General features: G+C 36.3%; 1 protein-coding gene and 1 non-coding gene across 2 annotated transcripts; both read left to right on the top strand.

Moving 5' to 3' along the window:
* Positions 1–936: 936 nt before the first annotated feature.
* Trnat-ugu (transfer RNA threonine (anticodon UGU)) lies at positions 937–1,010 on the top strand. Its single transcript has one exon. It is a non-coding gene; the product is annotated as a tRNA-Thr (tRNA).
* A 28,390-nt stretch (positions 1,011–29,400) lies between these two features.
* On the top strand, positions 29,401–68,754 carry LOC127880591 (uncharacterized). Its single transcript, XM_052427908.1, has 5 exons — positions 29,401–29,961; positions 41,133–42,100; positions 56,943–57,304; positions 57,902–57,967; positions 68,479–68,754. The coding sequence occupies exons 1-3, from the start codon at positions 29,624–29,626 to the stop codon at positions 57,293–57,295; spliced, it is 1,659 nt and encodes a 552-aa protein (XP_052283868.1). The 5' UTR covers positions 29,401–29,623; the 3' UTR covers positions 57,296–57,304; positions 57,902–57,967; positions 68,479–68,754.
* The last annotated feature ends 3,335 nt before the right edge of the window (positions 68,755–72,089 follow it).

Genomic DNA, 72,089 nt, shown 5'->3' with positions numbered 1-72,089 from the left:
AATAATCATTCTGTGAAATCAAAATGAATTCTGGGTAACTGGAACTTAGCGAATGCGAAAATGGCTTGTATAAATTATGCAAATGAACGTAATCCGATCCTGACTCGAAAGCGAAAGTAGATTACATCGTGGAACAATATTTAGATATTAAGATGCTTAAAACTTGCCGAACGCTTGTAATATAACGTTTTTACATCAATGTTACTTGTTTTAGGGTTTATCGTAATTAACCATTGTATGGTACTTCTTGTTGTCGAATGTTTTTATATAGCATAATACAGTAGCCGTATGTATTGGTGAGCGTGATAGTGACTTTAACACAAAAGAAGATATTTTTAAAATATCAACTTAATTATTGAATATGAAATGCAAATGTTATCATTAAATATCATTTTGTTATTTCCATTATTATTATATTTTAATTGCAATCTGCATAATTTGAATGCACTTATTAAGAAGAGGAAGTTTGAGCTCCATATAAAATTGTATAAGGTCCTGTTGGGCCGTGTTGGCGCATTTGCAGGAGGAATACTTATATAATGTTTAGTTAAACAAACTGCACAGTATTCATTTGTTATTATAGAGATAAAACTATAGACCTAAGTCCTGTAACAAAGGTCATGTTCATTTCCATTGTAATTTTCAGAATGACCTTGTAAGGCAGCCATGTCTGAATTATCTGTGTGCAGATTTCTAACATTGCATATATCCTGGTCTATCATAAGTTGGGTGCCATTGTCATAAGTGATATAATTAATTGTTGTTATATAATTATACTTTATATAAACAGAGTGATTTCATTATGCAATTATGACAATGGCACCCAGATCGTATTTCACTGCTCTCTGTGACTCAAATTCGAGGAAGAATTCCAACATGGCAGGGGAGAATGTCATGGTATCGAACTTAAGTGGGATTGGTGAAAAGATGTGTGGCGGCCAGGTTAGCTCAGTCGGGAGAGCATTCGCCATGTAAGCGAGATGTCCCGGGTTCGAGTCCCGAATTGGCCGCACACTTTTCACCACCCGGCGACAGTAGCGTTTAATGAGTGTAATTTGATAGTTCTAAGTTGATCAAGAACATTACAATATTTACTGTGACATAACGTCTGGCCATGCTGAAAAAAGGGCAGTCAGTTATGTTAGAAAATAAATAAATAAAACATATTTAGTACTTACTCGATAATTCCGAGATGAAACACACATTCATTCAGTGCGAAAGGGAATACAAACACAATCTGACATGCGATACAGCATAACCACAATGTCAGATATGTAAACATATCCCAGTCGCAAGTCTATAATGCCTGCTATTTTCACATTAAAATCATATTCTTTCCATTTATTGAAACATGATCATTGATTCATCCAAAGAAATGGCGTAAAATGGTAACACAACTCAAATTATTATGAATTAAAATCACGTCCAACGTCGAATGACAACAATTTTACTTCCGCTAAATGTTGAAGAAAACATACCCATTTGATGAAATTTTGTTTAAATTCGACGAAAACCTCTGAAACACGTCCGCTACGATGCCATTTTTAAGGTGATTTCTTTGGAGTTAAGGGAGGTGTCTATGTCCCTTAACTTTTAAGGAAAAAACGGTGAACCTTTTTTTTTTTTTTTTTTTTTTAAACTTTAAATATATATGTTAACCTGATCCAGTGTAGAAAATAGAAAATATTGCATAATTAAATTATCTGTTGCCTTACATTTGTTTTAAAAAACAGTAAAATATGTTAAATTGATTATTTTTTAAAGACTGTTTTCACCTCAAAAAAGGCCAGGCCCTTTATCCAAAATCAGATAAAAAAAACACCTGCACTTATCACACATGTTCATAATATTTTGTAAACTTTTAATAATATGTTATCAAAATAGTCGTTATTAACCAGTTAACGGCATCTTTGAAATATAAGAAACACTATTAACATGCGATTATTATTCCTAATTTAGCCATTTTGTGATTAATTTTTTTTCCAAAATGGTGTTTTTTACGACGCAAAATTCCCAAATTCCAGTGTGGCATTTTTCCAAATTGGAGCTCAAAAGGCCTGGTAGTATTGTTTACGTGTAAAGTCAGGTTTTTTTTCTCCACTTTTTGGGAAGATAGCCCATGGCTTTGGAATTGGGAATTTTATCGTCATTTCATGAAATTTGGAAAATTAATTCATTAGCCTTTTTTTCCACATGAAAAGTCCACTAATTAGGGAAATACTAAATTTGATATAATACTTTATAATCATTAAAATTAAAAGAACAAAATTATTAAATACTTTGTTAGATGTAATTGAATTAAAATTGAGATAAAATACGCATAAGACACTTCTTTCAAAAAAAAAATTGGGAATTTTTTGCCACATTTTGGGAAAACAATATACTTTTTGGGATTGGGAACATAGCCGAATTTCGGCTATAAAATCGGGCCAAAAAAAACCTGTAAGTATATTAAAAATTTGGTGATGATTTATATTTGATTTGCCAGTGTCCAAACATGTGTCATGGGGGATCAGTGTATGTGACATACATGACATTGTATCTAAGTTCTGTATGATATAATTGGGTTGAAAGCGAAACAAACATATTAAGAGTAGTGTATAATCACTTGTCTCAATGAATGGATTCTTTTTCTTAATTAACTTTTTTTTCTAATTTTATTTTCCCCATTTTTTTATCTTTTTGTGAAGGAATTTTTAATTTCATTTGCAGATTTCAGTCTGAAGGCCAACTTTGCTTTTACAACATTATTTTGTGTTTATGAAATTGTTCAATCTATAAACAAACTTTTAGAGTGAAAGTTTGTTACGCCATCTTTAAAAAAACAATTTTGATATTTAAACATTCAGTCTGGGGTAGGATGTATTGTTCATTGTTCTTTAGTGGTTCAATACAGAGTCGAGAATGCAGACTTTAACCACTAGTTAATAACAATCAGTGTTTTTCGTTACAAGGAAGATTTAAGGCTGGCAAGTATATTCATAATGACAAATTTTAAACTGAAACTGAAAGGCACACTGCACTAAACAATGCTTTCATTGTTACTTCTTACTTGGAAAAGTATCAAGGTCGCCGTGGTGTAATGGATATGGTGTCCGCCTTGCGACCGGGAGGTCACGGGTTCGATCCCCGCTGTGAAAGCGTTCTTTCGATCTCCCATATAGACACCAAGTACACCAAGTACTGGTTCTAGGCCCAGGAAACGGACTCGAGAGCATTTCAAATAAGTAGGAATTACTTTCTATGCAATCGAGCTAAAATAAATAGGTTTAAACCCATCATTGGTAAAAGAGGTTTGATTTTAGAAGATTCAATTCGTACTCTAATGCAATTTTAAACAAGCTCCACAAGATACTTTGCACATTATTTGTAAATGACGGACATTTGTATTTTAATATAGAATATATCAATGTGCTATGTTTTTTCCTAGACCATCAATGACAATATAGTACTTGCATATTACTGCATATTTATTTCCATTGTTTTCATACCTTAATACGAGCAGTTATTTTCTTTTTGCTATATACAAATGTCTTGAGCAAACGTTTTGGTTCAAATTGTAGAATAAAGTGAATTTTAACAAGTTTGCAAATCCACTGCAATTTACGTACCATTTTAAACTTTGTTTTCTTTAATTTTCGTTCTGCCACCACTCTTACCTATTTTTTGAAGACAGATTACGGAATGAAAGATTCCAATAAATATTGCAGGGCTTTTTTTCCTTCTTTGCATGTGGCCTGGGTCAGCCATCTCACAATTTTGACGCAAGCATTTCACAAATCGTATGAATCTTAACTATTTTACAAAAACAGTCTTTGTAAACTTATTGACATTAAACAAACATTTTATATTCAAAAGAAAAATTTGTGTTGATGCTTTTGTTTGTATTTCTTATTTCGCAAATTTGGTTTCCTACTCAGGTAACGGGCTATGCTTGTTTTAATGAATTATAATTAGTCCCCGCCAAAGGCGGAGGGATATACGTTTGTATCAGTCCGCCTTTATAATCAGTCCATCCCTCCGGCTGTTTGTCACAAACTTTTTATGCCCCCCCCCCTTCGAAGAAGAGGGGGTATATTGCTTTGCACATGTCGGTCTGTCGGTCCGTCCACCAGGTGGTTTCCGGATGATGACTCAGGAACGCTTGGGCCTAGGATCATGAAACTTAATAGGAACATTGATCATGATTCGCAGATGAGCCCTATTGATTTTGAGGTCACTAGGTCAAAGGTCAAGGTCACGGTGACCCGAAATATTTAAATGGTTTCCGGATGATAACTCAAAAACGCATTTGCCTAGGATCATGAAACTTCATAGGTAGATTGATCATGACTCGCAGATGAACCCTATTGATTTTGTGGTCACTAGGTCAAAGGTCAAGGTCACGGTGACCCATAATAGTAAAATGGTTCAGGATGATAACTCAAGAACACACAGCCTAGGATCATGAAACTTCATAGGTACATTGATCATGACTTGCAGATGACCCATATTGATTTTCAGGTCACTAGGTCAATGGTCAAGGTCACGGTGACCCAAAATAGTTAAATGGTTTCCGGATGATAACTCAAGAACGCTTACACCTAGGATCATGAAACTTCATAGGCACATTGATCATGACTCGCAGATGACCCATATTGATTTTTAGGTCACTAGGTCAAAGGTCAAGGTCATGGTGACCCGAAACAGTAAAATGGTTTCCGGATGATAACTCAAGAACGCTTTTGCCGAGGATCATGACACTTCATAGGTACATTGATCATGACTCACAGATGACCCCTATTGATTTTAAGGTCACTAGGTCAAAGGTCAAGGTCACAGTGACAAAAAAACGTATTCACACAATGGCTGCCACTACAACAGACAGCCCATATGGGGGGCATGCATGTTTTACAAACAGCCCTTGTTAGGGCTTTATATTATCAGCCTGAAATTTTATGCACATAGGTGTATAGAAACAAATTAGGAGAAGGCGGGGGATATCAATTATACGATTTTGCTTGTTGTTACTGAATTAAAAGTATAAAAGTGGTGAAAACAAATTTGTAAAGTAACCTGAACTAATAAACCACACCATTGCATTATAAAATAAGTAACGTGTATAGTAAAACTTGAGATCTTGTGTTTAAAAAAGTCAAAGCAGGGCGCAGATGCAGATTCGTTCAAGTCTATAGTAACTTTAATGAAATCACAGTAAGATTTAAGCAGTCACTTTTACAACGGTAATGGCTTGAATAAGAAAGATCAACGGACTAAAGTCAAAACCCATGCGTAATTAAGTATGGCTAATTGCGAGACAAGTGCAGTAAGCTGGAGTTGATTTTTGTATTTGTATCCATGTACATGTATATGCGTTAACATAAATAAAAGTACGATTCATTTCTATTCAAATTAATTATACCCCCCTATGAAGAAGAGGGGGAATATTGTTTTGCTCATGTCGGTCGGTTTTCTGTCGGTCCGTCCACCAGATGGTTTCTGGATGATGACTCAAGAACGCTTACGCCTAGGATCATGAAACTTTATAGGTACATTGATCATGACTTGCAGATTACCCCTATTGATTTTCAGGTCACTAGGTCAAAGGTCAAGATCACAGTGACTCGAACCAGTAAAATGGTTTTCGGATGATAACTCAAGAACGCTTATGCCTAGGATCATGAAACTTCATAGGTACATTGATAATGACTTGCAAATGACCCCTATAGATTTTCAGGTCACTAGGTCAAAGGTCAAGGTCACGGTGACTCGAACCATTAAAATGGTTTTCGGATGATAACTCAAGAATGCTTACGCCTAGGATCATGAAAATTCATAGTTTCATTGATCATGACTGGCAGATGACCCCTATTAATTTTCAGGTCACTAGGTCAAAGGTCAAGGTCACAGTGACTTGAAACAGTAAAATGGTTTCCTGATGATAACTCAAGGATAATTAGGCCTTAAGGATAATGAAATTTCATAGGTACATTGATCATGACCAGGGCTTCCGCTGTCGTTCGCCAAATTCGCCGTTGGCGAAACGTTTTTAAAATTCGGCGAATAAAATTCTCGGTTGGCGAAAATGCTCGGCGAAACGTTTTTAAAATTCGGCGAATAAAATTCTCGGTTGGCGAAAATGCTCGGTGAAACGTTTTTTGCCTGTTAAGTACCATCCCAGATAGTAAACTCTTTAAAACGGTCGACTGTGCGTCAATACATCATCGTGTTATTAACCAGAAAATTTAATACGCAGTCTGTAGCAATACCGGTCAAAACCGGTCATCGAAACAAAGGAAACTTACTGGTGCATTGTGTACTGGCAGTGACGTCACCATCTATGTATAGAACGCTTGCTGGTGTGAAAACAAAAGGTGATGTTAAAAATTCGGACATTTAAAGATACGGACATTAATGTGTTGGTTTGTTGTTGATAGTTTGTAAAACTATGTTTTATCATATTTCAGGCAACTAGAATGGATGGTGGCAATTATCTGGGCCTTTCTGTCAAGAAATATGCGTGAAAAACATTCATTTATTTGAGCCTAGAAATCCTCCACCACTTACAGAAAATGTTTTAACAACAGAAGCTGTCAAAGCTGATGTATATCATATCCAAATGACCAAATATAACTGTTTAACAATATGAAGTGAGAGGCTTTAAAAATAAAGCATCTTAAGTCTTGATCAACTGTTATGTTTTGCAAAGATTGAAATATGTGCTCAAGAATGAATATCTTATATATAATGAAAATGTGCTTATTTTGTAAACAATGTGAACTGAACATATGTGCTTATGATGTATGTATAAACTGATATTCTGTTATGTAGAATAAAAGTATGATTATTACATTGATGTATGTATATCTAGATGTATGCATATCTATAAATGTTTTTTGTTATAAACTGATATTCTGGTATGTACAATATTTTAAAAGGATGATTATAGTAATAAATATATTTCAGCTTCATATTGTAGTTATTTGTGTTCTTACACCCCTAGACTTTTACGAGGCGGTGCTAAATGCTTGGCTAAAACTTTGGCTACAGTTTCTAAAATTTGGCTACAAAAAAATCCAATTGGCTAAATTGTTGGCTAAAGAAATTTTTGAGCCAGGGGAAGCCCTGATGACTGGCAGATGACCCATATTGATTTTCAGGTCACTAGGTCAAAGGTCAAGGTCACAGTGACAGAATAGGGATTCACACAATGGCTGCCACTACAATTGACAGCCCATATGGGGGGCATGCATGTTTTACAAACAGCCCTTGTTAAATTGCATTTTTATGAAATACAGTGTAAATGTTTGTTATGTGTTGAGAATCCTATGAGACATGGCACAATTGTTATTTACAAAGGTTTTAAAATTGGTAAATAATATGACTTACTAAAGAACACAAATTCAATTAATAACTTATGTATCCAGCTAAACAACAGACAACACAATCAGGCCTAAATTAAAATTGAGTTTGTTTGCCCTTTACCGACCGACCCACTTTTTACCCCCCGACCCAAAAAATTTTATTGCGATTTCTGAAAACGTATTTTTTTATTTTCGTTTTTTTTCGACGATCATAAAAGAGCCGACAGCAATATTTATTCGTGCGCGTATTTATATCCCTGTGTATTATTATCGCCCCTGACCGATCTAGGTCACTCCGATGGTTGGAATTTCATACGCCACAATATAGGCAGTAATGCAAGCGTCTATAACCAGCATCGCGATCGGCGGTGTTCCGTGAAAATGACCGAACGACATCATACTTAACTATTGGTTCGCGAAAGTAGTCGGACATATACGAGTTTATGTTCGTTGTACACATGCTGTTAACATGATCTAAGACGGCGGACAATGAAAAGAAATAACGATGCTCAGCGAGGACAAATGACTATCGAATTTACGACGGACATCATATAAATAGTATGGATTAATGAAAAGAGCGTGTCATTCTACGTTGGAGCATACGTTTTAGATACAAATAAAACTCTCTTTTTTTGGAAATGTATGAACTGAATGTCACAGAACAAGTGTTTGAAAATTGGAATGCAGTCTACTCGCAAGGAAAAATACATCTAACAGTTACAGGATTATTGTTCGAAAATGCAAAATAAAAGACAAACATGATTTGATTTATATGCAAGTGGATCTGTGTTTAATCAGATTCATGTGCATATTCTGCTTTATTATGTTTGCCACACTAAACAGTTTACTGTAATGGCATGTTAGTGAAATGGATATGTAAAGGTAAACTTATTTAAAATATTAATGTCTCTTAGCTAAATACATCGACAACACTCAAGTATATATGTTTAAAGCGTTAATATATCCACAAACTGAATCTAACACCCGTAATTTATTTCCCAAAATCAAGTTTTCATGCTTAAGTATATATGTTTAAAGCGTTAATATATCCACAAACTGAATCTAACGCCCTTAATTTATTTCCCAAAATCAAGTTTTCATGCTTATGTTAGTTGCAATAATACAACTCCCAGCTATTGACCCTCTGAGCTGTACGTTTGTACTCATAAAAGCTCAGAGCATTCAAGAAGAAATAATGCTTTATAATAATGTTCAGTTTGCCCTTTTTAGCCGGATTTTTTTCGAAAAAATCTCGGCTTATAGATTGATGTTGTCGGGCGGGCGGGCGGGGGGGCGGGCGGGGGGGCGGGCGGGCGGGCGGCGTGCTCGAAAATGTTAAAGTTCTTATTTCATGGTATAACTTTGGTATGCTTGGACCTAGAGTCTTCAAACTTGACATGAAGGTTGGCCAGGATTAACAGATGACCACTGGTCATTTCAAGGTCATTCATTTGAAGGTCAAGGTCACTGTGACCTTCAATATAAAAAATGTTAAAGTTGTTATAACTTTGGTATGCTTGGACCTAGAGTCTTGAAACTTGACATGAAGGTTGGCCATAACTAGTTAGTAACCACTGGTCATTTCAAAGTCATTCATTTGAAGGTCAAGGTCACTGTGACCTTGAATGTAAAAATGTTAAAGTTCTTATTTCATGGTATAACTTTGGTATGCTTGGACCTAGAGTCTTCAAACTTGACATGAAGGTTGGCCAGGATTAACAGATAACCACTGGTCATTTCAAGGTCATTCATTTGAAGGTCAAGGTCACTGTGACCTTCAATATAAAAAATGTTAAAGTTGTTATAACTTTGGTATGCTTGGACCTAGAGTCTTGAAACTTGACATGAAGGTTGGCCATAACTAGTTAGTAACCACTGGTCATTTCAAGGTCATTCATTTGAAGGTCAATGTCACTGTGACCTTGAATGTAAAAATGTTAAAGTTCTTATTTCATGGTATAACTTTGGTATGCTTGGACCTAGAGTCTTCAAACTTGACATGAAGGTTGGCCAGGATTAACAGATGACCACTGGTCATTTCAAGGTCACTCATTTGAAGGTGAAGGTCACTGTGACCTTCAATATAAAAATGTTAAAGTTGTTATAACTTTGGTATGCTTGGACCTAGAGTCTTGAAACTTGACATGAAGGTTGGCCAGAACTAGTAAGTAACCACTGGACATTTCAAGGTCATTCATTTGAAGGTCAAGGTCACTGTGACCTTGAATGTAAAAATGTTAAAGTTGTTATAACTTTGGTATGCTTGGACCTAGAGTCTTGAAACTTGACATGAAGGTTGGCCAGAACTAGTAAGTAACCACTGGACATTTCAAGGTCATTCATTTGAAGGTCAAGGTCACTGTGACCTTGAATGTAAAAATGTTAAAGTTCTTATTTCATGTTATAACTTTGGTATGCTTGTACCTAGAGTCTTCAAACTTGAAATAAAGATTGGCCAGTACTAGAAGATGACCACTGGTCATTTCAATGTCATTCATAAATAGTATTATTTCATCTAAGTTTATTTCCTTACATTTGATAATTAAATTGATGGAAACTTCAAACAATATGTTACTAATTTGCTAATAAAAAAATTGAGATCAAACTTTCCTAATTGTCAATTCAAGTTCATATTTGTGACCTTAAATGTTATTGTTGTTCATGTACAGTACAGCCAAGGCAGAACAAACATATTTCGCGATCTGTGGCGGCAAGGCGAAACGAGTTGATGCCGCGTCAGCTGTTGAAGCCGCGTAAGTATGCGGCGGCAAGTCGAATTTCGCCGCGAAGCTTCGCATCTGTCCGCCGCGGCATGCCGAGGCAAGCCTCGATCCGCGACATGAAGCCAAGTTGATGCGTACATGTATCATACAATAAACAATCTATTTTAAATGATTAGTTGTTAAATAAAATTAAAAGAACATTTATAATAATATGTCAAGACCTATTATTTAATGTGCGCGGATTCAAAATAAAATAGATAACATAGTTAATAAAAAAGCGTGCTGTTGTGTTTTTAGTGAGTGCATTCCCGTTTATAAACAAATTGTTGAAATCCTGAAAATTTAACAAAAATCGAAGTCATCAAAACAAAACACGATAATCAAGGGCATGTATTAATTCAATTTCAATAATAATTTTTATTTTATGCTTTCCTGTGGTTTATAGAGAAATATCAGTGAAAAAAAACTGGTATTCCACTGTTTTAAACAGTGAAAAATAACAGTGAAAAATATCGATATTTGTCACTATTTTACTGTGAAATGACGTCATTTTTTCAACTAAATGACGTCATAAATCCAGCGAAAGTATCCAGTTTAAATCATTTACAATGTAAAAAAACGGTGAAAAAAGCATAAATTAAAAAGAAAATTTGTTGGATTCGGTGGAATATCGATTTTATTTCACTCGAGATCATAGAAAATATATATTTTCACTCGTGGCTGCGCCACTCGTGAAAATATTGTTTTCTATGATCACTCGTGAAATAAAATCGATATTCCACCGAATCCAACAAATATCCTCTATATCTTTGTCATTTTTTTAATCGGCTTAAGTAGTTTAAGTTACTTTGTGTGCGTCTATTAACTGCACCGTTTCATTATTATTTTATATTGAAGTGATATTATGGGCATGTTTCACTGTCGAATTGAACTGAAAAGAATTAACAGGTCAAAAGAGTTAGTGAAAATGTGGTTACTGACAATTAGCTGCAACTCATCTTGCTATCTGCTGTTTATAAAATTAGATAATTTGTATGACTTGACGTTCTTCTAAGCCGAAATGATTCGTAAAACAAAATAGTGTCTTTGTGTCGTTTGAACGAATCTGCACTAAAACTAAATTCACATCGTAAATCGAATACTTTCTGTCGTAAGTTGGGAAAAACGAAAGTACGGTTGATATACAAATGCATTACTTTCTCTTTCTTGGATATTGTTTTAGTATGTTGATGCTGCATTCACAAATATAAGTGTATCTTAAGTGAAAACAAAAACAATAAATAACGGTTGCGATAGACACCTATTAACTGTTAGATGACCATTAGAAAACTAAATGATCAACAAACATATTTGTTTTTATCCCCACGCTTTTTGAAAAAAAGGTGGGGATATTGTGGTTATCTCCGCCATCCGTCCGTCCGTCCGTCCGTCCGTCCGTCTGTCTGTCTGTCCGTCTGTCCGTCCGTCCTGGCCACTATCTCCTCCTACACTAAAAGCACTAGAACCTTGAAACTTACACACATGGTAGCTATGAGCATATGTGCGACCCTGCACTATTTGAAATTTTGATCTGACCCCTGGGTCAAAAGTTATAGCGGTTGGGGTGGGGCCGCGTCAGAAATTATCACTCATTTTTTTAGGTTATTTTACATTTACTTCTTTATTTCTACACCGATTCACTTCAAATTGATACTGGACCTCTCTTATGACAATACGGTCAATCTCAACCATGCATGGCCCCATTCCCAACCCTGGGGCGCCCCGCCCACAGAGGCCACACCCACCAAAAATTTCCATTTACTATATTTTTTTCATTTCTACAAGGATTCACTTCAAATTGATACTGAACTTTTGTTATGACATTAGGGTCAATCTCAACTATGCATGGCCCCAATCCCAACCCTGGGGCGCCCGCCCACATAGGCCACACCCACCAAAAAATTCCATTAACTATAATTTTTTCACGGATTCACTTCAAATTGATACTGAACTTCTCTTATGACATTAGGGTCAATCTCAACTATGCATGGCCCCATAACCAACCCTGGGGCCCCGGCCACATAGACCACACCCACCCAAAATTGCCTTTACTATAATTTCTTCATTTCTACACCGATTCACTTCAAATTGATATTGAACTTCTCTTATGACAATACAGTCAATCTCAACTATGCATGGCCCCATTACCAACCCTGGGGCGCCCCGCCCACATAGACCACAACCACCCAAAATTGCCTTTTACTATAATTTCTTCATTTCTACACCGATTCACTTCAAATTGATACTGAACCTCTCTTATGACAATACGGTCAATCTCAACTATGCATGGCCCCATTACCAACCCTGGGGCGCCCCGCCCACATAGACCACACCCACCCAAAATTGCATTTTACTATAATTTCTTCATTTCTACACCGATTCACTTCAAATTGATACTGAACTTCTCTTATGAAAATACGGTCAATCTCAACTATGCATGGCACAATTACCAACCCTGGGGCGCCCTGCCCACATATGTCACACCCACCCAAAATTGCCTTTTACTATAACTTCTTCATTTCTACACCAATTCACTTCTAATTGATGATGAACTTCTCTTATGACAATACGGTCAATCTCAGCTATGCATGGCCCCATTACCAACCCTGGGGCACACCTAGGTCAAACATTCGGCGTGGGGATACGCGTCGGCCTCTGCCGCGCCATTTCTAGTTGGTTTTATTTTTACGACAACATGTATTATCATATAAGCATATTTAGTGTGCCTGGCAAGTAAGTAAGTTTCCTGCCCGTAAAGAATGTATTTCACACATTAACAAGGTTATGTAATTATGTAAAAAATAGTTTGTTGAAATGTGGTTACTGACCAATTATCTGCAACACATCTTGCTACCAGTTATTTATAAAAAAATTGTTATTATAGTCGATATTTTACATGACTCATCCAGTCCTCTAAGAAAAAGATCCGTAAAACAAAATAGTGTCTTTGTGCTGTATGAACGAATCTGCACTAAACCGAGATTTACATCGTAAATCAAATAATTTCTGTCGTCAGTTGTCAAAGTACGGTTGATATTCAAATGCATTATTTTCTTCTTTCGTGATATTGTTATTTTAGTATGTTGATGCTGCATTAACAAATATAAGTGTATATAAGTGAAAACACAAACAATAAACAACGGTTGCGATAGGCACCTATAAACTGTACGATGCCCATGATATCACTTCATAACATGAAACTAATAACTATGAAAGTGGCGTAAATCTAGGTTTCTATGCTACACAAATGAACATGTAGATGTATATCTATTCACTTGATCCGCCACGTACGTATGCGGCGGATTCACTCCGCGAAAGTACGCGAGGTTGATACAGGCTCTGCGTCGTTGCGCGGAACGATGCCGAGTGCCGCGGCCATTCGCCGCGTGAACACACGATTCGGCCGCGGCGTACTAATAATCTTGCCGTGGCGAAGCCGCGGATAATATTTGTTCCGCCTTGGCTGTACTGTATATGCATGCATTCAAAACATAACACAAGGTTTGCTCATGCCTTGAAAAGTACTTACATTTCATTTTGACCTTTGAACAATATTTCAGTAATTTAAGTATTGCATTGACAAAAACACGAAAGGTACTTTCCTGTCATTTAAATCAAAAATCCGGCTTCAATGCGGTCATCTCCGACCGCGGAACTCTTGTATGAATTTACTTTGCCATGACGAGACTATGCACTAACCGGTCAAACACTTAAAATTGAGGCCTGTAAAAATTTCAACTGGCCTGTGAATTGTTTCTCCTGGTAGGCAAGTCTGGCCTGTAAAATGTGACGGTCTTTCGCCATGTCTGAATTTTTCCATTAAAGGCTTTGGGCTGTCTTTCTACACTCCTTCAACGCTTGTTGCATGCTAATTAAGCGCAATTTAAGGGAAAGGTTTAAGTTAAAAATAAAAGCTGTCTGGCTGTTAAATAATTACAAATGCATTTGAGCAATTAACATCATATAATGAACAAATATTTAATGTAATAACACACAAACATGCATTTGATATTAATATATGCAAGAAACAGCAAACAAGATAATGTTTAGCTACATAGGGCTTCGTACACTGCAACAGTGCTTTAATAACAGTGTTTTAAATATTTATAGACTATTAGTGTATAAAAAATATAATTTCTCAAATAAAATAAAATAATTTTCCTACCTACCTACCCACCTGTAAAATTTAGGGTCGGTAAAGGGCAAACCAACAATATTTTAATTGTGGCCTCATATACATACATTTTAATATTTGTCAAATATATTGGCTATTGAATTCGATATGATTGACAATACAGTTAACCTGTCTGAATTTTTTTAAATTTTTAGAAGATGTATGATATTATTTGTTGAAAGCAAAAGTGTCCAGCCTATGAAAATATTATAATATTTTACTATGTTCATGCATACAAAAGCATACTTTCATAATTTCTACAAGTTTGTGACTAGTTTAAAAAAAGAAAACAATTTTGAGGAGTTTGAAATGTTTGTGACTTTTTCATTAATTGATCAGTTTAATTCTGCTATACAAAAGTAAGAAAGAAAGCCCTGTGTTGTGATGGTAGTGCCACAAATCCCAAAAAGTTCAGTTCAGCAAAATGGGCCTCCTTTAATTTGCAATATAGGAAACATTTCAAAAACATATAATTTCTGCTTTCAGGACAGTAAAACTTTCAAAGTAGTAGTCACTTTACATATATATGTGGCGGCACAAGCGATTTTGACCCATTTGGTGCTGACATCATTTCAGAGAAAGACAAGGAAGAAGCTAAGTCGTTATTCACTCATAAATTCCTGTCAATGACATTGCATTACTATTTTCACCACAAAGTATTGTTAAAGGGATCTTTTCACGGTTTGGTAAATTGACAAAATTGAAAAAAGTTGTTTCAGATTCGCAAATTTTCGTTTTAGTTATGATATTTGTGAGGAACAGTATTACTGAACATTTACCATAGTCCAATATAGCCATTATATGTATCTTTTGACAATTTGAAAACCTAAAAATTATAAAGCGTTGCAACACGAAAAGATTGAATAATTTGGAGAGTTCTGTTGTTGTCGTTTAAATTTACGAAACTACGAAGGTTGCTTATTTAAGGTATAAAATACTTATCGTGTGTATACTCGGCGGAATAGCCGAGAAGGCAAATGCGTTTTACTTCAGACTAACTCCAGGACTCCGGGGTCACTGGTTCGAGCCCTGGAACCGGCTATTTTTTTTCCCTTTTTTTAAATTTTATTCTTGATTTTTTACTGAAGCTTTTAAGATCCAATGTTTACATTTATCAATATCAAGCATTTAATGACAAACTTCAAAACATGCCAAATTCTGTGAAAATGCCCCTTTAAATGGTAAATGCAGTGTGTTTTATTCAGCAAAACATAAAACAAACATAATATTATGTTTACCGGTAAACATGAATGTGAGCAAAAATATTGCGGTAATGTTTCAGTCAATATTTTGACGATATAATTGAATTTGTAAGAATTACTAAGTGTGTTCTTCTTTAGTAAAGGGATCAGTGTGCCCAGTGTGCCATACAAATCAACCCAAAGCTTTGATACACATGTACAATAATATTAACTGCTTTTTGTACTAAAATTGTGCAACCTTTATCTGTATATCATATGTAAGGGCAAAGTACAAATAGTTTAATCACCCCATGGTCTATAAATGGAAAACCAATTGATAAAGTCTGATACTATTTAAATTATCTTACATTCACTTCACCTTTATAAATGATCTCATGGTAAAACGACCTGACATGGATAAACAGGTTAACTGTTAGAACATCCACAGGAAATTTTGGGTTATCGTCCTCATAATCGTAGAAACATATTAGTTCAGATTGTTGACGTTAAATATTTATCTCAAACTAAGATAACTACAATATGGGATTGAATTTATCAGCTTCGTTACGTATGAAAAGTATTTGTACTGTGATTTTACAAGCTCTGATTTGATTGTGGTGTATGCCGTCAGTACATGTAAAATTAAGGACCCGTACATTTTTTGATAACATGATTCATTTCATTCAAACCCAACAAACAAACAATTGTCAGCTCAATTGGAGCAGTTGATCATCTACTGCAGAAAAATAGTATATGGTGCAAACTGATGATTGCTAAACCTTGGCTGACAAGAAATTCATCTTTTGGACCGACAGGCTCACATTTTCCCAAAGACTGAGAAATCGCATCCGACGTAGACATTTAAGGCGTCGAGAAAATAACATATAAACAAGCCATTTTCTGGGGTTCTATAACATCTGACATGACCTACACTGACATGATGCTACATTTATACTGAGTTTACCCTATAAAAGACAGAATATGGCCAAAAGATAAATATTTTGAGTTAAAACACATACAGGATTTTAAATGGTGTTTTTACAAATGATTATGACCTCATCTTTCCAACCATGCATACTTAAGAAAGTATGGTCATGCCGTTAATTGAAATAAAACTTTACACTCTCTTTATAGAAAGACATAATTTATTTGAATATTTGCAACTTTCATGTTTTCTCAGGGAGTTTTCTCATATTGTGTTGTGTTTATAGAAATCAAGAGTGTATACATGCAATAATTATTGATATTGTATAAATACATCATTGAGTGTATTTAAAATCTACACTTTATATATTTAAACGTACTTGATCATTAATCAAAAATGAGTATGATTCGATTAGTTTCTTGTCACATGGGTATCAGGTTGAAAAAAATTTATGAGCTATTGTCATCACCTTGGCGTCGGCGTCCGGTTTAGTTTTGCGTTTAGATACACTTTTCTCATAAAGCATCAATGCTATTGCATTCAAACTTGGTGCACTTACTTACTATCATTAGGGGACTGGACAGGCAAAGTTAGATAACTCTGGCTTGCATTTTGACATAATTATGTGCCCTTTTTATACTTAGAAAATTGAAAATTTTGGTTAAGTTTTGTGTTAAGGTCCATTTTATTTCTTAAGTAACAAAGCTATTGCTTTCATACTTGCAACACTTACTAACTATCATAAGGGGACTGTGCAGGCAAAGTTATGTAACTCTGACTGGCATATTGACAGAATTATGTGCCCTTTTTATACTTAGAACATTGAAAATTTGGTTAAGTTTTGTGTTTAGGTCCACTTTATTTCTAAAGTATCAAAGCTATTGCTTTCATACTTGCAACATTTACTTACTATCCTAAGGGGACTGTGCAGGCAAAGTTATGTAACTCTGACTGGCATTTTGACGGAATTTTTGGCCCTTTATACTTGAAAATTTGGTTTAGTTTTGTGTTTTGGTCCACTTTACCCCTAAAGTATCATAGATATTGCTTTCATACTTGGAACACTGGCAATGTAAGGGGACAGTAAAGGACAAGTTGCATAACTCTGGTTGTCATTTTGATGGAATTATGGCCCTTTTTTTACTTTGAATATATGGTAACATTTTGTGTTTAGATCCACTTTACTTCTGAAGTATCAAAGCTATTGTTTTTAAACTTTATGCTATCATGAGTGTACTGTACCTGGCAAGTTGAATTTTACCTTGACCTTTGAATGACCTGAGCAACTGACCATAAAATGTAAGCATAAAAGTATTCCAGAGTCGGATTTGCCACTCTTTCTGTTGGTTCGGCCACCTAAGCGTTCGAAATTGCGCATGCGCAACTTAAATATTTATTCAAATTGAAGATGATGAGATCTAGAACTAAAAACATCCGTAGAACGCAAATAAACCAAAAATTTTGGACTCAAACTTGTTAAACATCGATATACTTACATGTATATGTTGACAGTCGGAAGTCACATGTATCTGCTGAACGTTTTCCTATTGGTTCGTGAATTTAATTGGTCGAGGGCACGCACTCAAATATGAGGCTCAAGAATTCTCAATTATGTAATGTAATTATCGTCTCAATAAATAAATAAACAGTGAAAACAATTGTAACTAAGCAGCAAAAACAGCAAATATGCACAAACTGTGAGTAATTAATGAAATTGAACAAATGAAGATTTGATTCTTTGGTACAAAAGTCTCCAGTAAGAAAACAACTGAACAACAATAAACAACATCGACAATTTAACTGCAATGAGGACACAGAAAACTGTCGCCTCGTCTGAGAACAGACTTGGCATGACAGAATGCCAAGTGAACCCAATGTCCACTTTCGTTGCACTGTCCCCAATTGACTATCTTTAGGTGTGGTCCCTTGTCAACATTGATGGGAGCGAATCACTAGCAAACGCAGCAAACTTCTGTGTGGTAAATATCTGACACGCTTTCAGAATTGTCGGTTCGGTTGATAATTAAACTGCTTGTAGATTGTTTGGGGCTTGTTTGTAGCAGGTTTGTCCTGGATGATGATGGTGCCTTGCTTTTTTTTTGTGCGTCGTATATTTCGAGCGCCTCAATGTATGCATCACTGGTGAGTAGTTTCCCGCCAGGCTTCGGTTTTGGGGTTGTGGGAATTTGCTTCACGCATTTGCATTTGCAAGGGGCTGTTGGGTTGGCGGATTCGGACTTCGCCCGAAGATACTCATCCACAGCCTCTTTGCCAGCGCGTATCGACTGCATCTTGAGCATTGGTGTCTCATCTCGGAACGATTCACACGGCAAGAGCTTTTGCATAGGAACAGGTTTTTGTTTCAGGGGATGCACGCCGGTTTTCCTAAAAACGGAAACTATGTTCCAGGTGACAATCTTGCCTTGATTCGCCTTCATGTATGAAGCACATTTGCTATAATAGAAGCGCTTGAACGGCCCAAACTCTCCGACATCAAGGGGTTGCAGGACATGCGATGTGTGTGCTGGCAAACAGAACAGGTTGATGTGTTGATCTCTGGCCCATTTCACCATCTCATGGGAAGTGTGTGTGCTGTGCCCGTCAAGTGATAGAAGTACTGGTTGGCTGCCATCTCCTCTATTGACGTACTTCACAAAGTGGTTTTCGAGGTTTCAAGTCCTTGAAGGTTGCAGTGGTCGACCAACCAGTTTCCGACATGGTCACAACAGCACCGCGTGTAAAGTTGTCGTTGGACCTTTTTCCTGCATTAATTATTATGTAAATTACTACAGTGTTTAAATATTAACAGGTAGTACATTAATGTTGTGTTTCAAAGTTAATATTCTTTTTGCAATTAATTAAATAACATCAGTTTATTGATTTACGCAACTGACTTATACAGTAGATTTCACTTAATTGAATAGCCCATTTGTCACGTCCAAATATTCAATTATCCGGAGTATTCAATTACACGAAATCAGTTTATTTCCAATGTTATCACTAACTCACTGTTCATCCAAATTAACGATGATGTCTGTAAATACGCTTCTACGTCACAGCAAGCGCATTTCCATTTAATAAACAAATATTGTCCATTCAATTTCTGCTGGTAAGTAGGTATTATTATCGTATTTCAAAGCTATATTGTTAAATTTAATAAATTGCGAAATAAATTTGTTTTATTCAAATAATGCATAGAAAAGCGCAGATAGTCGTTTGTTATTCATTATACGGTGCATTGAAAATATTCCACTCGTACTATTCACTCACCGGTTACATTACAATTAATTAAATAACATCAATTTATTGATTTACGCAACTGACTTATATGTACTTTAAATCCATGTTTTAGTTTTTTAAATACTGTACTACATAATTATGAATGTAACTCATTTGCTTAGCATATATGGATTAAAATTTAGTATGCTTAGATTTTAATGAACCTTTAAACACAAAATATGGCGGCAGATGGTGTCCTGATGCACTTGCGCACGCGATCAATGTTGTTGTTGCTGATCGTGGCGACATGACCACCTGCGCTTTCTTTTTGATTGGAGCGATAATGTTTGGTGGTAGATGTTTAGGAGAGATGCCAGTTTCGCCCAGATTGTATATGCAATCAGGTCTCTCCTGTAGCCCGTACTCCGCGATAGCCACTTCGAGGTTTTCAAAATATTTGGAAACAATTTCTGGAGTTGAGTGTTTGGCTCTGTTTGAATCCAACGCTGAAGGTTTCAGTGTGGATATTCTACTCTCCCATGTTTTTAAAAGCAAAATAGCATACAGTTACTGAGTGGTTTGTCAGTAGCGCATTTTCCAAGGTGGTGCGCCAACTCGCCTGCCATCTGTTGCATGGCTGTATTACTGAAGCCGTACCCCAGTCTGGCAGAGTCTTCTGTGTGTTCCACCAACCTCTGAGTTCCTCATCTTCAGTGAAAATCGTTTCAGTCATGAAGTTATTTTGATCCACACGACCACTGATCTGATCACGCATTGTCTGGTATGGAATGTTGTGTTGAAGAGCAACATGACAGATGGATATTTTTTTCAACTTTACTTCTGCAACTGCTTTAAGCAGTATGTCAGGGGTATAGTTTTTATATTTTCCATGATATTTTTGAGGAACTGCCTACAACGTTTAAAAAAACACGCAACGTTAATTGGATATTAATCAGTTTGCGTTCAACTTTCCATTTCCCCAATACGGGCCTCTACTTTACAAAAACGTCGATATTGTTTTTGTCACGTGACCTTGACATTGTAAACAAAAGTCTGGGGCAGATGTAAAACCTAAATAAGCGTAATATTTAAGGTATACTGTTATTTTACTCAGTAATTTCAGTGCAAATTGCAATCATATGAATGTGTATACAATCGGAAAAACAAAATATTACCTTTTTTGCCCACATTTTTCACTTTTACTGAGAGTGCAAAATCTTCCGGATATACTCATTACTAGTATAGAATTTGAACATCTGCGAAGCAAAGATGTTTTTATTATTGCATCACAAAAAAAATCATGAACTAATATTCACGAACCAATAGGAAAGAAGGATATGTATATCTATTATCCAATATTTTTTAATTTATGAAGGAAATAAATGCATACAATTATACAGGTATTTATCGATAAATTCTCAACATGTGGTTTGTTTTGCAATTAAAAATGTAAAATGCATAGTTGCACTAATATTAGAAAATGAGCTCCTTAATTGCATACACTTGTAAGCAGATCAGAACTGCCTCATTCCATGACAGCAGAAGTGGATGGAAACTTATGGCCCAGACCATGACTGCCAAAATTGCCATGCCCTTTTCATTCATTGTTAGGTTGATACTGTTTGTGACGTGATTGAAAAAATATAAGCGTTTACATATGTAATGTTCATAACACACATAACTATTTCAGGGATTGCCCAAGCACGCTTCTTTATATTAAACTCTGAATTATAGTACCGTGTTTAATACAGCTTTAATGTGGATTTTAATAAATTTGCAGTGAGGATACATACCATTAACATATAAAAAACAATTTTTATCTTGTACATGATAGGAATAACAGTATATTCTAAGAAACATGAAAAGCCTCTGTTTATTGAGTTTTCTTTGTCTTCTTAGATGGCTTGCTGAACCTCATATTTAGTCCATAATAAATCACTTGTACACGCATGTAAATACACATAAGCAATAACATCAAAGTTATAGCATTTATCAGATTAGAAATACAATTACATACAATTTAAATTCAGTTTAATTGCAATTTAATTACACACTGCGGAAATATGCACAGGAGCAAAATAACAAAAACTGTCTGGGGATAAAATAAAGTAACTACAAATATCAAGTAAATACCCTTGTGTGTACACGATTTGAGAAAGTAGCATCACAGATTACAAGTTCCATATCATTGCAATGAATCTTAAACCTTTCATGTCAGGGTTAATAGTAGTCTGATTAAACAGTTTGAATTTATATGCAAATACTTATATACACAAAATCTTTAATTATATTTTCTATTTAACCATACCTTTTATTTAACCCTTTCCCACTTAAAGAAAAGTGAACATTGCTATTTGTAAAACGCATAAAACTAGAACAGCCAGTAACTCGCAGGTTGTTCAGGGCTTATGCTGTTTGCTGCTCATCAGAAACTCACAATTGGAAATGAAGCTTTTAAACTTGGATCTAGTAAGAAAGGCATTTAAGTAGTGGTATTCATTACAATATAAGGTAATACATTAAAAAATTGAGTCAATTAGATTTCATTAATACATTTAGCCCAAAGTCTCGTCAAATGGATAATGCAGTGTGTTTGGTCAGAAATAAAATGAAATTAACATAATTAATTAGGCTAAAACATTAACATAAATAAAACATATTTGCAGCCATTGTTCAGTTATTACTGGTACAATATAACTTTAATTGTAAGAACTACTTGACTAGTTATATTTTATTCCTGGTGTCATTGTGTCAAATGTGAAATGCAATCAACCCAAAGATTAAAATTACAGGCACAATAATATAAGATGATTCCTTGACAAATATTTTGCAACCTGTATCTGTATTCATGCATAAGGACAAAGTACAAATGGTTCAAGAATACAATGTTCTAAAAATTGCAAAATCAACAGACAACAAGACATGCTAGTTATGTTATCTTACCTTCACTTTACCTAATGATATGCATTATCTCATGTTAATAAATCAAGTAACATGAATACATGTAAACAGGTAAAATATTAGAACATTAATAGTACAGTTAGGGTTATCGTCATCTTTGATCAGATAGTTGGCTTTTAATATTTGTCTTAAATAAAGTAAACTTTAATTTATGATTGAATCAGCTACATTTACAGTACACTCCACGCGTTTTCCCCAATTTCCCTCCATACTCTGCGGGTTTCGACCTGGAGGGAGATTAAGAAAATCCCGCTATACGCGGCGTTTGCATGATTTTGGACGCGGCGGTTAACGATCAGCAAAACTGATAAGCCGACGCGGCGGCCCTCGGCATTGGCAACGCGGGGGAAACTCCGCGTTTTACGAGATTACGATCAATTTATTTTTGTTTGACTTCCTGATTTTCAAATAAAATTACATTTATTACAAGTACATACATGTACATGTAGTATAATATTTACAATAAAAAAAAACAACCAAGATAGATCGATCCCGACGTGGTTGTAGAAGTAGTTGTTGTTGTATAGAAAACTCGTTGATTTACGACACACAAAACGTCGTATTTTAATTAATACTTACCAATTAATATAAACACAGTTTGCAACATTGTTTTTATTTTGATAATTTAATCCAAAGTTTTCATGTTAGCGGGTGATTTTCTATACTGAACATGTATACAAATGACCAAGGACCCTAAAAATCTCGCAAATCTGTGTGAATTGACAGTTTGACGTAATCAAAGAAAAGCCGCTTCCTGTCTACAGGCATAACTTACTCAAGTAAACACGTTCAATGAATGCATAAGGAATGGTTTTAATTGTCGGAACAAAGTCAATTCTCTGCTCGCTAATGCATTGATTTTCTCTTTGTTTGTAGGTTATTCCATTGATTGCTAAATGGTGGTAACTATTGAGTTGATAATTGCATTTAATATTCACAGTTGTATTCTTGTTGCGTCGACATTCTAAACAATGTTTACCAGTAATAATGGACCAAATCTGCAGAGTGACATTCACACATGTTAATCCTTTTTGTCAAAACACCGCAGACAGCAGTCTACACAATAGGTCAGTAGACATGCTTTGCGTGTTTTCATAACGTCAAACACTTAAAATCCAGTTCCGCCCAGATGTCTTCTTTAATCAGTTTACAATACAATTAGTGTTAAAATAATTACTCTACTAAAATACCGTAACGATAAATATTCGGCGTGTTCGATTTCAAATTATTTTAGAGGAAATATCAACTTATTCGCGATATAATTTCGTTAATAAATACCAAAGGAACTTTTAACCGAAATCAACAAAATTCAATGTTCTCTGCGCTACAAAGTTTGTATAAAAAAAATCAATACACGCACGCTTTGCAGGAGTATACATTGTACCTTGACCTTGTACATTGCCGCATAATTTTCGCGCGCTTTTGTCGGGAAATATACATGATGACTGTATATTGGAAGCATTTGTAAACGTCGTGTTAACAATTAAAAATCGTAGTGTGTTTCGGATTACTAATTAAATTTTGAAATTTTACGGAACATTTATTCTTGTGTCATGTGTTATGATTTAAATATTAATTTGTCAAATGTATTATATTAGACTTAATTCATATTGTAGACGTACCTGTGAATTAAAAAACATAATTTTTATACGTATTAATTTTTTATACAATTATCTTTTTTATACATGTACTACAGTATTTAAACAATTTATTATAACAATGTTTTTATTTTTTGGCATGCCCAGTAGCACACTGCTAACGCGGCGTTGCGCGGCGATCACTGATAAGAACGGAAAGTGTCTGCATTTACCGACTAGCCTAAAGTAATACACGCCGCGGGAATTAGCGAACGCGGCGTAACGCCGAGCGTTTTATCGAGTTTACCTCGCTCTTCCAACGCCGCGTGAACACTCGCTAGCAGAAAAAACCCGCGGAGGGAGCGCGTTTTTTGGGGAAAACGCGTGGAGTGTACTGTAAAACACTCTTCCTACAGTATTGTGATTTTTGCATATTCTGCGATTTAAATGTGGAGTGTATGTCACCAGTACTACTACATGAATAATACATCAATCAGGGCGATGTGTTGGCTGCATATTACGAAAATCAGATCAATATGTTGGCTGCATAGTAAAACATTCAGGTCAATGTGTTTGCTGCATAATATAACAATCAGGACAATGTGTTCTTTGCATTATAAAACTATTCACCCCACCACCCTCATCACTTCCACCCACTACCATCACCCACCACCACCGCCATCACCCATCACCACCACCAGCCAGCACTAACCACCATCCACCAACCTAACCACCACCCACCATCACCACCACCACCTTTATCAACAGCCATTAACAACACCACGAACACCACCCACCACTAACCACCACTAACCACCAACACTATACACCAACACCACCACTGCCACTCACCGCTACCACCACCACCACCACCACCACACACCACAACCGCCATCACCCACCACCACCACCCACCACTAACCACCACACACCACTAACCACCACCCACCACCACCACCACCCACCATCACCACCACCATCACCAACCACCAACCCCACCACCACCGCTACCACCACCACCACCCACCATAACCACCACCCACCACCACCAACCATCACCACCACCACCGCCATCACCAACCACCACCACCACCACCCACCACAACCGCCATCATACACCACCACTAACCACCACCCACCACCACCCACCATCACCACCGCCATCACCAACCACCACCACCACCACTAACCAACACCCACCACCACCACCACTGACCACCACTGCCACTCACCGATACCACCACCAAAGCCACCCACCATCACATCTGCCACCCACCACCTACCAACTTACACCCAAGACCAACCATCACCACCACCTACCACCACCACCAACAACAACCCCTGCCACCCACCACCAACACACACCACCACCACCCACCACCACCACAACCACCAACCACCACTGCCACACACAGCCACCACTGCCACTCATCACCACCACCCACAACCGCCACCCACCGCCACCATCACAACCCACCACCACCACCACCACCCACCACCACCACCATCCACCACCAACACTACACACCGTCCACAACTACCACCACCATATTTGACATTACTTCTGTCTGGTCCAAAATAAGACTAAAGGTGAAATAATTTCATCGAGGGAGTATATAGAAATCATTCTTGTTGATAATTAGTTTCGTTTGAAGTTATACCGAATATTATTTTTTTAAATCGCTGAGGTAAACATTGGCACTCCACTGAGGTTCACTTGCTTGTCTTGCATGTATAAGTATAGAGCAAACACTTAAACAATTATTCTTTGAAACTCTAAGGCAGAGGATTATGGCTTTTGGCCTGTATCATTGTATTGTGTACCAAGTTTCTTCAAAAATCTTTTTTTAAGTAAAGACTGGCCATACCCAAGGGTGAATAAATGTATATAGACTTACATATTAAAAAAAAAATTGGTACTTGTCACTCAAACATTAATGCTTGGAGTATATATATTTGTTGTTGAACATTGTATAGTGGTCCTCTTAACAACTTTGTTAAAATCATGCGTCTGGGGTTAAAATGATCCCTTCCCTCGGGGCAACCTGTTTAATTATGTGTATGTAGTGAAAACTTTGAAAATATTATTTTCTGAAAAATTAAAGCCCTGTGGCTTGTTGTTTGGCATGTAACGTCTTATAGTAGGCCTCTGCTACAGCTGTTGAAATCATGCCCAATGGGTCAACACTTACCACGCTTCAGAGATCAAAACATATTTAAAATAACTTGTATAGTAATTATTTATAATTTTTCTACTTTTAACTGCAATGGTCAGAGGTTTTAATTTTGGTGCGCCGGTCAAAGTCACAAATGACACTTGAAGTTTGTGAGTATCGCACCTTTGTTTTCTCAATGTCTTATATTTAAATTCAGATGTTAATCTTACCTTACTGCCAGTTAATGTGTGTGCCAATTGGAGGTTGCTTGGGTACAAAATCAAATTAGGTGGTAAACAGCAATACGGTGGCACTATTACATGGGATGTGGTATTTCCCTAGCAACCAGACAGTCTTGGATCATACTTAATTTTGGCAGCTTCTTCCAAAGACACCAAGCACAGTTTTTTTTCTTTACAGGAAACAGACCATAGAGTGTCTTAATTAAGCTTCGGGCTTTTCAGCAATCAAGCTAAAATATAGACACACTCAACATTATAAATATATATGTTGTGTGCTTTACCCAAAAAGTCAAAGAAAAAGACTAGATGGTGTTTTAACTTCTAGAATCATTAAATAATTAAATAAGAAAAGGTGAAAGTGGTAATGGTAAGAAAATGTCAAGTTGTAACTTTAGCCAATCTCTTGTAAAAATAACATTTCTGCTAGCCAAATAATTATGGTCAGTCTTTGTCTGCTTTTTATTGTTATACATTTTCTGAATTATTTTAAGCAGCATATTCAGAAGACATTTTGAATACTATTCAGGCTTACATGCACCCTGCTTAAAAAAGAAAACTTGTGTGTTTTTGAGTATCAGCTTCGAATGTTTGCATTAATTTTATTTCCACAATCACAGTTCAGCATTTTATCATATGGCCAGTTTGGCGTGTTTTGATTGGTTAGGTGGCTCACCGTTTTCTGGGCATGTGCGCACTGATTTTCTGCCCTACTCAGTGCAAAAATCACGATAGTGCAAAAAAAATGTAGGTTCAGCATTTTGAATGGGGACCATCGATATACCACCTGAATAACTGTTTATGAAATGGAATACTCTTATCAGATAATTATATCCGTTGACAAGCTATAGCTTCAATGGATTTTGATGTCTATTTAAAATGAAGTTCAAATAATAATGATTTATTAGTATTACTGCTATAAAGGATTTTATACAAGGCTGAATGTGTAACTGTCTTTTTCTTTGCTAATGCAAATTTTGGAGAATACGAGTTACCCATTATCTCAACATCGATAATTGCTCAAAACAAAGATATACAATAGCCCTATAATACTAATTACATAAGTGTTACCTAAGTACAATTATCAAAAGTATCAAATCAATTTGACAAGAATAAGGTGTTGAGAGTGGGATTTAAATCACTTTGGTCAAAACAATAGACACTATGTAGACGGGGACGTTTTTTACTAGCTCACCGCATTCGAGAGGATTTCGGATATAGTCGCTGTATCACGGTTGATATCAGAGGTCTTATTTTGATGTTAAGAGTGATCACCCATCAATACTAATTTGTGCTGGAATTTTGGGGTTTTAATACTGGTTCCCTTTTTTGTAACGTGAAATATTATATAATGACTGTGTATGCAGAAAAGAAGACTAATTCTGAATCAGAGACGCAATAGGAATCGACTTATGAAGTACTATAGATCCACAAAGATGTTAACAGCTAGTTAAATTAAGTAGCAGCATAGCCAAATGCACATTGTAAAACAAAGAACAAAGAACATCTATAGAAATAGCATTAATACAAATTTCGAAAATTTAACTTCAGTTGTCAATAACACACACAAAGTAAAGATAGATAAATTATGAAGTGATTATAAACTTATCAATATGTGGCATAGAATATGGAATGTTTGCACATCAATTGTAACTAGAAATGGCGCGGCAGAGGCCGACGCGTATCTCCACGCCGCATGTTTGACCCAGGGGCGCCCCAGGGTTACTGGTAATAGGGCCATGCATAGTTGAGATTGGCCGTATTGTTAATAGAACAGTTCAGTATCAACTAGAAGTGAATCAGTGTAGAAATGAAGAAGTTTTAGTAAAAGGCAATTTTGGGTGGGTGTGACCTATGTGGGAGAGGGGCCCCCGGGTTGGTAATGGGCCATGGATAGTTGAGATTGACCGTATTGTCATAAGAAAACTTCAGTATCAATTTGAAGTGAATTGGTGTAGAAATAAAGAAGTTATAGCAAAAGGCAATTTTGGGTGGGTGTGGTCTAAGTGGGCGGGGTGCCCCAGGGTGGATAATGGGGCCATGCATAGTTGAGATTGACCATATTGTCATACTAAGAGAGGTTCAGTATCAATTTAAAGAGAATCGGTGTAGAAAAGAAGAAGTTATAGTAAAAGGCAATTTTGGGTGGGTGTGGTCTATGTGGGTGGGGCGCTCCAGGGCTGGTAATGGGGGCCATGCATTGTTGAGATTGACCGTATTGTCATAAGAGAGGTTCAGTATCAATTTGAAGTAAATCGGTGTAGAAATGAAGAAGTTAATGTAAAATAACGTAACAAAATTGAATGAAAATCTCTGACCTGGCCCCACCCCAACCCCCATAACTTTTGACCCAGGGGTCAGATCAAAATTCCAAATAGTGCTGGGTCGCACATATGCTCATAGCTACTATGTGTGTAAGTTTCAAGGTTCTAGTGCTTATAGTGTAGGAGGAGATAGTGGCCAGGACGGACGGACAGACAGACGGCAGTGATTTTCAAAAAGCGTGTGGATAACTAGGAAAAATGCAACTGCCATGTATCAGAAAGCATCTGCCAGTAGTTAAAAGAAGAATATCCACTAACAGCATGCATGTACTGGCCGATATTCCCTTCATTATTATGTACATCATTATATTAACTGTCAGTTTTAAATACTGTTTGAGGAAAATGATCAGATACATTATACTAAAATTGGTTTATGTAAGAACCCACTTTATTGTCATTATAATTCTATGTTCATAACATGGCATTTATTAGAGCAATTAAAAATGTGGTGTGTTAAACACTTTGGGATAAAGTTTTTATCTACACAGCTTCTTTGTGCAGTTTAAAGTAATCAATACACTCAGTACCCAATAGTCAGGTGACAGTATACATAGTTACACTGTTTGCTCCTATCATACAAGCGCCATTTGACAGTAAACTTGGTTGCTGTTCAGTTCAGTTCAAAATTTCATATTACTTGCCTGTGTTAAATAATAATTGTGTGTGTTTTCTGGGATATTTATTGTAAACATATACTTGGACATAAATATTTCAATTGATTTTAGATTGTATAATCTTGTTTGTTGAAAGTGAATTATCAAAATGGCGACATCCGCATTTTCTAGAAATTTTGATTTGGTTAAATATTATTGTTGTACAATCTGCGAGAAAGAACGGTCTGTAGAAATAGATGCAGATTTTTACTGTCAAACATGTCTTAAATACTTCTGCAGAAGATGTATAAACTCCCACAGACAGCACGGTTGGTTGTTTTTCAAAAAATCTCCTTATGGAAAGGATAACATAATGAAGTGGCCACTTTCTAAGAAGATGGAGACTTCTCTTTTAACATGCGTCATACACAAGAGTGAACAAATAACAATGTACTGCGAGGAAAACAGTCAGCTGTGCTGCTCTAAATGTGTTGAACTTAATCACAGGTACTTATTATTACTTATTTTATATCAGTATACATTATTGCATTGTATTACCTGTATGCAACAGGGGCGTCAGAAGCACATTAACAATTTGGGGCGGCGGATGGGGTGGGTATGGGAGAGGGTATCCCCCTCCCGTTGGTGGGGGTCCGGCATACCCCGGAATTTTTTTCAAATTTAAGCATCAAATGGCGCATTTTGGTGCATTGCTATGCTTGATACCTGACCTTATACACGTCTATTGCAGGCATTTTCTGAATGACAAAAGTTGTGACAGACAGACACACGATGGAGAAGTGATCACTATATTTCGCAGCTTGTACTTTGTAGCAGGCGACACAACAATAGGGATCATGTGGGTTGAAAGAATGTTCTTCAGGATTTTTTTGTGTCGAAATTCCGTTTTGGAAATTTGAAATTTGTTGGATGGTTTGAAGTACACATATTGAAATGACACAAAAAGTGGTAAAAAACATTAAATAAGTTTTAAGAATTATAGAATTACTTCAAGTTATTACAATTAATTCAGGTATCTTGAGGTATCTTTAATTTTGTGATAATTAAGGACTATTGGATATCGGCACATTTGCTTCATGTCATACTTTCCTTTATATTAATAGAAAGAAGCAAAGGCTTAGATCATACCAACAATTAAAGATTCCCAGGTTTAATTACTCAATAATTAAGGGATTATCGTTATAAAAGAGACCGATTAATTACCCCCGCGAACAACATAATTGACACGTACATTTCCGCCGTCGAGTGATGACAATCAACAATACACGTGTCATAACCGCGAAAGCGTGATTACCGTGCTTCGTGGTGAAGAGTGTATTGAAATGATTTTTTTTAAAGGTCTTTGCCGAAATTTCATTTTTGCCTAAAATATTGGGGCAGCAGCCGCCGCCCCAGCTCCGACGCCTCTGTGCAATAACCATCATCCCCGTTAATTTGTTTGTATTATTCTATTAAGTTATATAAGGTTTTCAAAATCATTTCTTGTGTGCATTTTTTTTTTGAGCTTTAATTTGTTTATTTGTGTTTGTTTGAAATAACATTTCAAACTTCAAGCATTATGGATTACACGCCATTGGCAACATTTCAGCAACAAATGTAGTATATAGTATTGCAATACCTTAAGGATTTAATCAACCTTCCTGTATAATGTGTCATGTATATGTTCCTTTACTCTATTTATGGAGGATAGTTCACGCTTGACGTTTGCTTGTTTGAGCCTGCATTTTTAATCTTCTCATCGTGACCTATTCTCAGTTTCTTTATGTTGGTTGTTTGTTGTCTGTCATCAACAATTTGCATATGAACACTGAAGAGGCGCCATATGTCTTGCCCAATATTCATGGAACTTTGTATTTACAGTTCATGTAGATTAAATATACGCTCAATAGTGCCTTTTCATTGATTTTTTGTTGGTCGCGTTAGATTGGTCGAGTAAATTTACAGACCTTGTTTTGCAAATCAGTATGTGCTTAGAAGCCTTAGCTATGATAAGAACCGTAACTCACTATGCTAGGAACGATTACCGCTGCCTGTTTGCACTGCAGACGACGAATACTTAGGAGCGTCTGCTCTACTACTCAGTGAGTGTATTTACCAGCTTGTAAGACGACATTGGCCTGTCTAGTGTTTATCATTGAAATCTGTACATATTTGCTGCTTTCAGGGAAAATTGGGTTTAATGCATGTCAAATAAGATTAGCCTGTGCACACTGATTAGCCTATAATGCAATGCGCACAAGCTAATCAAGGACGACAACAGCAAACAACTTCAGTGCCTCCAGTGCTTTGATTATAATTTTGTGGCTGGTTTGTTGACATTTGTAGTTAAAATCTGAGTTTTCATGTAATTTCTAGACCGGGAAATATATGTCTCTGACCCAATATCCTGTGACCTTAAAATACTTTTGTGAATGACTGGTTTGTCCGATCTTCGTTAAACTATTTTAGAATTTTTTTCTATTCATATAGCCACTAAGTTAAAAACTAGTTCTAGCCTTTTAAATACATGCCGGACAGAGGGACATGTTTCTTACATGCCGATGGTGATACCTTGCAAATACTCTACACGTCACATTAAAAGCTCACCTCAGCACAAAATTACTATGATGAACTATTTTGATGAAATTTTGTCGTCTTTTGTCCATCATCAACATTTGCCTTTTGAACACCCAAGGACAGAATTTAGTGGAAAATCTTCATAAAATTCATTCAGAACATTTTGTCCTAATGATGTCAGCCACGTTTCAAGTCGGGTCATGTGAGATAAAAACTGGGTTCCATGAAAAAACAATTTTGTGAATGTTCTAGAGGAAACTCTTTGTCAGAACATGTATTCAAATGATATACCTGATGCATTTACAACTGGGTACAATGTTTATGCATATTATTAGTTAACGACAAATCATTTGTTTTTATGAATCACATTGCTCACATATATTGTCAAATCTTCATTAAACTTGGTAATAACATGTGTTCCAATGATATCTGTGGAGTTCAAAACTGGTCATGTTGGATGTAAAACTAGATCAGTAAGTAAAATTGAAGAATAGGTTTATGAACATACTTGAATATAATATTTATTGCACAATGTTTTCATGACACTTGGTAAGATTTGTCCCATTATTCTATCTTAGACTAGATCACAGCTGGGTCGTGTAGGGTTAAAAACTAAGTCACAAGGTCGAACTAAACAAAAATCTGATAATACTCTAGAGTCCAACACTGATTGTATAATCCTTGTGAGAGTATTTTGTTCAAATGATATCTCAGCTGATTTGAAAACTTTTGAAGTCATAACATTTGTCCAAATGATATCAGGGCTGAGTTCAAAACTAGGTCACTACACATATAGATCATTTGAAAACAAAATACTATGAACACTGTAGAAGTAAAATCTGTTTCCTCATTATTCTTGGAATTTGCTTAACATTGATTTGAGTGATTTATCCCCAAAATAGGATATTAAAGTCAATTAATAAACATGTATTTAATGAGGCGGGGCAGTTTTGCTTATGTTGTTATAGTAAAATCATTGTTTTAGCTCGGCTGTTTCCAGAGAAAATCCGAGATATTGTCATAGCCAGCTCGTCGTCGTGTCGTCCGCCGTCCACTTCGTGCTAAAACCTTGACATTGTGTCCTGGTTTTGAACATTGACTCTAAAATCAAAGTGCTTTAACCTACAACTTTGAAGCTTCGTACGTAACTGCACCTTGTTGAGTTCTACATTGCACACCCATTTTTTGGTCACTAGGTCAAAGGTCAAGGTCACTGTGACCTCGATATCTGTTCTGATTAAAACAATGATGGTGTATTGTTAAAAAAAAGACAACCAGATGTTGGGGCAGTTTATACCGCCAGTCCAGGTAGTGCTATTGTAATCATCCTTTGTCAGGCGTCCAGTGTAGTTGGTGTGCGGCATGCAGTGTTAGGTGTCCGATTAACACCGTTTTGTTACCACTCTTGATGCAACATGTGTAATGTATTATCAATGAAACTTGATCAGAATGTTTATCTAGACAATATTAAGGCCAAGTATGAATCTGTTTCATGTGCATACAAAACTACATCATTGAATATGCCTGAAATCAGTGCCAGAACTTCACGTTGCATGCAGCACAACCATGTTTATGAATCCATTACAAATCAAATGGTTGGCTAAGAACGCAGGCTTATTAAATAAAGTAATTCAGATGTTTTTGCCCTGTCTGTTGGTTGGTCTGTTGGTCTGTTGGTCTGTTGGTTGGTTGGTTGGTTGGTTTTGCAATATTGAAGATAGCATCTTGATATTTGGCATGCATATGTATCTCATGGAGCTGCACATTTTGAGTGGTGAAAGGTCAAGGTCATCCTTCAAGGTCAAAGGTCAAATATTTGGGTCAAAATCGCTCATTTAATGTACACTTTTGCAGTATTTCAATATTCAAGATAGCAACTTGATATTTGGCATGCATGTGTATCTCATGGAGCTGCACATTTTGAGTGGTGAAAGGTCAAGGTCAAGGTCATCCTTCAAGGTCAGATGTCAAATATATGTGGCCAAAATCGCTCATTTTATGAGTACTTTTGCAATATTGAAGATAGCAACTTGATATTTGGCATGCATGTGTATCTCATGGAGCTGCACATTTTGAGTGGTGAAAGGTCAAGGTTTAGGTCATCCTTCAAGGTCAAATATATGGGTCAAAATTGCTCATGTAATGTCACTTCTGCAATATTTCACATTGCCATTAACCACATAAAACTTGTTTTTTATGCTGTACTTGAAATTCTTCTGAAAAATGGTTTTAAAAAGTTATATGGAAAAAAACACCACTTACCAGTGTGTTAACATCCATTAACATCAATTTGTGAACCCCATAAAGTCCTGTAATCCTGCATCCTGAATATGTGTCAAGGCTGAGTTCAAATGTTTGTGTCATGTGCGTGTAGAAAGTAGATTAGCAGATGAACAAGTACAAATCATTTGTGCCACTACAGAGACCATATTTTATGACTCAATCTGGACAAAACACAGAATGTGTATGTTCACAATATCTAGGCCAAGTCTGAAAGTGGATCACATTCGTCTAGAAACAATGTCACCAGGTAAAATCTTTCACAAAATTCTTACCACTCTAGTGGCAACATTTATGACTCATTCTTAATGAAACTTGATCATGGTGTTTTTATTGACAATACAATTACAACGTTTGAATTTGGGTCAACTTGTGGGGTCAAACAATAGACCACTAATTGAAGTCTTATACAATTTGTGTCCAGAAAACTCAGATAAGCCCTTAAAGTCCATGATGTACCCCTTTGGTCATAATGTGTTTGTCATTAATTCTAATATGACATAAGGCTTACATTCTTTATACACTATACACAGAAGAAAGGCAAGTGTGGGCTATTATGCAACCAATTATGATAGGAACTCAACAAGCATTTTTGCAAAGCTCACATTTTATGGAGTCTTTTCAGTCGTCATATGTTGAAGTACAAAGCCACGGAAACAGTGCTTTTTATTTTCATACTGTTTTGTCCTTCGCTTTCTGGCTTTCATGCTTCTTTTTAGCTCACCTGAGCACAATTTGCTCATGGTGAGCTTTTTGGGATCGCCTTTTGTCCGTTGTGCATCATGCGTCGTCAACATTTTGCCTTGTGAACACTCTAGAGTCCTTTATTGTCTGATCTTCATGAAACTTGGTCAGAACACTTGTCCCATTGATACCTCGACTGAGTTCGAAACAGTGTCAAAACTAGGTCACTAGGTCAAAAAAGAAAAACCTTGTGAACACTGTAGAAGTCACATTTTATGCCAAATCTTCATGTAACTTTGTCAAAATGTTTGTCTAAATGATATGTTAGTTGAGTTTAAAAATGGTTTCAGTCCGTTGAAAAACATGGCTGCCAGTGGGCGGGGCAGTATTCCTAATATGGCTATAGAGAAACCTTGTGAACACTCTAGAAGTCACAATTTTTGCCCAATCATCATGAAACTTGGTTGAAACATTGGTTTCATTGATATCTCGGACGAGTTTGAAAATGGTCCAGATCGATGAAAAAACATGGCCACCAGGGGGCGGGGCAGTGTTCTCTATATGTATATACTGAAAAAATGTGAACACTCTAAAAGTCACATTTTTGGTCCAATCTTCAGGAAATTTGGCCAAAACATGTGTTTTCTGGAAATTACGGTTGAGTTCGAAAATGCTCAAGTTTGCTTGAAAAACATGGCTGCCAAGAGGCGGGGCATTTTTCCTTATATGCCTATAGTAAAATCTTGTTAACACTCTAGAGGCCACATTTATTGTCCAATCTTCATGAAACTTGGTCAGATGATTTATCCCAATAATATCTTGAAAGAGTTCGAAAATGTAGCCAGTCGGTTGAAAAACATAACCGCCGGGGGGCGGGGCATTTTTCCTTATATGGCATAGTAAAACCTTGTTTACACTCTAGAGGCCACATTTATTTTCCGATCTTCATTAAACATGGTCAGAAAATGTGTCCCTATGATATCTTGGATGAGTATGAAAATGGTAACCTTTGCTTGAAAAACATGGCTGTCAAGGGGCGGGTCATTTTTCCTTATATGTCTTTATATGGCTATAGTAAAAGCTTGTTAACACTCTAGAGGCCACATTTATTGTCCAATCTTCATGAAACTTTGTCAGAAGATTCATCCCAATAATATCTTGGAAGAGTTAAAAAAAATGATGCCCTTTGGTTGAAAAACATGGTCGCCAAGAGGGCGGGACATTTTTCCTTATATGGCTACAGTAAAACCTTGTCAACACTCTAGATGCCACATTTATTGTCCAGTCTTCATGAAATTTGGTCAGAAGATTGGTCTCAATGAAATCTTGGATGAATTGGAAAATTATTATGTTTGCTTGAAAAACATGGCTTTCAAGGGGCGGTCTTCATGAAACTCATTGGTCAGAAGATTTGTCCCAATAATATCTGGTTATCTCAGGTGAGCGACTTTGGGCCTTTCAGGCCCTCTTGTTAGATTCATCCTCCAAAACAGATTCCAATATTGGAACAACACAATGTTTTCGTACATCGAACTGCGACGCACTGTTTTTGCTTAAGTACGTATAAATGTTGTCTTGCGTCAATGTTTTTTTCAACAGTCGCCCAACACGTGCAAATGCCAATTTTCCAGCACCAAAAATATAAACGGCTTGTGTGATCAGCAAATACTACAATTTTTGGCGATAATAAATATAGAGAATCAGTCTAATTTCAAACAAGTGACAATTCACTCCCTTTGTAAGCGGTTAACATCCTCTTACTTTTTGAAAATTTGGTACGCGGCCGAAAAGAAAAAAAAAGTGTATTCAACATTTTTGAAGGGTACTTGATACGCATGCAAAATATTTGTTATGCGTATTTACATAATTTAATTTGCGTATTTACGCAAATACGCCCTTTATCAAAAATGCTCATAAAGGCCAAGTTCAAAGTTTTGTGTCATTTTTGTTTTGAAAGTAGATTAGCAGATGAACAATAAGAAATCCTGTGTGCCACTACAGAGACCAGATTTCATGACTCAATCTGGACAAAAATCAGAATATGCATCTTCACAATATCTAGGCCATGTCTAAAAGTGTGTCACATGCATCTAGAAACTATTCCACCAAGTTATATCTTTAACTAAATTCTAACCACTCTAGTAGCAACATTAATGACTATTGACTAATTCTAAATGAAACTTGATCAGATTGGTGTTGTTGACAATACAAAGTCCATGATTGAATTTGGGTCAAGTAGGGTCAAACAATAGACCACCAATTGAAGTCTTCCACAATTCATGTGCAGAAACTCAGATGAGCCCTGAAGAGCCATGATGACCCGTTTTGTTCATAATCAGTTTGTCATTAATTTTGATAGGGCATGAGGCCTACATTCATACACAGAAGAAAGTCAAGTGTGGGCTATGATGCAACTAATTATGATAGGAGCTAAGCGTTTTGGAACTAGTAGAGTCAAAGAAGTTGTTTTATAAATGATTACATTTTTAAAATGAAGTATTCTTTTGAAAAATCACTCGAAATTCATCCCCTGCCTTACATTAGATGATAACAAGAATTTCTCTCTTGACTGAAGTATATGGACTTTCAATATTTGTCAATATACTTGTGATTTGTAGGATAAAAGTGCCGAATTGGTTGAGTGTATGTTCTAGTCCATTGTTAATTTTTACAATATTTAACAATAAATATGCTATCACACAATTTTCCAAGTGTTATGTTCACCATTTTGGTGATGGGCCGGGTCCCTTTGGATTGGGAAAATTTACGGCTTTTTGACTAAAATTTTGATACTAAAGTGGTTGTTTTGCTAAAAATGCTTAACATTGAGAATACAAGTGGTTTCAGTATTATATTTACTAAGGTTGAACTTATATGAATTGGAGTTGAACAAAATATTTAGATGTAAAAAAATGTATTTATTTGGAAACCTTACATCGGGAATTGTTTAGCTCCATTTTGTTTCCATTGGGAATGGGGCTGATTACCGTATCCGATTCTGAATGAACAAGAACCACACTTTCGTCATATATATATTAATGAAGCTTATGCCATTTTGTGCAAGAAAGGGATTCGTTAATAGGAATAAGGTTCTCATAATATATAACCTTTTAAAAAAGAAGAATATTATAGTAAAAGCGTAATTTCAACGGATGATGCAAAAACATATTTATATTTATACTTAGATTGTCATTTCGTAAAATAATGATTAATAAAATATACATAGCTTTATGTTATACACATGCATACCATAAATGACATTACTATAGACTGGTAGTATCATTATAATGCACAATGTGTTGTTCATGCAGTGTGGTATGCATTATTTCCCAAACGCACAGTAGATAGCTATATATGTATTAATTTATATATTTTTATTTTAACGATTATCAATATACATGTAGTATTGCTACTAGAAAAGTAACATTGTGAATGAAGGGAACATGCATTGTTATTGGCTATGCCTATATATTTTTAGCTCATCTATTTTTTTTTTTTAAATTATGAGCTTATATTGTCATCACCTTGGCGTCTGCGTCGGCGTCCGGTAAAGTTTTGCGTTTAGGTCCACATTTCTCATAAAGTATCAACGCTATTGCATTCAAACTTGGTACACTTACTTACTATCATGAGGAGACTGGGCAGGCAACGTAAGATAACTCTGGCTTGCATTTTGACAGAATTATGTGCCCTTTTTATACGCCCGTATAAAATACGGGACGTATTATGTGAAACCCCTTGGCGGGCGGCGGGCGGGCGGCGGGCGGCGGGCGGAAGGCATCACTTTGTCCGGACTCTAATTCAAATTGTATTCATCCGATCTTCACCAAACTTGGTCAGCAGTTGCATCTAGTTGATATCTAGGCCAAGTTCGAATATGGGTCATGCCGGGTCAAAAACTAGGTCATAGGGTCAATAAGTGCATTTTCAAAGGGGCCACTTTGTCCGGACTCTATTTCAAATTGTATTCATCCGATCTTCACCAAACTTGGTCAGCAGTTGCATCTAGTTGATATCTAGGCCAAGTTCGAATATGGGTCATGCCGGGTCAAAAACTAGGTCATAGGGTCAATAAGTGCATTTTCAAAGGGGCCACTTTGTCCGGACTCTATTTCAAATTGTATTCATCCGATCTTCACCAAACTTGGTCAGCAGTTGCATCTAGTTGATATATAGGCCAAGTTCGAATATGGGTCATGCCGGGTCAAAAACTAGGTCATAGGGTCAATTAGTGCATTTTCAACGGCGCCACTTTGTCCGGACTCTAATTCAAATTGTATTCATCCAATCTTCACCAAATTTGGTCAGAAGTTGTGTCTAGATGATATGTAGGTCAAGTTCAAATATGGGTCATGCCGGGTCAAAAACTAGGTCACGAGGTTACTTAGTGCATTTCAAGCATTTAGCATGGTGTCCGCTCTCTAATTGAAGTAGTTTTCATCTGATCTTCACCTAATTTGGTCAGAAGTTGTGTCTAGATGATATGTAGGTCAAGTTCGAACATGGGTCATGCCGGGTCAAAAACTAGGTCATAGGGTCAATAAGTGCATTTTCAAAGGGGCCACTTTGTCCGGACTCTATTTCAAATTGTATTCATCCGATCTTCACCAAACTTGGTCAGCAGTTGCATCTAGTTGATATATAGGCCAAGTTCGAATATGGGTCATGCCGGGTCAAAAACTAGGTCATAGGGTCAATTAGTGCATTTTCAACGGCGCCACTTTGTCCGGACTCTAATTCAAATTGTATTCATACGATCTTCACCAAATTTGGTCAGAAGTTGTGTCTAGATGATATGTAGGTCAAGTTCAAATATGGGTCATGCCGGGTCAAAAACTAGGTCACGAGGTTACTTAGTGCATTTCAAGCATTTAGCATGGTGTCCGCTCTCTAATTGAAGTAGTTTTCATCTGATCTTCACCTAATTTGGTCAGAAGTTGTGTCTAGATGATATGTAGGTCAAGTTCGAACATGGGTCATGCCGGGTCAAAAACGAGGTCACATAGTGCATTTCAAGCATTAAGCATGTTGTCCGCTCTTTAATTGAAGTAGTTTTCATCTGATCTTCACCAAATTTAGTCAGATGTTACATCTAAGTGATATCTAGGTCAAGTTCAAATATGGGTCATGCCGGGTCAATAACTAGGTCTTGAGGACACTTTCAAGCATTGAGCATGGTGTCCAAAACCTTCGAACGGGCGTATCTTGTGACAGTTTGGCACTCTTGTTACACTTTGAAAATTGAAAATTTGGGTTAAGTTTTGTGTTTAGGTCCATTTTATTCCTTAAGTATCAAACTATTGCTTTCATACTTGAAACACTTACTAAATATCATAAGGGGCTGCACAGGCAAAGTTATGTAACTCTGACTGGCATTTTGACAGAATAATGTGCCCTTTTTATACTTAGGAAAATGAAAATTTGGGTAAGTTTTGTGTTTAGGTCAATTTTTTTCCTAAAGTATAATACCTATTGATTTTATACTTGCAACACTTACTCACTATCGTAAGAGGACTGTGCAGGCAAAGTTATGTAACTCTGACTGGCATTTTGACGGAATTATGGGCACTTTATACTTGAAAATTTGGTTAAGTCTTGTGTTTTGGTCCACTTTACCCTTAAAGTATCATGGCTATTGATTTCATACTTGGAACACTCGCAAACTATCATTAGGGGATAGTAAAGGACAAGTTGCATAACTATGGTTGTCATTTTTACGGAATTATGGCCCTTTGTTGACTTAGTAACTTTTAATATATGGTTACATTTTGTGTTTAGATCCACTTTACTTCTAAAGTATCAAGGCTATTGCTTTCAAAATTCAAATACTTTCATGCTATCATGAGGTTACTGTACCTGGCAAGTTGAATTGTAATGTAATAAATGACCACACCCCCACACTATACACCCCTCTCCACCCCTCCCTCCTTTGTGATTGAAATTGAGATAGAGGTCCCTACATCTTTAAAAAGAAAAATAGATGAGCGATCTGCACCCGCAAGACGGTGCTCTTGTTTTTGTTATAATGGCCCTTTAAATTTGTAAATTAAAATAATTTAGGGTCTAGTGTTTGGTATTTTTCCAGTTAATAACTATTATATCACTTATGGTCAACCATGTGGTTGTTTTTTTTTCAGACGATGCTTACAAGTAACTCCATTACCTCAGGCTGCCACAGGGAAGTCAACTGACTTCAAGAACCTGTCTGTCAGTACGGAAAATGCTCTTTCACAACTGAAACATATTCAGACGTATCAGGAGGACAGAATGAAGTATCTTAAGTTTTCATACAAAGAACACGAGAGTCTTATTGTTGATGGTTTGCGTCTGGAAATAATGTCATTTTTACTCCTATGTGAAACCAGCACAGTTAATACAACACACGAACATATGCAATACACAGTCATTGACATGCGTGAGAAAATCAAATATTTATTAGCAGATTTTGAGAAAAGCACTATTAAGGAGAAGAAAGAAGAGCTAAACCTGAAACAAGCTCCTCTCAAGGTTGTGAGAAACAGCTGCATCAGACTTCACTATGAATTGTTCCATCTCCATGTAGCCATACCAAAAGTACCGGGTAAAGAACTCTCTTTTATTGCCAGTAAAAAATGTCTGGAAAATATACAACAATCTTATATATTTATAAAAGAGAACTTTTCAAACAAGGTTTTCACAGTGAATGGGAAGTCTGTGCACAATGTGAAAATGCCAAGTGATTCATACACATGCCATATCACAGCAGTATGTGCTCTCCCAAATGGACAGGTACTGGTTGCAGACCACTATAATAAGAGAGTCAAGCTTCTGAACCAGCAGTACCAGGTGGTGAGCCACTTGTATGTAAGGGATGGACTCATACAGGACATGTGTCTTATCACACCCACTGAGTTTGCAGTGGCTGTGCCTGATGAGGTCCAGTTTATCACAGTAACCCAGAGCCAACTCGCCAAAGGCAGGAAGCTTAAGTTACAACATATATGTTATAGTATTGCCCACCACCAGGGTGACCTATATATCTGCTCTCGTACTGCTCTGTACAAGTTCACATTGAGTGGCAAACTGGTCTGCAGACTCTATGAAGATTCATCAGCTTATTTAACAGGTAAGAATCATGGTGGATTCATCCTAATAACATGTGTGATATGTACAGAGATTTTCTAGCTATTTTAGGAAAAAGAGTCTGGTCAAATTGATATTTTTAAAATCAATAAAATGGCACATTGGGGAATTTCGTTATCGACTAAATGGACCGATTTTTTTCTTAACAACAAATATTCGGTCTTTTTGAAACTGAGGGCAAACAAGAGTTGTCTCACATTTAGGTAGGTATCGGGTAACAAGTGAACGAACCAAACAAAACAAGTTATTCATCTCAGATCTCTGAAATCGTAATATTTACTGTTCATTTCAATTTACGTATACAGTTATTTCTTTATTGATTGATATACTTTTATACTAGTTTGTGTACATTAGTATTTTAATGCTGTATTGCCATATAACTTTGCAACCAAAAGCTTTTCATCAGTATAAGTTAAGCACCACTGATAATTAAGCTTTCTGCTTTTAAAACTGTGCCTGTTGCATTATTCAATTGATTCCCAACATTTATTACGTTCCTGTCAAGTATTTCATTGATTCATTCACCTAAGTAATGTGGGTTTATTTTAAATATTGATTGATATTCTTCTGTCACTGTCACACTTGACTATCAGTTTCTGAAAGAAAAAATGTTTTAACAGCAATTTCATACCAGTTAACTTAGTACATTATTTTCTTGAATTTACGAAAAATACATTATGATGTTTTTTAACTGATTTTTTTGTTTAAATATCTTCTTTATAATACTGTGTGAGAGTGTTGTGATTGGTCATAGAAAGTTCAGTGTTGTGTTGTTTATTTTGAATGTCCACTGACAAAATTAATTGACCGGGTTCTTCTTCGAATACAGCACTCGTAGCACTCTCTTACACTACGGTTCATTACATTCACCTCTGTCGTGGGCTCACGGACTACTTTCTACAGCACGTGTCTTTTAGTCACATGATCATAGTCGCATATTCAAAATGGCCCCGCCCATCGGCTTTGCTTTATCTGATAGTATTTGAAGTTTACAACTGGGCGCATATGCTATTAAATTTTATTTCATGCACATATTTAACTAAATGAACATATTGCAATATTAACAATGAGTCAAAGCTGTATATCTGTGTTAGAAAATAATATAAAACTATACAGAAGCATCAATAATTAGTTGCTGCTTTGACAAGATATTGAGTGAATGAGAAATGTTGAATATAAATATTGACCAAAGTAAACAGTCTGTTAATGTTTTACCAATGCAATGCAAGTTTGGTACACATAGACCCTGAAGATGTTTACTCAAACTAATTCTATGGTAAAATACACATCTTAAAATAAATTGCAGCCAACATCAGTACAGTTGTTTTGTTATTGTTGTTTTAACAATATACATTTCAATGTCTTATGCTTTTCCTGACAGGGGACAACTGGATGCATCTATCATACACTTACAAGTTCATTCAAGAATAATGTTTAAATATACAAAATTATATAAGAGAAATATGACAATCTGTCAAAAGAGTACAGAATCAAAACTGCACAGAATCAAATTAACCTTTACATGATCTTTTAAATAAATAATAAATTGCAATACTTGTAATACATATGCCTTTTCCCCGGCTCTTTAAGCACCTTAGTGCCTGAATCTTTAATTTATTACTTTATCTCACCAAAAAGTGTTGCTGTAATTATTCAATATCATGAAAGACATTAAAGATTTATCAGGTTTTAAAAGGCTGATTAGTTTAAAGATATATTTGTTCAATTATTGCACTTTCTTAAGTGCAGTAACATTTGGTTAAGTGCCTAACATTAAATAAATTCAAAGGAGTAACCCAGTACCCTGTAAATCACACATATTTTCACCTGTGCAAATTTCTGGAGAAAGACCTGCAATGCTGATACAGTAGTGCATGTCCTTGTTTTGTTCAATGTCAATATCATTATTCAGGATATTCAGAAGTTTAAGCAATGCATAGAAGTACAAACATTTAAACAAACAAGATTACATATAACAGGATTTTTGAGGTATTCTTCAAAAGTGTAGAGGATGAGTTGATTAATAGAAAGCAATACGAGAAAAAGGGACGGTGGGGTGTAAATTCGAATGTCCTTAATTAATACTTTTTATGCCCCTGGATCGAATGATCGGGGGTATATTGTTTTTGGCCTGTCTGTCTGTCTTTCTGTCTGTCATTCTGTCCCAAAACTTTAACCTTACAGTAAAGTTTTGCAATAACTTTTGAAATATTGAACATAGCAACTTGATATTTGGCATGTATGTGTATCTCATGGAGCTGCACATTTTGAGTGGTGAAAGGTCAAGGTCATCCTTCAAGGTCAAAGGTCAAAAATTTAAAACTTTAATATAGTTAAGTTTTGCAATAACTTTTGAAATATTGAACATAGCAACTTGATATTTGGCATGCATGTGTATCTCATGGAGCTGCACATTTTGAGTGATAAAAGGTCAAGGTCATCCTTCAAGGTCAAAGGTCAAAAATTTAAAACTTTTTATGTCACCCACTATAGTAGTAAGGGACATATTGTTTTTGCCCTGTCTGTTGGTCTGTTGGTTTGTTTTGCAAAAACGTTTGCTATATTGAAGATAGCTACTTCATATTTGGCATGAATATCTCATCAAGCTGCACATTTTGAGTGGTGAAAGGTCAAGGTCATTCTTCAAGGTCAGAGGTCAAATATATGTGGCAAAAATCCCTCATTTTATGAATACTTTTGCAATATTGAAGATATCAACTTGATATTTGGCATGCATGTGTATCTCATGGAGCTGCGTGAAAGGTCAAGGTCATCCTTCACAAGGTCAAGGTCATCCTTCAAGGTCAAACGTCATATAGGGGGACATTGTGTTTCACAAACACATCTTTTTCACTATTGAAGATAGCAACTTGATATTTGGCATGCATGTGCATCTCATGGAGCTGCACATTTTTAGTGATGAAAGGTCAAGGTCATCCTTCAAGGTCAAATGTCAGATTTATGGCGTCTGTCCGTCCGAAAACTTTACCATTGGTCATAACTTTTTATGCCCCCCTTTGAAGAAGAGGGGGTATATTGCTTTTCACATGTCGGTCGGTCTGTCGGGCGGTCTGTCGGCGGTCTGTCGGCGGTCTGTCGGTCCGCCCACCAGGTGGTTTCCGGATGATAACTCAAGAACGCTAGGGCCTAGGATCATGAAACTTCATAGGTACATTGATCATGACTCGCGGATGACCCCTGTTGATTTTGAGGTCACTAGGTCAAAGGTCAAGGTCACAGTGACCCTAAATATTAAAATGGTTACCGGATGATAACTCAAGAAAGCTTTGGCCTAGCATCATGAAACTTGATAGGTAGATTGATCATGACTCGCTGATGACCCCTATTGATTTTCAGGTCACAAGGTCTAAGGTCAAGGTAACAGTGACCCGAAATAGTAAAATGGTTTCCGGATGATAACTCAAGAACACTTATGCCTAGGATCATGAAACTTCGTAGGTAGATTGATAATGGCTGACAGATGACCCCTATTGATTTTCAGGTCACTAGGTCAAAGGTCACGGTGACCCGAAATAGTAAAATGGTTTCCGGATGATAACTCAAGCACGCTTATGCCTAGGATCATGAAACTTTAAAGGTATATTGATCATGACTCGCAGATGACCCCTAATGATTTTCAGGTCACTAGGTCAAAGGTCAAGGTCATGGTGACCCGAAATGGTAGAATGGTTTCCGGATGATAACTCAAGAACGCTTATGCCTAGGATTATGAAACTTCATTGGTACATTGATCATGACTCGCAGATGACCCCTATTGATTTTGAGATCACTAGGTCAAAGGTCAAGGTCATGGTGGTCCGATATAGTAAAATGGTTTCCGGATGATAACTCAAGAATGCTTATGCCTAGGATCATGAAACTTCATAGGTACATTGATCATGACTGGCAGATGACCCCTATCGATTTTGAGGTATCTAGGTCAAAGGTCAAGTTCACAGTGACCCGAAATAGTAAAATAGTTTCCGGATGATAACTCAAGAATGCTTATGGCAAGGATCGTGAAACTTCATAGGTACATTGATCATGACTGGCAGATGACCCCTATTGATTTTAGGTCACTAGGTCAAAGGTCAAGGTCACATTGACAAAAAACATATTCACTCAATGGCTGTCACTACAACAGAGAGCCCTTATGGGGGGCATGCATGTTTTAGACACAGCAACTTGACATTTGGCATGCATGTGTATCTCAAGGAGCTGAACATTTTGAGTGGTGAAAGGTGAAGGTGAAGGTCATCCTTCAAGGTAAAATGTCAAATATATGGCGTCTGTCCGTCCGAAAACTTAAGCATTGGCCATTACTTTTTTAATATTGAAGATAGCAACTTGATATTTGGCATGCATGTGTATCTCATAAAGCTGCACATTTTGAGTGGTGGAAGTTCAAGGTCAAGGTCATCCTTCAAGGTCAAGGTCATCCTTCTAGGTCAAACAAAAATTCAAAGCGTCGTTATCATGAAGCTGCACATTTTGAGTGGTGGAAGTTCAAGACCAAGGTCATCCTTCAAGGTCAAGGTCATCCTTCAAGGTCAAATGTCTTTTTTTTATTCAAAGCAGCGTTATCATGAAGCTGTACATTTTGAGTGGTGGAAGTTCAAGATCAAGGTCATCCTTCAAGGTCATCCTTCAAGATCAAAGGTAAAAAAAATATATTTCAAAGCAGCGTTTTCATGAAGCTGCACATTTTGAGTGGTGGAAGTTCAAGGTCAAGGTCATCCTTCAAGGTCAAAGGTAAAAAAATAAAAAGGAAAACACAACTTGACTTGTTTCTGCTCCGTTTTTTATTAATTTGATTTTAAAATATGCTACATTTGTCTCGTTGTTGTTAATGTCATTTCAGAAATGCAATATGAAAATCATTTGTTAAATACTCACTGATTGGCTAATAGCGTGTGGTATTGGCTGCAATAGCCAATGAAAATCACTGACGCTTTACAAGTGGACTTGGCACAACGAAACAACCCGTATTGTAAACAAATTTTGAACGACACTTTTGGCAATCTCCGCAATTTCTTTTCTAGTTTTGGATAAAATACCAGGTAGGCAAGTGAAATGTAAATAAATAAAACGAAAGTGACTTTTATTTTTATTTGTCGAAAAATAGGGTCGGGCGCTCCCGTAAAACCAATATTTAAAAAAATGCTGGCCTTAGAAGCACATAGTAGTAGTATATATATATATATATATATATATATATATATATATATATATATATATATATATATATATATATATATGAATGAGGTAGAGCAATAACCAAGGCTCTTGTAAGACCAGCCTTGCTAAATTAACAACACAAAGCAAAAGATAAAGCCAAATGATAAGCAACTAATAGTAATAAATAATAACTGAGACATTTGCGCTAATCTAAACCGTACGCTTACAAATTAATGAAGACAATTAAAGACATAAAAAAAAGCATGGCAAAGAGGTTATTAAGCACATGGTAGTATACAAATATATGACAGAGCAATAACCAAGACCAGCCTAGCCAAATAAGCAGAACAAAACAAAACAAAAACATTGATCATTATCTTCATACAATGATACACTATATTAATTATCAAAAATAATTATTATCAATCTATCCAAATTGCAAACTTACGATATGTTCCCATAATTAGCTATTTGATTTGATTACACATTTAACATAAACATACACGAAACTTTCAATGTGTTTGTAGATTAACACTTGCTTTTCATCACCATTTCGGCCTTTGTTTACATTTTAGTGGAGTGATGCTATCTGCGTAAATGGGCATGAAAATTGTTCTCATAATTGTTATTAAATATCTCGATAAATTAACAATATATGCAGTTTTTAAAGGTAATTACTTAAAATATTATGCTTGGTGTCCTAGATATTTCCATGAAAGAGCGTAAAATAACTTTGATCTGTTTCGCCAAGATTTCTGGAATTGAGCCCGCTGCAGAGATGTTGTATGTTGAGGCACGAACGACAACTCGGCAAGGAGAATGTCTTTCTAGATCAAATGTTTTGTGCCTCTCAAAAAGAGTTAATTTATTAAGTAAGTGCCTTATTCGTCTGCTTGCTTTAAGATTCTGATTTCATTTCCAGTCGGTTAATATTAATGCTTTTTACTGACATTGATTTAATCACGTGAAATTAAATTGCTTGGATTATTTTTAATGAATATTTTTGATGAGTGTCTCCTTAATGTTTGTTTTTCATATATATAGTAAAACCATCAATAGAGATACAATTAAAATTAGGAATAATTGTGGTAAAAGTGGAAAATTCTAAAAATGAGCAATATCTCTGTATCCCATAATTTTTAGAAATGTCTGCAAAATTATGTAATTAGATATATGCTCATTTATAATGAACCAAGAAAGTTTCCAACAGTTTTTTTTTACAGATACCTGAAGTGTTCCATTTTGACATCAAAGAAATACACTTATATAAATTCATATGGGCACAGTAACAATAAAAACTATTTTCATATTATTCTTCAAGTCTTTGTTGGTTCATTATATAAACACATGGCCAATTGTTTAGTTTTAATCAATTGGGAAATAAATATGGACTGTTGTGATAAATAAGAACAACAATACAATGAAAAGATACAACTCATTCAAAATTAACAAATGTTTTATTTATCATTACAGTACTTGCAATGAAGAGTTTTTTTTTGTTGCATCACAATTCAAATATTTTGTTAATTATGTCATTGAAACTCATCAACAGGTCAACTTTTTTTACGCCCTTCTCAGTCTTAACAGTTTTCAGTTTTCCAGAACATAACTTGTAGGCATCAAATTCAATCGATGTCAAAAACAAAGAATTAAAAATAAAGAAAGTTGGCAAGCAAGTATAAAACATGATTTTATCGTCTGAGGCATTAACATACTTGATGGTTATTTCTGATTTTTAGCTCCATTGGCCAAAGGCCAGCTGGGCTTATATCATGGTCCTGTGTCCGTCGTGCGTCCATCCCTGCACTAACTTTTCCTTTAAACATCTTATTCTCCTAAACGACTGGTCCAATTCTGATGAAATTTCTCAGGAATGTTCCTGGGGTAAACCTCTTTCAAATTTGTTCAAATTATGCCCCTGGGGTAAAATTTGACCATGCCCCGGGGGTCACAAAATTAAAAAAATCTTATATAAGGCCTATTTTGTAAAAACTTTCAAAATCTTCTCGTCCATAACTATTGGGCATAGGGCTATCAAATTCAGTATGTAGAGACATCTAATAGTCCTCTACAAAATTTGTTGTAATTATGCCCCTGGGGTCAAATTGACCCTTCCCCAGGGGTCACAACATTGAACATATGCTTATATAGGGTCTATTTTGTGAAAACTTTACAAATCTTCACGTCCATAACCATTTGGCCTATGGGGCTACCAAATTCGGTATGTAGTGGCGTCTTATAGTACTCTACCAAGTTTGTTCAAATTATGCCCCTGGAGTCAAGTTTGACACTGCTCCAAGGGTCACAAAATTGAACATATGCTTATATAAGGCCTATTGTGGGATTTTTTTTTTTAAATCTTCTTGTCCATAACCGTATGGCATAGGGCTACCAAATTTGGTATGTAGTGACATGGAATAGTTCTCTTTTTAGTTTGTTCAATATGCCCCTGGGGTCAAATTTAAAACTGCCCCGGGAGTCACAAAATTGAATATATGCATAAAAAGGGCTTGTCCATAACCATTGGGCCTAGGGCTACCAAATTTGGTATGTAGTGACATCTTATAGTCCTCTACCAAGTTTGTTTATATTGTGCCCCTGGGGTCAAATTTGACCCTGCCCTGGGGGTCACAAAATTGAACATACGCATATATGGAGCCTATTTTGTGAAAACTTTAAAAATCTTCTTGCCATAAACATCGGGCCTATAGGCCTATCAAATTTGGTATGTAGTGACATCTTATAGTTGTCTGCCAAGTTTGTTCAAATTTTATCCCTTGGGTCAAATTTTACCCTGCCCTGGGGTGACAACGTTGAACATATGCTTATATAAGGTCTATTTTGTGGAAACTTAAAAAATCTTCTTGTCCATAACCATCCGGTCTAGGGCTGGCAAATTTGGTATGTAGTGACATCTAATAGTCCTCTACCAAATCTGTTCAAATTTTATCCCTGGGGTCAAATTTGATCCTGCCCCGGGGGTCACAAAATTGAACATATGCTTATATAATGCCTATTTTGTGAAAACTTTAAAAATTAGTGTCCATAACCATTAGGCCTAGGGCTACACAATTTGGTATGTAGTGACATTGTATAGTCCTCTATTTAGTTTGTTGAAATTATGCCTCAGGGGTCAAATTTGACCCTGCCCTGGGAGCCACAAAATCGATTTTATGCTTATATAGTGCCTATTTTGTGAACACTTTAAAACTCTTCTTGTCCTTTAGCCATAAGGCTGTGGCACTTCTACCCTTATGTGAATATATTAGTGTTCAAAGGTTCTTTTAAGTCGCGTTGTGTAATTTTTTGTTTTGACTTAAATGTTTCAGGTTCGTTTAACTACTCATCAGTTTGCGAAAGAAAGCAACAAGTCTGTTTATAGCATATATTGTCTTTTATTCTTGTTTAAAATGTTTGTATATGTTGTATTGTAAATGTATATCATTCTTATTTGTATTGTAAATGTATGTTATTCTTATTAAGAAATTGAACAAGATCAAAACAAGAAAGGAACAAGATACTCCAACACAACTATAATCCGTCCAGAAAGTAAATGTCCGTCTCTCCTGCACTTACCGTAAAGCGGTAAAATTATAATGTTTACTGTGTAAGTTGCTATCAATAATGGCTCGATTTGTTTTAAAAATACTATATATACTATATACTAATGTTAATATAAATGCTTATCAGTCTTCGAATTAGACTATAAGCCCGAAGCCCGAGTCGATTCTTGGGACGGTCGGTCGATAATAAATGCATTTTAAATAGCCCGATCGGTCGATTAAATATTTGAGCGTAAAATTGTCAACAAAGTGAAAAAAATACATCAACACCGGTCAGCCACTTTGTGTTAAAGAAATATTCAATTGAAGAAGTCGGTATAAGTCGTTAGCCAATCAACACGTCTGTGTTCCACTCTTACATAGACTCCGGACATGGACGATTTTATTGGCAGTTTTTGAGTGGTTAGCTGATAGCGCGGACATTGGAAACTGACAAAAAATCTTCGCTACTTTCCAAAAATCGTATGAGTCAGCGAAAAGTTGCAAATGAAAAATTGATCGATTAGCAAAATAAAGCACTGCAGTTGCATATAGTTAAGCAATATGTTAACAAAATTATATATTTATTACGTATTTCCTAGGTAAATGGTTTTCATTTTTTGGAATCTAACGATATGCACATTTTATTTTATGTGCAAAACATATACATTTTTTCGGACTGTCGTGTTCGGATACAGTATTTTTGTCGACTTTAATTTATTTTCAACGTTCTTTATGAACATTTCTATAGTATGACAAATACACATGCGGTGATACAAATAGTATGATATATAAAATTTCGCATTGTATTCACCAGAAATTGCAACTAGAAAGACTAAAAAAATACAATTACTTAGGGCTCGGGGCGCTTACAACTCTCTTAGATTTTTTTTTTATGATTAAGGACAAATGTCCTGAAAAAAAATGACCATTTAGGACACCTGTCCGGAGGAAATTGTGACCAATGATGCAATCTGAAACACTGAGATATGGAGATGTCAGCGGAGCATGCCTTTGCTGTTGCTATTAAACACGAATAATACATGTTGTACTCATTAGAAGTAGTTGTTTCTGATTGGAAAAGGATATTTTTTTGTTCCTGGCCAAAAAAGTCATAACTTTTATGTTGACCTTTTCGGGCTATTGAAAATGTATTCGGGCTATTATTTTTTTTATCTGACAAGCCTGAAGGGCTCTTGGTCTTAAATATTTAGCGTGAAGACTGATGCTTATATAAACGGTCATGTTCCAGAAAACGTGATCTCAGCATTAAACAAAACTTTTCATCACCCTGTCAAATTGGAGTATTTTTCCCTAATCCCAGTAAACAAGCAGTTCGTGACCGTTTTAACATCCGTCTGACCGCCAAATAACCAAGGCTTAAGAGCATCCCTACATGTATGATAGTTTGAATTGAGTTCAGTCAGCTTACTAGGACAAAAGTGTTACTATGCATAGGGCTACCACATTCGGTATGTAGTAACATCTAATAGTTCTCTACCAAGTTTGTTCAAATTATGCCCCTTTGGTCAAATTTGACCCTGCGCGGGGGTCACAAAACTGACCATACACTAATGGGGCCTATTTTGTGAAACCTTTAAAAATCTTCTTGTCCATAACCATTGGGCCTAGGGCTACCAAATTTGGTATGTATAGACAATAAACTTCTACCACATTTGTTCAAATAATGCCTCTGGGTAAACTTTGACCCTGCACCTGGGGGTCACAAAATTGAATAAATGCGAATAAAGCGCCTATTTTGTAAAATCTTTAAAAAAATCTTCTTGTCAAAAAACGTTCGGACTATTGCTACCAAATTTGATATGCAGTAACATCATTCTTATAGTCCTCTTATACCAAGTTTGTTCAAATTATGCCCTTTGGGTCAAATTTGACCCGCCGGTCACAAAATTGAACATTATATACGCTCATATCTTGCTTATTTTGTGAAAACTTTTAAAATTTTCTTGTCCTTAACTCTAGGACCTAGGGCTACCACATTTTGTATGTAGTGAGATATAGTAGTCCTCTACAAAGTTTGCTCAAATTATGCCCCTGAGGTTAAATTTGACCCAGCCCAGGGCGTCACAAAAGTGTACATGTGCTTAAATAGGGCCTATATTTAAGTATTTGCACATGCCAAGAATATTTGTTTCAGCCTTTTCTTCAGCATTGCAGTGATACAGGGCTATCATGGCCCTCTTGTTTGTTATTTGTGGATATTTCATGCTCGTCAGGAGATGCCTGCCCACCGACACTTCCAGAGCTGCCATCATCGACACTGGTGTCATCAGCATGTGACCTGGCATAAATGAAATACATAAATCTTATATATATATATATATATATATTTATTTATTTATTTATTTATATATTGTATCGTTTAATAATCTTGTTGTGGCATTGTAGATATGGTGCCTGCCTAGCCATTGGGAGGCCACAAGTTTGATCCCTACTTGGGGAGGGTTCTCATGATCTTTACAAAATCACTATGTACTGGTTTTTTACGGGAAACAGACTTGAGAGTGTCTCAATAAGCCTAAGGCTTTGGATGCAGTCTAGCTAAAATGAAGAAGTTTATTATTATACATACATCAATCTTAATGTTTATTTGAATGGTTTTCAATAAAGTTAATATTAATTTCCTAGTCCTACCACATAAAGTATGTTATGTTTTGTTCTCACAAAAACAATTCACGTCCATATTAAAAAAGTGGTTGTTAATCTTAAGAATCTTTGAACTAGAGGCATGTTACTGTTTAGTTAAAATTATATCTACATAAATATATACATAAATGCACAACCCTATAAAGAATAAATAGCCATTTTTAGAGACGATATATATTGATATCATTACCCATAAAATCATTCAATCTGATCCCTGGAATTACTCTAACTCGGTGGACTGTAAGAATCATCATGACTGATCAGCACTTTCAAACACCTATAAAAAAAGTAATAGCAAGATATAAATGCATGTTTCTTTTATATAAATACAACAACAAGCAAATATACTGATTAAATGCAAATAACAATACAATTTAAATTCAAAGGAGGTACTTCATACTCAAATTCAAATAACCAAGTGCCTAAGTGATAAACTAGAAATAAAGGTCTGATGTTTTCAAATGTTATTGAATAATATTGCTACATACATGTATAAATATGCATGATCTGAGTGTCATATAACATACATGTTTTAACTGTTGTTGTTTTTTGCACTATTTTGTAATGAAAAGTTTTAGTAAAAATGCGTGGTCTATAATTAATTTATTTTGATTGCATATATTATTATGCCCCCCTTCGAAGAAGAGGGGGTATATTGTTTTGCACATGTTGGTCTGTCGGTCTGTCCACCAGATGGTTTCCGGATGATAACTCAAGAACGCTTAGGCCTAGGATCATGAAACTTCATAGGTACATTGATCATGACTGGCAGATGACCACTATTGATTTTCAGGTCACTAGGTCAAAGGTCAAGGTCACAGTTACTCGAAATAGTAAAATGGTTTCCGGATGATAACTCAAGAATGCTTAGGCCTAGGATCATGAAACTTCATAGGTACATTGATCATAACTGGCAGATGACCCGTATTGATTTTCAGGTCACTAGGTCAAAGGTCAAGGTCACAGTGACTTGAAATAGTAAAATGGTTTCCGGATGATAACTCAAGAATGCTTATGCCTAGGATCATGAAACTTTACAGGTACATCGATCATGACTGGCAGATGACCCCTATTGATTTTCAGGTCACTAGGTCAAAGGTCAAGGTCACAGTGACTTGAAATAGTAAAATGGTTTCCGGATGATAACTCAAGAATGCTTAGGCCTAGGATCATGAAACTTCATAGGTACATTGATCATAACTGGCAGATGACCCGTATTGATTTTCAGGTCACTAGGTCAAAGGTCAAGGTCACAGTTACTCAAAACAGTAAAATGGTTTCTGGATGATAATCCAAGAATGCTTACGCCTAGGATCATGAAACTTCATGGGAACATTAATCATGACTGGCAGATGACCCCTATGGATTTTCAGGTCACTAGGTCAAAGGTCAAGGTCACAGTGCAGTGACTCGAAACAGTAAAATAATGTCAGGATTATAACTCAAGAATGCTTATGCCTAGGATCATGAATCTTCACAGGTACAATGATAATGACCGGCAGATAAAATCTATTGATTTTCAGCTCACTAGATCAAAGGTCAAGGTCACAGTGACTTGAAATAGTAAAATGGTTTCCGGATGATAACTCAAGAACACTTACGCCTAGGATCATTACACTTCATAGGTACATTGATAATGACTGGCAGATGACCCCTATTAATTTTCAGGTCACAATGTCAAAGGTCAAGGTCACAGTGACTCAGTAAAATGGTTTCCTGATGATAACTCAAGAATAATAAGGCCTAGGATCATGAAACTACATAGGTACATTGATCATGACTGGCAGATGACCCCTATTAATTTTCAGGTCACTAGGTCAAAGGTCAAGGTCACAGTGACAAAAAACGTATTCACACAATGGTTGCCACTACAATTGACAGCCCATATGGGGGGCATGCATTTTTATCCAAACAGCCCTTGTTTATATTATATTCACATACTATGAACAGCATGAGATGTATAAATAATTTAAAACGGGTTGATAGGCTGAAACGGCAATTCATCACCTTTATTAGAGATTAACATGTCATTACTTTCTAGATAGAAATGATCTTTTGCCCGTGGTATTTTGTTGGCACCTTGTTCCTGTTCATGGAGTTTGGACCATTTCTATCCACCAATGATTAGAGCATACCCTGGTGTATCTGCAACATCAATATACGCACAAGGGTTTAAATAAATACAGAAAAAAATAAATTAAAATTAGGCCATATTAAATCAAATTCTTTTTTTTTACCGATTAATACTAAATAATTTAATGTTTATAATAATACTGCTTGCCATCTACATGGTGTAATACTCCTAAAAATAAGATATTTATGTACATCGACATATAAGATATCGATACACTAATGATACCTACCCGTTTGGCGTCGCATCTTGCCTGCTTATAGCTGTAAACCATGCGGTTTTCGTGGCATGATTTCTAGGCATTTTGTGCAGCGTTACATGCTTGCCATATATGCCAAATTGTCCCACAGCAGGCCTTTACCTTGCCAGTTTGGAAAAAATCATATAATTTATAGTTATATACTTTGTAAGGTTATTATAGAATAAAATTCATATATAATAAGCATTAGACACTTCTTTCTTTAAAAAAAAAACACAAAAAAAAAACAACAATGAAAATTGGGATTTTTTTTGTTCAATATTGGTTTGGAATCGGGTACCTTTTAGGGCAATTTTTACATAGCAGAAACTCCCTGATATAATATAAAGTAATTGTTCAATAATGAATATGTGCCATTTTATTGCTACAGTAGCCAAAATAATACATGTTTTCAGAATTATTGATTTATAAACATGAGTAATGAAGTACATGTACTTTGACTGTCAATACATGGCATGTCTATAAATAGAAACTGAGTTCCTGGGAAAGAGACACTTTCTGACCTTGTTTGCTTTTGTGTGGTTAATTGTCAGATTACTGTACAGTGCAATATATTTTATAAATAAACAAATATAAAATTATACAAAATAGATACTCTTTAAATAGGTATAGTTGGATTTTAAGAAGTTTTCAAACGTATGTATGCAATTAATTGAGAAATTTCAAAACATTGTATAAATAAGTACTCTTAAAAAATTTAAGTCATGCCTTGTGGTTGGATTGTAAGAAGTGTTCAAAGGTAGGTAATAATTTTAATAATTAATTTTAGCATTATGCGGTTATTATTGGTTTTGTGAGAAAATAGATAAAAACGCATCAATATTTCTTCAGTCACATTTCAACATGTCAAACTTCTACACAATAACACTGATACTGAAGTTTATTGTCACACTTAACTATTTTTTTATTGGAATCTATGCATACATTTTAGATGTGTAAAGGCTTATTTATAACAATTTATGCGTAATACAATATCACTGCAGTATGTTTAATAAGATTATTTAACATTTACAGTAATTCAATATCTTGATGTTACTCTGTTTTGCAGTAGACAAGTGTGCTGTGAGTCCCACAGGAGACAGGCTGTACATCACCAGCCACAGGCAGGACAAGCTTCTCACCCTGGCCAGGGATGGCACACTCCTGGCTACATACACAGACCCAGCACTAGTGCGCCCATCTGGTCTACATGTGACCCCTGCAGGCCAGGTGCTGGTCTGTGGATGGCTGCCCCCCACTGTACTACAGGTGGGCTGGGAGGGAGAGAGTAAGCTGGCTAATCTTGCTACTCAGGAGGATGGAGTGTGGTACCCAGTGTCAGTCTGCTACAGCAGCACAACATCATCCATCATTGTGGGACTGGTGGTGGACGACAACATCCTGGTGTTCAGAGTGGAATAGTGTGTACATGTATGTATTAGTTGTTGTAATTAGTGATTAGTACTTCAATTACAATGTGTTGTTTAGCATAAGAACATTGAAGTGTGTTATATTTCAATACAACAGTGTGTGTGTAGTTGTTGATGCAACTTTTTTGTGTACACATATAGTAATTTACTAATACAATGTGAAGTTTTTTTAAATATTAGATCTTATACATATTATGTTATGTTGTCATAACATTTTTCATTATGGTCATTTAATTTAAAAGTTTTTTAAAGCTGTGCATGAAAAAACAAAGCACTTCAACTGCACATTTAATGTTTGTACATAGATGCACATGTACATAGCACTTAAAGCTATTTTTAGACTTTCATTTCGAGATACACAATGGTATAAAATCTATATTGATGCAATTTGTTTTTATAAAATATGATATAGTTGTAGTAATCTTATGAGGAGTATATTTTGATATATAATGTTTACATACTATTTACATATGATATTTAATTATTTACTTTGTTTTATGCTGTTGAACATTTAGTATTTATTTGTTATTACCTTTATATAAAATGTGTTTGAGTCCTAAATATACAAGAAATACATCAAGCTATTCTTCTGCTCCAGTCGCTGCTGAGTCAGGACAACGATGCTGAGGATGTGGTGGACAAGAATGACCTGACTACGCAGAAGGTAACAATATTCACGCTTAAATTGTCAGGTATTTTCTGGGGGAAAATGCAATTTTGGGACTCGGATTTTTTTCCCACGAAAAAGTTCATTGATTAAGGAAAAACAAATTTAATAAAAATTCTTTGTAATACTTCAAATTTAATACCAATAAAATCATAGTATGATAGTTATATACTTTGTTAGAACTTATTGAAATATGATTGAGATATTATTATCATAAGGCACTTATTTAAGAACAAATAAAATTCTTCGGGTATGGGTCCGTTTATCAGACCCATAAATACACCAGGAAAGGGCCGACTTGTGTAATTCCTGTTTATTAAGAATGCAAAAAAAGATGAGGTTGTATAGAACAGTATGAATTTTCATAAGGAAAAATATCCTCTTTAATTGTTTGTATATTACAAAATCATTGATATTTGTCCATATGAAATGTCGTCGTAAAAAAAACGGTTTATGGACACAGCAGTTAATGCGTGGATTTTTTCAAATGGGAAAAATAAATGCGGTATTAATGTCAGTTATTTTCCGGTGTGTTGAAAATCAACAAAAAATAATGTCTCACAATTAATAGAAATAAAGTTAAGATGCGTAGGGATTAAATCACAAGTGCGAAGCACGAGTGATTTGAAACCACGCATCTAAACTTCCGGCCGTGGGTTATTCGACAACAACCTATAACGTACACAAATTATTTCGATTCTAACACGATTTTTACTAAAGATTTATAGAATGTATCTTATTTTTCTTGCATACTATTTTATGTGAAGCTATGCCCATAAAAATAGCTTTCGGCTGTTCTGTCGATCAGATCACCGCCCTCAATAACAGCCAAACTGGATGGAAAAAACCCATTTCATTTCTGCTGGTGGAAAATGTATCGGCATGTTTTATTTAGCTACAGCGCGTGCATTCAGTGTATAAGCTCCGCCCATAATTTGTTGCAGAATAACCCATGGACGATTTTCTTATTTGTTTATATGAAATTTGGCACGTGCCGTGTTAGAATAATGATTTTACAGTATATAAATATAACATGTCTGACAGGGTGACAGTAAATTTGTCAACTTGAGGAAATACTGTCAACCGAGGCGAAGCCAAGGTTGACAGCATTTTTCTGAAAGTTGACAAATTTACTGTCACCCTGTCAGACATGTAATATTTATATTATTATACCGAACAAACTTTTCAAACATGAACAATTTATATGAACCATGAACAATTTTAATATTCAATAATTGTGTTTAATTTCAGCAATAAACAACCATTAATATGTTGAATGGTTCAGATTTTCGGGCCGAGCAAAATGAACTTTGCTTTATTTGGCACAGACCTAGTAATCTATTTATCCCATCAATTTTCTTTGTCTTCAATTTTTTCTTAAAAAATATATTACCGAACCAGCTTTCCGTTTTTTATTTTCATCACTTGATTACGCAATTTATGACGTACTCGTGTGACGTCATTTCGGTGGCGAAACATTTGGGGACAACAATATGGAAGTGGTGTTTTTTTTTAACAGTAAAATATTTGTTTAAAGCATCGAACGAATCCAAAACGTATTTCGGATTGAGTGTTTGTCATGCATAACACCTTAAGAACAGACACTGGAAGTGTATATCGTTGTTACAATTTTATTGTTATTTGCATTGAATTAAAGTTGCCATTGAGGTAAGCGTGTCGTTTATACTAAATTGATTTTTTTTATGACTCCTGTCAAAGCTTAAATAATGGCATTAATCTATTTTACAGCACAGTTTCAGCTGCAATCAATATTTTAATTATCCAAATACAACGGAAAGGCAAAACTGCGTACTGCGCATGCGCAAATGGGACAGTATAAGTTTCGAACATTCCGTACGTGATTGCTAAGGCAGCGGGATACAGTATTTTTTTGTCAGTAAATTTTTTCCCGCTGGTAGCACGTGATTGCTATGGCAGCGGGATACAGTATATTTTGGACAGTAAATTTATTCCCACTGGATCTGACAGTATTTCTATGTCACGATTGCCTATGGGAGTTTAGCATTGTGAATAAAAGTGAGGTACAATGTATAATAATGTTACTTGTGTATTAAGAATGTTAAAGATGAAGAGGACAAGAATGATATGATTTCACAGAAGGTAAAATGGTGTCTTTTCTTGTGTATATCCTTTTAAAAACACGACTTCTTTTACTTGAGGATCAATAACTAAAAACCTTTTCAGCTCGATGCTTCCCAACTGATTCATAAGAAACCTCATTAACACAACACCTCAAGAATTTATGTCATTCCCATGCAGACCTTTAGTTTTTTAAAAAGTTGTGAGATATTTAATGAAGCTTGGAATGCCTTGGTTGTATAGAGCCTAGCTGTTTGCAAGGAGATGTAAAGTTTTTAGTATGTATATAGTGTTGCTGTTATTTGTCAAATTTGGGGTCTGAAATCAACCCTATTTACAATCCTAAAACAAGATATTTTTCCCAAACGACTGCCTTAAATTTCCAATTGAAGATAAAGAAAAATAAATGTATCACAATATCAAGTTAATCTCCCTACCCAGCTCTATTACTTGAACCTTATTTCATGTAAATACAATATTGAAAACGCTTATTCTCAATTATATAGTATTTGTAAGCAAAAAACCAACAACACCAATGTCCCAATTTGTGGTCAAATCACCTAGAATTTTCCCTATTGGAAGGACTCCGGCCTCATTCCACAAACTTAAGTTAAGTCTGCTTACAGTCTGTTGTTGAGTGTTTTTTCAAGAAACATATGAGCCTTTCTCTGGGATAATGGGACTAAATGCACGTGCGTAAAGTGTGGTCCCAGATTAGCCTGTGTAGTCTGTACAGGGACTAAATGCATGTGTGTAAAGTGTGGTCCCAGATTAGCCTGTGTAGTCTGCACATGGACTAAATGCATGTGTGTAAAGTGTGGTCCCAGATTAGCCTGTGAAGTCTGCACAGGGACTAAATGCATGTGTGTAAAGTGTGGTCCCAGATTAGCCTGTGTAGTCTGTACAGGGACTAAATGCATGTGTGTAAAGTGTGGTCCCAGATTAGCCAGTGCAGTCTGCACAGGGACTAAATGCATGTGTGTAAAGTGTGGTCCCAGATTAGCCTGTGTAGTCTGTACAGGGACTAAATGCATGTGTGTAAAGTGTGGTCCCAGATTAGCCTGTGTAGTCTGTACAGGGACTAAATGCACGTGCGTAAAGTGTGGTCCCAGATTAGCCTGTTTAGTCTGTACAGGGACTAAATGCAAGTGCGTAAAGTGTGGTCCCAGATTAGCCTGTGTAGTCTGTACATGGACTAAATGCATGTGTGTAAAGTGTGGTCCCAGATTAGTCTGTGTAGTCTGCACAGGGACTAAATGCATGTGTGTAAAGTGTGGTCCCAGAGAAGCCTGTGTAGTCTGTACAGGGACTAAATGCATGTGTGTAAAGTGTGGTCCCAGATTAGCCTGTGTAGTCTGCACAGGGACTAAATGCATGTGTGTAAAGTGTGGTCCCAGATTAGCATGTGTAGTCTGCACAGGAACTAAATGCATGTGCGTAACGTGTGGTCACAAAATAGCCTGATTAGTCTGCACAGGGACTAAATGCATGTGTGTAAAGTGTGGTACCAGATTAGCCTGTGTAGTCTGCACAGGGACTAAATGCATGTGTGTAAAATGTGGTCCCAGATTAGCATGTGTAGTCTGCACAGGGACTAAATGCATGTGTGTAAAGTGTGGTCCCAGATTAGCCTGTGTAGTCTGCACAGGGACTAAATGCATGTGTGTAAAGTGTGGTCCCATATTAGCCTTTGTAGTCTGCACAGGGACTAAATGCATGTGTGTAAAGTGTGGTCCCATATTAGCCTGTGTAGTCTGTACAGGGACTAAATGCATGTGCGTAAAGTGTGGTCCCAGATTAGCCTGTGTAGTCTGCACAGGGACTAAATGCATGTGTGTAAAGTGTGGTCCCATATTAGCCTTTGTAGTCTGCACAGGGACTAAATGCATGTGTGTAAAGTGTGGTCCCAGATTAGCCTGTGTAGTCTGCACAGGGACTAAATGCATGTGTGTAAAGTGTGGTCCCATATTAGCCTTTGTAGTCTGCACAGGGACTAAATGCATGTGTGTAAAGTGTGGTCCCATATTAGCCTGTGTAGTCTGTACAGGGACTCAATACATGTGTGTAAAGTGTGGTCCCAGATTAGCCTGTGTAGTCTGTACAGGGACTCAATGCATGTGCGTAAAGTGTGGTCCCAGATTAGCCTGTGTAGTCTGCACAGGGACTAAATGCATGTGTGTAAAGTGTGGTCCCATATTAGCCTTTGTAGTCTGCACAGGGACTAAATGCATGTGTGTAAAGTGTGGTCCCATATTAGCCTGTGTAGTCTGCACAGGGACTAAATGCATGTGTGTAAAGTGTGGTCCCAGATTAGCATGTGTAGTCTGCACAGGGACTAATTGCATGTGTGTAAAGTGTGGTCCCAGATTAGCCTGTGTAGTCTGTACAGGGACTAAATGCATGTGTGTAAAGTGTTGTCCCAGATTAGCCTGTGTAGTCTGTACAGGCAAATCAGGGACGATACTTTCCATATTTACAGAATTTTTCTTATATAGGAAGTCTCTTCTTTAAAAAAAATCTGTCTAGCGGAAAGTGTTGTCCCTTATTAGCCCAGAGTAATATGGGATGATACTTTCCGCTTTTAAGGAATTGTTCATATATAGGAAGTCTCTTCTTTAATAAAAATCTGTCTAGCGGAAAGTGTTGTACCTTATTAGCCTTTGTGGCTGTACAGGCTAATCTAGAACAAAACTTAGTGCACAATTTATAAAGACCTGTTTTCTAAGAATGAGGCTTAAAGTAAGTCCCCCTACCGTCTGTTAACAAGTTGTACAAGATAATACCAGGTGGGCCTTGTTCTGGGATAATAGTGCTTAATGCATTTTAGTGCCATCTACAGGATAGCCTGTGCTAACAGAGTCATATGGGATGATACTTTCCGCTTTTGAGGAAATTTTCGTTTAAAGGGAATTTGTATGCCCCCAGTAGGGTGGCATATAGCAGTTTAACTGTCCGTCAGTCAGTCAGTCAGTATGTCAGTCTATCCGGCCGTCCGAAAAAAAAAATTAACATTGGCCATAACTTTTGCAATATTGAAGATAGCAACTTGATATTTGTCATGCATTTTTATCTCATGGAGCTGCACATTTTGAGTGGTAAAATTTCAAGGTTAAGATAATACTATAAGGTCTAGGGTCGAAAATACAAATCCAAGGAAAGTAATTAGCTTTAATGGAGATAATTATCTGACCTGCCAAATAATATATATTTTTTTAATATATCAAAGCAGCGCAGTAGGGGGCATTGTGTTTCTGACAAACATATCATGGTAAAAGGTCAAGGTCATCCTTCAAGGTCTAAGGTCGAAAATACAAATCCAAGGGAAGTAATAAGCTTTAAAGGGCGATAATTATTATATATAATAGTATGAAACCATACAACTGAAGCATAATCAAAATGACATTTTATGGTCAAGCCAAGCACACAATGTCACTTTTTGGCATACAAGTATCTTAGGTACGTTAAGGTTACCTGTGAATCTACAGTCACGGTAGTGGTTTATAATTAATTGCTACTAAAAATAGAGATTTGACAGAGACAATTATTTTCAAGGGAAGTAATTTATACAATTATAAATCTCAGATTATATATTTCCCTACCAAGAATTTAAGTTATTTTCACAGTTACTGTACAGATTTTGTATTTTGTTTATTTATAACTTAAATGATTGATTTGTCAAAGATTTTTTATGCCCCCTTTCGAAGAAAAGGGGGCATATAGTGATCGGACTGTCCGTCTGTCTGTCCTTCTGTCTGTCTGTCCGTCGCACTTTGCGTTTAGGTTTCGAAAAATGCTCATAACTTCTATGTCCCTTGAGATATAACCTTCATATTTGCTATGCATGTGTATATAGACAAGGCCTTTCCATACGCATACAAAATTTTACCCCTGTGACCTTGACCTTGAACTTAGGGTCCACGTTTAGGTTTCGAAATCTGCGTATAGGTTTCGAAAAATGCTCATAACTTATATGTCCCTTGAGATATAACCTTCATATTTGGTATGCATGTGTATATGGACAAGGCCTTTCCATACGCACAAAAATTTTGGCCCATGTGACCTTGACCTTGAAGTTAGGGTCCGCATTTAGGTTTCGAAATCTGCGTTTAGGTTTTGAAAAAAGCTCATAACTTCTATGTCCCTTGAGATATAACCTTCATATTTGATATGCATGTGTATATAGACAAGGCCTTTCCATACACACACAATTTTTGACCCCTGGACCTTGACTTTGAACTTAGGGTTCGCGTTTAGGTTTCGAAACCTGCGTTTAGGTTTCGAAAAAAGCTGATAACTTCTATCAAGCGTTTATAGGGGGCATAAGTCATCCTATGGTGACAGCTCTTGTTTTTAAATGATATAACTATCATTTCTTTCCTGTACTAATTTGTGAATGGTTGGTTTCATTACTTACCTGTGGACTTATGTACATAGATACATGATGAACTGTGGCAATGATCTCTTTGATAAACCACAGGCCTTGCTGGTCAGCGATGTCTGACTTGGTCATTTTTTACTGTGTACAGACCCCCCCCCCCCCCACGCGGTAGGGTGGCATATAGCAGTTGAACTGTCAGTCCATCTGTCTGTCTGTCAGTCGTCGGTCCGAAAACTTTAACATTGGCCATAACTTGTGCAATATTGAAGATAGAAACTTGATATTTGGCATGCATGTGTATCTCATGAAGCTGCACATTTTGAGTGGTGAAAAGTCAAGGCCATCCTTCAATGTTGAAGGTGAATAACAAAATCCAAGGGAAGTAATAAGCTTTAAAGGGAGATTAATTCTATATCTGCCAAATGATAAATAGAAATTTTATTTCAAAGCGGCGCTGTAGGGGGCATTTTGTTTCTGACGAACACATCTCTTGTTTCTAAACAAAAATCAAGTCTTAGTCAAAAAGTGTCGTCTTAGGTTAGCCTATGAGGACTCCACTGGCTTATGTGGGAAGACACTTTACACATTCATTAAGTCCCGTTTTTCAAGAGCGATGCTCAAGTTAAGTCCATTTAAGGGTTGTATTTATACATTCTTATGATACATTATTTTGAGAATAAATTTGGTATATCAAACAATATGTGGTTATTGGGACAATGGTGTTCATGTTAATGCAAATTAAAAATAATTGTTAAGAGATACTAATGTAAGCAATGTGTGATTGAATTCAGAGCGCTTAAAATTCAATGACTCTTGTGCTTTTTTAAACTTTTCTCACAGTGGTGAAGTCTCAATATATTTATAAATTACTGTAAACAAGTATCCAAACTAGAAAACTAATTCTTATATAATTGTGGAAACTTAATTTATTTAAATAAAGAAAGAATGGACATAAAATGCAATAATAAATACAATAAAAATGTATTAAGAGAACCTATGAATTTTGACTTGGTCACAGATTAGCAGAATAGTAATTTTCTAAAAATTATAATATACAGTCAAAACCTGTTGGCTCAAACTTGCTTGGCTCGACTTTCCGGTTTGCTCGAAGCATCTATTTTTGTATTGCTAAATATTCATATACATTTATGTCAGATGGCTCGGATTTGCAGGGGTGGGATTAATATCTCATATTTTTTTAAGTCCACGTCACAATTTTCACGTTGTTTTGTTTGCCTTGCTCTAAAGCGCCTAGGGTAGCATAAAGATGTTACTTGATTAAAGGCTCCCTATAAATTCAAACATGTTATTGACTCAATCATTAATTGATTTGAGTAAAAGATGACAATCTGGCGTATTTGTAGATGCTATAATATTATGGCTGGAACGGCTGCATCACAATATGGTTTATTAAACAATCCATCCAGAAGGCCAAAAGCCCAAGTGGACAAAGCATTGGCATACAGTGTTTACAAAATACACATTTTATGATTATACAAAATAAAGTTATACTATAATAGTTAGAGTTACAGTTTTAATATGTCAACTTGAAGGAAGAGACAATCTTGTATCTATGGGTCATGTCATTCTTAAAGGGATCTTTTCACGCTTTGGGAAATTGACAAAACTGAAAAAAGTTGTTTCAGATTCGTAAGTTTTCGTTTTAGTTATGATATTTATGAGGAAACAGTAATACTGAACATTAACCATGCTCTAATATAGCCATTATATGCATCTTTTGACGATTTTAAAACCTGAAAATTATAAAGCGTTGCAACGCGAAACGATTGAATAATTTGGAGAGTTCTGTTTTTGTCGTGAAATTTTGTGAAACTACGAAGATTGCTTATATAAGGTATAAAATACGTCATGAATGTGTACTCGGCAGAATAGCTCAGTAGGCTAAAGCGTTTTTACTTCAGAATTCTGGCAGGACTCCAGGGGTCACTGGTTCGAAACCTGCTCCGGGCAATGTTCTTTTCCTTTTTTTATTTTTTTTCTTGATTTTTTACTGGAGCTTTTACGATCCAATGTTTACATTTATCAATATAAAGCATTTAATGAATAAGTTAATAAAATGCCAAAATCTGTGAAAAGGCCCCTTTAAATTAAAACACAAGCAAATAAAGTAATACATGTGTTGTTTAATACTTGGGCGATGTGCATATAATGCTTATATATTTCTTTGTTTCTTAGCGTTATTCCTTACATAAGATCATTGTTTGATTGATTGTGTAACTGTTTTAAAATAGTGATTACTTAAAAATGTCAAGTATATAAATTCTGTTCTTACTGATTCAAAAGAAGAAAGTAGTACGGAGATTAGGCAGTATGAATACTCTTCAACTGGAGATGTAAATCTATTGCAGATTTATGTTAGTAAACAAAAGTATATTCAGATCGGTCAATGGATCGAATTCTGGATGGCTAAAACTTTTGTTGTCAGTCCAGGCAAGTTAGAGTCATTGGGTTTCGACTTTTTTCAGCAAAAAATGTTTGCATTGTATTTAAACTAAGGAATACACAGGACTAAAAAAATCGTAATTATTGTTCTTCATGAACAATCATAAATTTAGATTAAAAATAAATAAAATAAATCTTGTCAAACACATTTCTAAAAACATGTCGATTAAGTACTGTAAATTTGTTATAATTTGTGGTACACTAATTAATGTTGATTTCATGGGTTTACTGATCCACGAAATTTACTCAAACACATAACAAAATGATCCAAGCAAATTCGTGTTTTTTTCAACAAGTAAGAAATGCACGAATTTACATGTCAACAAAAAAGTATTTTTTTAAAAAACCTCCAAGTGTTATGCCAACTAATATAAATGATTTTCCAGGATCAAGGGTGCAGCATTCCAGTCTCTAGCTTGAATTGTTGACCAATATTTTGCATCTGTTTCATCAGTCAGTGCCTTTTTCAAAGTTGTAGTTTTTCTGGAAGGGGCATGATTCTGGGCTATTTTTCCTTTTTATGGAATCATTTTTTTTCAAATTTGAGAGTTCTGTGGGTCACAATTTAAAGAAGTTTGTGACTAGAATTTTCGCAATTTTAAGAAGTTTGCTACTCATTTCTTCACTATAATTAAAATTCAAGAATCATGTTTCTTTCACAAAATGAATGGGTCAAAGGATGATACAAAACATGACAAAAAACACGTCCTGTGATCGGATTTGTGTTTGTGGGCAATTGGGTAATATGTTTTCAGAAACTTGTGTTTTCCGTCAACATATCAAGCAAAGTTTATGATAGCAATTTACTTGGAAAAAAATCATTTCTTGGTATTGGTTACTGTGAAAATGTGGATTTTTAGGCGTCACCAAAGAAAGGGCAAACTAGTGTTGTCAGCGTGTAGTATTTAAGGGCAAGTGGCCTATAACATAATTCAAATCCAATGTATATGAGCAGTACAATATATGGAAAAGTAAAGTGATACATATAATGAGTACAATTTAAAAACAATATTAAGAAGATGATTTTCTATTATTTTTTTGTCTTTATACAGGAAAAAGACTTCTTTAAAATGGGGCTTAATGCATGTGCTTAAATCGTTGTCGTTTTCCTAGATTAGCTTGTGCAATCCACACAGGCATATTTGGGACAACAATTTCATATGTTAAGTATTTTTGTTGAAAATAAATATCCTCTTTATGAAAATCCAGTCTAGTCAAAAAGTGTCCTTCCTGATTAGCTTGTGTGGACTTCACATGTTAATCTGTGACGACTATTTGTAATATTTAGGAGCCGCATATTGGTTAATGAAGTTACATCATTATGAATATACAGGTTGGTATACAGTGTATTAATAGCCAACAATGTTTTAATACGAAATGGTTTGATTATATTAATTTTCGTGCTATTGAGGACAATAAACCAATGAAGTGCCAGATTAGAAATTCATTAGAATAAAATTTTGCTTATTAAACACCTTCACAACCAATTGAGAGGCATAGTTTCGTATAGATTGTAATATAAACATTTTTTACAAGTTCACATCACCCACTGTGCTGTTGTTTTCAGGACAGCACCACCATTGATATCGAGTTGGCCCAGCAACAGCACCAGTCCGGCCTGCAGGAGCCCTAGACCAGGACGACCCTTCCACTCCCCTGACCCATAGCTCATCATACTTGATATCCGGAAAAATGGGGCCTAATATGCATTTGCTTAAATTGTTGTCACAGATAAGCCTGTGCAGTTTGCACAGGCTAATAATGGACAACACTTTCCTATTAAAGGTATTTTTCATTGAACAAATAATCCTCTTTATGAAAATCCAGTCTAGTCAGAAAGTACCCTCCCTTATTAGCTTACCGGTATGTGAATTCCACATGCTTATCTGAGACGACACTTTCTAACATTAGTGATCCGCATATTGGCTCATGAAAATACATTTCTGGAAATGGAGTAAAGATTATAGATATTAATTTACAGATAAGTATAATACAAATTGACTTAATTGTATTTATGTTCATGCTATTAAGGACAAGGAACCAATAAAATGCCAGATTAGAAATTCATGTTGTTGAAAACCTTCACAGCCAGTCAAGATATAGATAGTAATATAATTTATTACAAGTTCCTATCACCCACTGTGTTGTTTTTGTTTTCAGCAGACACCAGCATTGATATCGAGTTGGACCAGCAACCGCACCAGTCCCGCCTGCAGGAGCCCCAGTCCAGAATGACTCTACCCCTCCCCTGACTTCTAACTCCTCCCCCTTGACCTCCTGCCTCAAAAAGTCAGCATCGTTAAACAACTCCGTTCTGCAGGAAATTCTGAGTATGATTCTGTTTTGAACAAACGCAATGCCCACGTCACGTTTTTTCAAACATAAGCCTGGGTAGATTTGTTGAGCTAGACTTTCGCGTGGGCCTGGAAAGGACGAGTGTTACAGACACAAACGGTTATAGCAGTAGTTATGGTAACGCTAACAGTCAGTTGTTGCTGTTGGACATCACAACAAATATCATGAAGAATAAAAAGTTCAATAACTTGTTCCAATCTTTATGGGACAAACAGAAATTGAAAGGGAGAAAATCAAGGAACAATAAAAGCGTAAGCTTTCCTAGTGGGCTACATCTGCTGTTGATCGTTTGGACAACAGTAGGGTTACGGACTGCCCCAGATTGTCCTCTCAGCAATCAAAATATCATAATAGAACAAACTTGTGGCAATGTTAATGACAAAGAAAGGCAATAATGACTTGGTTGTGAATACCCAGAGCATGATACATCCATGCTGACACAGAAAGGCAGTAATGACTTGGTTGTGAACACCCAAAGTACGATACATCCGTGCTGACACAGAAAGGCAGTAATGACTTGGTTGTGAACACCTAGAGCACGATACATCCGTGCTGACACAGAAAGGCAGTAATGACTTGGTTGTGAACACCTAGAGCACGATACATCCCTGCTGACACAGAAAGGCAGTAATGACTATGCTGTGAACACCCACAGCACAATACATCCATGCTGACACAGAAAGGCAGTAATGACTATGCTGTGAACACCCATAGCAAGATATATATATGCTGACACAGGAAGGCAGTAATGACTATGCTGTGAACACCCAGAGCACAATACATCCATGCTGACACAGAAAGGCAGTAATGACTATGCTGTGAACACCCATAGCAAGATATATATATGCTGACACAGAAAGGCAGTAATGACTATGCTGTGAACACCCAGAGCAAGATATATCCATGCTGACACAGAAAGGCAGTAATGACTATGCTGTGAGCACCCAGAGCAAGATATATCCATGCTGACACAGAAAGGCAGTAATGACTATGCTGTGAACACCCAGAGCAAGATATATCCATGCTGACACAGAAAGGCAGTAATGACTATGCTGTGAACACCCAGAGCACAATACAGCCATGCTGACACAGAAAGGAAGTAATTACTTGGTTTTGAACACCCAGAGCAAGATATATCCATGCTGACACAGAAAGGCAGTAATGACTATGCAGTGAAAACCCTGAGCAAGATATATCCATGCTGACACAGAAAGGCAGTAATGACTATGCAGTGAACACCCAGAGCACAATACATCCATGCTGACACAGAAAGGCAGTAATGACTTGGTTGTGAACACCTAGAGCAAGATATATCCATGCTGACACAGAAAGGCAGTTATGACTGTGCTGTGAGCACCCAGAGCAAGATATATCCATGCTGACACAGAAAGGCAGTAATGACTTGGTTTTGAACACCTAGAGCACGATACATCCGTGCTGACACCGGAAGGCAGTAATGACTATGCTGTGAACACCCACAGCACAATACATCCATGCTGACACAGAAAGGCAGTAATGACTATGCTGTGAACACCCACTGCAGAATACATCCATGCTGACACAGAAAGGCAGTAATGACTATGCTGTGAACACCCAGAGCACGATACATTCGTGCTGACACAGAAAGGCAGTAATGACTTGGTTGTGAACACCTAGAGCACGATACATCCGTGCTGACACAGAAAGGAAGTAATGACTTGAGTGTGAACACCTAGAGCACGATACATCCCTGCTGACACAGAAAGGCAGTAATGACTATGCTGTGAACACCCACAGCACAATACATCCATGCTGACACAGAAAGGCAGTAATGACTATGCTGTGAACACCCATAGCAAGATATATATATGCTGACACAGGAAGGCAGTAATGACTATGCTGTGAACACCCAGAGCAAGATATATCCATGCTGACACAGAAAGGCAGTAATGACTATGCTGTGAGCACCCAGAGCAAGATATATCCATGCTGACACAGAAAGGCAGTAATGACTATGCTGTGAACACCCAGAGCACAATACAGTCATGCTGACACAGAACGGAAGTAATGATTTGGTTTTGAACACCCAGAGCAAGATATATCCATGCTGACACAGAAAGGCAGTAATGACTATGCTGTGAACACCCAGAGCAAGATATATCCATGCTGACACAGAAAGGCAGTAATGACTTGGTTGTGAACACCCAGAGCAAGATATATCCATGCTGACACAGAAAGGCAGTAATGACTATGCAGTGAACACCCAGAGCAAGATATATCCATGCTGACACAGAAAGGCAGTAATGACTATGCAGTGAACACCCAGAGCACAATACATCCATGCTGACACAGAAAGGCAGTAATGACTTGGTTGTGAACACCCAGAGCAAGATATATCCATGCCGACACAGAAAGGCAGTAATGACTTGGCTGTGAACACAGAACATGATACACCCATGCTGACACAGAACGGCAGTAATGACTTGACTGTGAACACATAACACGATACACCCATCCTGACACAGAAAGGCAGTAATGACTTTGCTGTGAACACATAGCACAATACATCCATGGTGACACACAAAAGGCAGTAATGACTTGGCTGTGAACACAGAACACCATACATCCATGCTGACACAGAAAGGCAGTAATGACTTGGCTGTGAACACAGTGCTTAATACATCCATGCTGACACAGAAAGGCAGAAATGACTTGGCTGTGAACACAGAGCACAATACATCCATAGTGACACAGAAAGATAGTTATGACTTGGTTGTGAACACAGAGCACAATACATCCTTGTTGACACAGAAAGGCAGAAATGACTTTGCTGTGAACTCAGAG

The sequence above is a fragment of the Dreissena polymorpha genome, chromosome 5 (genome assembly GCF_020536995.1).
Source record: "Dreissena polymorpha isolate Duluth1 chromosome 5, UMN_Dpol_1.0, whole genome shotgun sequence".
NCBI lineage: Eukaryota > Metazoa > Mollusca > Bivalvia > Myida > Dreissenidae > Dreissena > Dreissena polymorpha.
The sequence above is the reverse complement of the archived record's forward strand: the minus strand, read 5'-3'. Positions and strand labels throughout refer to the sequence as shown.

Excerpts from the sequence above, each read along its gene's own strand:
- LOC127880591 (XM_052427908.1), top strand. The coding sequence starts at position 29,624 with ATGGCGACATCCGCATTTTCTAGAAATTTTGATTTGGTTAAATATTAT. Across the intron at positions 29,962-41,132 it reads TGTGTTGAACTTAATCACAG|ACGATGCTTACAAGTAACTC; the intron begins GTACTTATTATT and ends TTTTTTTTTCAG. Across the intron at positions 42,101-56,942 it reads TTCATCAGCTTATTTAACAG|TAGACAAGTGTGCTGTGAGT; the intron begins GTAAGAATCATG and ends TCTGTTTTGCAG.